This window comes from Danio rerio, chromosome 20 (genome assembly GCF_049306965.1).
Source record: "Danio rerio strain Tuebingen ecotype United States chromosome 20, GRCz12tu, whole genome shotgun sequence".
NCBI classification, from domain to species: Eukaryota; Metazoa; Chordata; class Actinopteri; order Cypriniformes; family Danionidae; genus Danio; species Danio rerio.
The window spans coordinates 16,769,758-16,841,846 of record NC_133195.1 but is presented as its reverse complement, the minus strand read 5'-3'; the positions used below and the strand labels follow the sequence as shown (position 1 = coordinate 16,841,846).

Here is a 72,089-nt window from a genome sequence, read left to right as displayed (position 1 = left end):
AAATACACACACAAGGGACAAAGTGACTCTGTTTACATGGACATCTGTAGTCGAATTATTTGCCAAATTACTAAATGGTGGACTTTAACTGCAGTTTGGCTCTTTCATTCAGGGAATTCATTCATGTCCCTCGCAACAAACGAGATATTTGATTCGAGGAACTGCTCTAAGCATGTATTTTTCATGCAATATTTGATACCACACGGCGAATGAGAGAAAAAAAAAACCTTCGCATTTCCCGGAAACTTAGATGCACACAGCAGGTAGCGTCAGAAAGCCGCGTGTGTTATTCCGGTCACAAAATGCAGTGAAAATCATACACTAGGTAAAAGTTTGGTTGTGGTGCTAACATGTTTACACTCTGTGCAATAGTTGGTTCGATATGAACAAACTGACTAAAACAAAGAGCACTGGTCGCTCACTTACCAAATCTGTAGAGACAGGACAATCACCAGCAACTAGAGCCGCGTCTTTCTGCATCAAGAGGAGACTACAAGCGAATTCGGATCTCAGCGTTTGCAGATGAGAACAGCTCTCAGGTAAACAATGTTCCTCCTTAGACAAGTAAGTTATTGTTGTCGAGCGTCGCGTACACTTTTAATCCACACGTGACTCCAGCTGCGCTCTCACAGAGAGAAAATGAAAACAAAACTTAACTGCAGCAAACTATAAAAGCAACACTTCACGCTTGTTTTGCCAACACACTGCGGTGTCTCTGTCGTCTAAACACTGTAAAAGTGATGAATATTAATGAAGTTGCACAATAGAGCGCGCTGATTGGTGAGAACCAAGCTTTACTCATGCATTAATGCATCACACTGTAAGACGTAATAAGACACACTGGAATACACACTATTATGTCATGGTCGTGATGCAGCTTCAAAAATTAGTTTCAAACCAGAAGTACCAATTTGCTTGAAATAACGCAAAAACAACAAATTGACACTTTCTAGTGAAATATAGGTGTCCTAATAGTGTTTTTAGCAGTGTGGGACACATATACGACTGTCAACAGCTCAAAAAATGTGTTTTGGTGTTTCGTGACCCTTTAAGAAAAGGGTCAGAATTTGGTGTAAACCCTGCAGCATTTGTTTATATTGGAAAATAATTTCCACAAGTTGCGAGGCAGTGGCGCAATAGGTAGTGCTGTCGCCTCACAGCAAGAAGGTTGCTGGGTCGCTGGTTCGAACCTCGGCTCAGTTGGCGTTTCTGTGTAGTTTGCATGTTCTCCCTGCCTTCGCGTGGGTTTCCTTCAGGTGCTCTGGTTTCCCCCACAGTCCAAAGACATGTGGTACAGGTGAATTGGGTAAGCTAAATTGTCCGTAGTGTATTTGTGTGTTTGTGAATGTGTGTGTGGATGTTTCCCAGAGATGGGTTGCGGCTAATAAAATTTGCACTAATAAAGCTCTTTATGTATTTAAAATTTCCTTTTTTAATTTTACCACGTTATATAAAAACATAGACACTTGTTTGAGGACACAGAACACATTTTGAATTTGCAGTTTTCCTCGTCAAAAAAGTGCTGCGCAGCTGCAGACAGAAAAAAAGGTCGCCTATTTCTGCTTTCACTCACCCCGAAAATGCTCTGTTTGCATGATTTGATTAATTTCATCGTATCCTAAAACTTTATAAATAATATTTAAAACATTCTCCGGTGTTTTATTTATTTATTTATTTTTTTTTAGAAAATATCTCAAATCTTTTTTTCAAAGAGGCTTTTGAAAAATGAAAGTTTAATATAAATTTGAAACAGTTTGATATAGTACCTAATTGTCATAGCTATAGCTTTTGTTAGTTTTATATTGGTTTATTTATTTAATGTGTTTTTTTTATAGGCCTATCTGATATTTGTAATTCTTTAAATTATTTCAATATACAGTAGGGCTATTTCATCTAAATATGACACTTTTGTTTTGAGCCTACAAAAGTGGACATGAAATTTGTAAAGTTTAATGTCTTACTGTTGTATTCATATAGTGTATTATCACCAAAATAAATTAAAACAATAAAAAGAAAAGAAAAAAGCCGCTCACGGCATCAACAGAGCTATGAATGGAGCGCTCTTTTTTTTCGGTCTCACACACATACACAGGCATCTAAACGCACAAAAACACACTTATTGATCATCATAATCAGAGCTGATTAAACCATGTGGCGATTGAAAGTTTATAGTATGGCTATCATGTTCCATTTAGATATATGAATTCTTTCTAAAATACCATAAAACATATGTTAATATGGTGGCAAAAATCTACAGTATTAAATGACTTGAAAAACTGACTTTTGGTTGTTAGTGCTACATGAAAAAGTCAGAGTATTTCAGAAAATGATGAAACTTTTATGCAAAGCCATATCAAGGATTTACGAAGAAAAATCTAACAGGAAATAAAGTAAAATATTCTTGTTTCGGAAATGCTTGAAGTTTCTGCCAACCCAACTCTACATCATAACTTTTCAATCCAGATGGATGGGGCAACCATTACTGCATCCAAAATGGTGAAAAGCCTTGGAGTAACGATTGATGACCAACTAAACTTCTCTGACCACATTTCTAGAACTGCTCGATCTTGCAGATTCGCACTCTATAACATCAGAAAGGTCCGACCATTCCTATCTGAACATGCAGCTCAACTCCTTGTTTAGGCTCTTGTTCTCTCCAGACTGGACTATTGCAACTCTCTACTAGCCGGGCTTCCAGCTAACTCTATCAAACCTCTTCAGATGCTTCAGAACGCAGCAGCACGAGTGGTCTTTAATGAACCTAAAAGAGCACATGTCACTCCGCTACTCATCCGTTTGCACTGGCTGCCAGTTGCTGCTCGCATTAAATTCAAAGCTCTGATGTTTGCTTACAAAGCGATTTTTGGCTATGCCACTTCTTATCTGCTCCCACTTCTGCAGATTCATGTGCCCTCCAGAAACTTGCGTTTTGTGAATGAATGTCGCCTTGTGGTTCCATCCCAAAGAGGGAAGAAATCACTTTCTCGAATGTCAGAAAATAGTGTCCAGAAATATGTACAAAACTACTTATAATCACAGTCGATATGGAAGTTTGATATATGGCAATATATACAAACTACATAAACTGCATAAAATTTAATGTTTAGATTTGACATATAAAACATGTCATGGTATATTTCAAAATATTTCCAATTACATATGTTTTCAATGGCGATGTGGTGGCACTTGGGTAGCACATTCGCCTCAAAGCAAAAAGGTCGCTGGTTCGTGCCTCGGCTGAGTCAGTTGGCGTTTCTGCGTGAAGTTTGCATTTTCTCTCCGTGTTCGTGTGGGTTTCCTCCCGTTGCTCTGGTTTCCCCCACAAGTCCATGCAGTACAGATGAATTGGGTAGGCTAAAATTGACCGTAGTGTATGTTTGTGAATAAGTGTGTATGGATGTTTCCCAGTGATGGGTTGCAGCTGGAAGGGTATCCGCTGCATAAAACATATGCTGGATTAACATTGAGGCAAAAAATAAAAATAAAACTAACCAAGAGGCACAGTGAACAATCAATGGGGACTACAGATACCAAACTTGTACAGTAGAAGATTGAAGAAAAGTTGAATCCACTATATGTACAGTTGAAGTCAGAATTATTAGCCCCCTTGAATTATTAGTCCCCCTGTTTATTTTTTCCTCAGTTTCTGTTTAATGATAAGAAGATTTTTTAAAAACACATTTCTAAACATAATAGTTTTAATACCTCATTTCTAATAACTGATTTATTTTATCTTTGTCATGATGACAGTAAAAAATATTTGACTAGATATTTTTCAAGACACTTCTATACAGCTTAAAGTGACATTTAAAGGCTTATAGGTTAATTAGGTTAACTAGGCAGGTTAGGGTAATTAGGCAAGTTATTGTATAATGATGGTTTGTTTTTTAGGCTATCGGAAAATATATATATATTAAAGGGGCTAACGATTTTGACCTTAAAATGGTTTCTAAACAATTCAAAACAAAAAGTCCTTCCTCTGATAAACATCATTTGGGAAATATCTAAAAAAGAAAAAAAATGGGTAGGGGGGGTATGCTAATAATTTTGACTTCAACTGTATATATATTATAATTGTTTCGAGAAGTGACAGTGGTGTTCAACTCTTCAATCTGCTGTGTTTTTGCTTGGGCAGAGACTCAGAAATAGGCTGGTAGGCAACCAATAACTGTTGACAGTTGAAAAGATAGTTGATAGCCTGAATGTTCAAATAAAACATCCCCAAGCACATCAATTGCTCTCTCTCAATGTGCAAATCACTATTGATACATGGAGGGTGGACGCATGCTTTTAAGTTGATGACGCCAAATTCTGACCCTACCATCCAAATGTTGCAGAAGACATCTAGACTCATTAGACCAGGCAACGTTTTTCCAATCTTCTATTTTCCAATTTTGCTGAGACAAATGAGATGCTCTGCTGCATACCTCAGTTGTAACGAGTAGTTATGGCCAGTCTGGCCATTTCCCTCTGACCTCTGGCATCAACAAGGCATTTGCACCCAAAGAACTGTATATTTTCTCTTTTTCGGACCATTCTCTGTAAACCCTATGGTTGTGAGTGAAAATTCCAGTAGAAACATTTCATATTTATTAATTTTTTTTTTATTTAACAGTATCACGCTTTAATATAACTGCAGTAGCCTTCAGTTGGGGAAGAATAGGCAAGTGAATCTCATCCAAACATGTGGCACAAGATGTGCCAAAGAATTACGGTGAACCCATGGTGAGCTTCACTGCATCAGGTTTGTTCTTTCGAGCTGAATCAGAGACAAAAGTCTTATCATTGATCCAAGTTGTTTGAGCAACAAACAATAACTTTGCATGGACCCAAGATTCACACAGAAATCAGTCAAGTTTGTTAAAGGAAAAATCAAGGTTTGGGGTTACATTTAGTATGTGGGTGTGCGAGAGATCTGCAGATTGGATGGCAACATCAACAACCTAAGGTATCAAGACATTTGTATTTCCCATTACATTACAAACCACAGGAGAGGGCCAATTCTTTAGCAGGATAGCGCTTCTTCTAATACTTCAGCCTCCACATCAAAGTTCCTGAAAGCAAAAAGGTCAATGTGCTCCAGAACTGGTCAATCCAGTCACCAGACATAAACATTATTGAGCAAGTCTGGGTAAGATGAAGGAGGAGGTATTGAAGAAGAATTCAAAGAATCTTGATGAACTCTGGGAGTCCTGCAAGAACGCTTTCTTTGCCATTCCAGATGACTTTATTAATAAGTCATTGCAGATATGTACGGATGCAGTCCTCCAAGCTCATGGGAGTCATACACAATATTAATTCTTTTTCCACTGCACCATGACTTTATATTCTATTCTGTACATTATTTCTGTTAAGTGACAAGACGTTGGTCTAAGCAAAGTCAGACCTTACTGTCCTAATTAAACAATTAATAATCAAGACATGATCATATTTTATTTACGTAAAATAAATGTAATCTAGAGCCCTTTGCCTTTCATATAAGCCACATCTGAGACCAAACTAGAAGTCAAGTAATTATTTGTTGTTCCTGAAACCTAGATAGGTGACAAGACTTTTGTCAGGTAGTGTACTTTGCATGTCTATCTTGCAAGTTGACATGATTACTTACATGTTTGTGATGGAATCAAACAGAGAAAGTTCCAAACCATGTTTTTGCATACAATGTGGCTTTAAAAAAAATGCTCCGCAGTGGTGTTGACCAATGTATTTTGTGCATCTTTAAGCTAACAACAACACTGTTAAAAACTTGATTTTACCACAGGGACTTTATAATTACATGTAAGTTTTTAACTAAAAACCACAATTACGAGCCAAATTAACTGAATGATAAATGCATATTTAACATCATAAAATGTTTAAAGTATTTTTTTTTTACTTGAGTTTCAAATGGGATGTGTAGCCTCAGCTAGTGTGAGGTGTGAAAAAAAATCTATTTTTGGTTTTGTTTACAGTTTTGATCTATATGATAATCGGTTTCATCTGCTTCTAGGTATTTTTTTCTATATATTAACAAGGTATTTTAAATATTCAACATTGTTTTAATCAGCATAACATTTTGCATTATTTTATCCTAGATTATAAAGTGATCTCTAATATTGTTATTTTTTATCTGAGCAAAATTACAAATTTACTTGAAATAAAACAATAGCATTACAGAACTATACATGAGCCTTTGTTTTGCTGCTGTAGTATTAATAGGCCAAATCAGCACATTCTTCGGGGTCAGGACTGATACCATCTTTTGAAACTGCATGCCCCAGAAAATATGCAATTATAAGATCTAATGTGGTAAATAAATGGCTTCAGTAAATGCCAACAAGAAACTGAAGCTGTTCAAAAGGTCATTACAAACATCTACAGTCTTGTCGTTCACACAATGCTAGGTGCCGAGCCACCATGATTCATTCTGAAACATGAGATAATTAAAGCAACACCATCAGTTGCTCATCTTGACCCATTGATTTTATCAATGTAACACGTTACATGTTACGAAAGTCTCAAAGTAGGAATAGATGGGTCATTGGTCCTAAATTGTCTTTATTATTTTGAGAGAGTGGATTAATTGTGGGTGCTTACTCTCCAGTGGTCACTTCCTGTGGGTAAATGTGTTGTGTGTGCCTATCTAAAAGAGTTGGAGGTGCTGAAAGAGTAGGCCTCGTTTCCACTCACCCTCATAGTAAGTGGAATACTGAGGTGCAACTCACACAGTATTGCAAAAAAAAAAAAAAAGTTTCACTGGAGTCATAAACATGAAACATTTTACTTACATAGTTTCTATTTCAGATATTACCAAGTAAAACCAAAATTTGCACTTGGGTAACTCACTTTTGGGGACTAAATGAATGAATGTTAAAAGTTATTATTTTTTTATTAAAGCTCTTTGACCTCTGCAAACACTGAACCTATATGCACAGGAAGGAAGTATAAGAAATGAACAAGCACATGGTGTACAGCCGCGGTGATGCTTGCACAAAACTTTTAAATCTTTATATGTGGTTCAGCAGCAGTCTGAGGGTCTTCGCAGAAATGACGAGGAATGAACCCGCAACTCTGCAAAAAATAGCTGCCTTGTGGTCCACGGAGGATATTCAGCTGACTAGAAACTAATTTGAGTCACATTCAATTGTGCAAAAAATAGTTTTCTCTGCCATTAATGTATAATGCATCACTACTGTTGCTGTAATTTGCACAAAAGCTTAATAAAGTACACTATCTACACAGTACGTGTTAAAATCACTTTATTTACATTTTAAATAAATAACTTTGGAAACATTCAACCAGAAATCTGCATAATTTCCACTGACAACCATCCCACATTCACATGCAAATATTAGTGGTTACCGTAACACCTCACCACTGCATATCTTCCCTAAGAGTGTGGGATATCTCCTCTTTCACTTCTTGTTTTGAAATCAAGTGTACAATGAAACATTTTATTAAGCATTATAGATATATTATTCAGTCAATATGACCATTGATCACACAACCAGACAATAAATATTGGCATTTAATATACTTTCTCCTGATACAGAAGTATGGTAGTGTTCACGCATTCTGGGCCTCACATTTTTCTCAATAGATTTCCTGAAGAACTTCTCGGGCCATGCGACATTCAAAATCAGATATGATTGGACAATACCAAGCTGGCAGATTGCATTGCAATGAAGTTGTGAGGATTTCATGATGATCAGTGGATCTTAAAGAGGCCGAAATAATTGCTATGAAAATTTTTGCTGAGCAGATGGGGGCGCGAGACATTGACGAACAGCCAATCTAACTCTCTGAGCTGCTGAAGAGAACCGAGTTGGCTGCCCGTCACCCACGGGTGGTTCTTCGAGGTCATACAGAAGCCCTCGATGTTATCCTCCATGATTATCTGACTGTTCCCGTTTCTTTTCAGACTTATTTTGTGAGCAAGACTGTCAAAGGTTTTGCAAGTATGCGAAAGAAACTCCACGCGAGAGTAAACGAAGTACAAACCAGTCTCATTGACCTGAAGGCCACCGTCAGTGTATTTTACGCCATCTGTGAAAGCATCACCGTGATTGGATATCCACTTCAGAAGCCCAGGTGATTTACTCTGTTCAGCATAACCTGTTGTAGAAAAAGATTCAGTTCTTCAGTCAGAAAAACTTCAGCGTCATTAAGAATTATTTTCCATTAAGTAGAGATGACTCAATCCATGAATATAATTTCTACTCAGAGGCAAAGGAATTTTATTTTGCAGAGGGAAGATGTGGCAAATGGTTAAAGTGTCAGACTTGGCAACTTGAATTTACTGCACTTTCTCTCTGTCTGTCTGTCTGTCTTCTAAAGAACATAGAGGGTAGACTAGGCAAATTCTGTTGTTGGTCAAGCTATACTATGAATTTGGAAAACTTGTGGAATGGCTATTGAAGGGGAAATATGGATATTGATTTTTTTTATTGTCTAGGTTCAGGATCAGAATGGAACTTACTTGAGTTTAAATTTACATCACGTGTGAATAAAGCTTTATGTATACTATGTGGTGAGGAGATTATTTAATTGATGATGTTTAATGATCAGATAGTGTCTCTTTGAGGTTTTAACATTAATTAAAGGGTTTCAAAGTCCCTCTTTTTCTCAAACTTGAAGGAGAGATACAAAATGGAGAACTTTTGGTCTCCATGCTAAAAATAATTTGCCTTTTTGGTGCTTATCACAGTGGTGAAATGTATTGTTCTTTACCAACCAGATTGTTTTTGTTTCAATGTAATTTTGTAGGTTCTGTCGTGTTCGTTGAGAATTTTATACGTTTTTATAATGTTTAAGATACTTTTTAGTAGGTTGGGGTTAAATGTCTTAAAAACAATGTTCAAAAACAATGGATATAAGTGTTCTTACAACAAGAAAGAGACTTTATCCAATTTTTGGATTGTACAGACAAAAAGGTCACACTTTATTTTGAGGATCCGATTGTTGAATTTGAGTCACATTGCATCTACATGCCAACTAATTTCCAGTAGATTATAGGTAGACTGTTAGGTTGGGGTTAGGGTTAGTGTAAGTTGACATGTACTTGCAAAGTTTATTATAGTCAGTTAAATGTCTGTTGAAGGAGCAGTATCAACAAATATTAAGCAGACAGTCTACTAATACTCAAATGGACCATCAAAATAAAGAGTTACTGGCAAAACTAGCTATCTGTAAGGCATACAGGGCTGAACTGGAAGACCAAAAAATTAATGTGGTTTATCTGTTTCGTGGACTTTAAAATTTGACTAGAACATGAATACTATTGAATGAGCAGTCATGGATTGAGTTTTGGCTAAAAACGCATTAACAATGGTTGGGTTTTTGTAGAAAAAGACAACTTTTTCTTTTATTGGGAGTAACTCAGTGGCTGTCCGAAACCGCCTGCTTCACAATAGGTACTCCATTTAAATGTTTAAACATATTACTTGGTCATTAAGAGTATGTAGTACTCGTAATCATAGTAATATGAATGGAACTCGGATGTACTATGTCCGCCATTTTGTCATGATCACACGACCTACACGTGGGAGTTGGTCACTCAACTCCAATACAAAAATTCTCTTGTGGGGCACGATGAAACAGTGTAATGTCCATCGGATGAGCACTTCAGAAGCTCACCTGAAATAGTAGGACATTGGGGTAATTCTGCATACTGATTTTCATTTCTATGAATTCAGACATATAACTTGGCTCGCATACTGTTTTTAGCGTACTAAATAGTAGATAAGATTTTAGATGCTGCCAGTGTTTATCAACCACGTTCCTAGAGGACCACCAACACTGCATGTTTGAAAATTTCTCCTTTGTCTGTCACAACCATTAGATGTCTTTCAGTCTCTGCTAATGGGCTGATAATCTGAATCTGGTGTGTTTGGTTGAGGAGACCAGGAAAATGTGCAGTGCTGGTGGTTCCCCAGAAAGGGGGATGAGAAACACTACTATAAGTGTTCTTTGTGTTCGGAACGCAATAGCTCTTACACTCCTGTATTTTAAGGTGTGTTTTAAGGGTGTATTATTGTGTTTTTAGATGGGTCAAATGGAGAGGACTGAGTTTTTCAAGTATGGGTAAAACCATACTTACTTTACTTACCTATCAAATGTGCAGCTGATTTGTACTTATTCTTTTTCAGCTCTGCAGGATTCAGACCTGTTGGACAATTACATATGGCATCAGCTCATCTTACTTACTAGCACAGCATGAATTATAAATCCTATTTGGGCCGCACAACTCACCAACTTGTTTCTGTGGGGCGCTGCTCTGCATTATAGTGGGCAATTCCTGTCATGAGAAAAAAATCAATGAGATTAATCAACTCATCAAAAATACATAGATACATAATACATAGAAGGAACTGTAGGTTTTATTTGGCAAATATAGATATGCACAAAGTTTGTCAACATTGTGAGAAACATGAGGTGTTAGACTGTTCTAGAGGACTTCCTGTAGCCCTTAACCAGTGACCACATGTTCTCTCTCTCTCTCTCTCTCTCTCTTGTAATACCTACTCGGTCGTATGTATATGTCAGAATGGAAACTGAAAAAATGATACTCCCATGCACATCAAAGACATTCGAGTGACATAACAAACACAGTGTTGGGCTGCTTTCCAGGCGGTGTATGAATATTCAAGCCTTCTAATGTTTTATCTTCTATCTTGCAGAATGGCAAAATATATTTATACGAGAACCAACAAAAATACAAATTTCACCTAAATGAAGACATCAAAAATATGTTAATGTTTACATTAAAAAATACTTTAGTAATTTATAGTAAATGCTAGTGTCTTGGAACCATACTATTGTAAAGTTTATTATACTTTAAATATTTTAGTATTTACAACTATTAATGAATGCTACAGCATATAGTGGTTTTAACTTTAGTTAACTAACAAATTGTTACTAATATTGTAGTATACTTAAGTATTTACTACACTAAACTGTGGTGTTATAGTATGATATACACATTATAGTTGTAGAAAAACTACATCAATCTGTTTATATTAATATAGTTGTTGTGTAGCCATATCAAATATAGACTTACCACAACAGATTCATTCAAATATTTCACTGTAGTATGATTCAAAAACAATATAGTACTTAGGATAACTACTATAGTATGCACAAGTTCATGCAGAGTTCCCAACCATACAAATGGCCCAAAACCTTTATAACAAAACTTGATTTTTGTTCCTCTATAGACATTCTATAAAATAATGGATAACTACATCAGCTATAGTCATGAATGCATTAGTAGATGTATTTGGAGACTCTCACATGCTCTAAGTTAAAACTTTGCAATTACATGACAACTTATTCTACAAAACAGCATCAGTACTACCAACCTACCTAGATGCCTACTAATATTTGACTACACTAATAAGAGTTAAATGACTTGTAGTTGCAAAATAGGCATGACCATCTTAGCTTGAGCTATCTTTCTTAAACCTAGTTTGATACATTCTGTAGGTCTTACCTGTGTCAGCTGTTCCAGTTTAGTCTGTAATCTCAGGATCTGATAGGCTCCCAGTCCCAGAGCTGCGAAAACCAGCAGGAGTATCAGCGTCACTACCCATGCCAACCCGGCATTCATCCCTCCCCAGCCTTTCTTCTTCATCTCGACTCGGGCTGGGGGAAACGTCCAACAGGGGACCAGCGGTGGCTCCGGGTGCCTGGGCACCTGCTGGTGGTAGTAGCGATGCTGTTTTGGGTGATTTCCAGCAGAATCCACCATGAACACTGGTTGGGACGAGTGGCCGAAGTTAGCACTCATGTTTGCAGAGATGAGTAAGTGAAGGTGTGAGTGACAAGAAAGTAGGACTTGTGAAGGTTGTTGCTGAGCATCAGTAGTTAAAAAGGTTGGTCATGCAGTGTGGTTTTCCCACCCACATGCACTCACACACACATAGAGGGGGAAAGAGTCCGTCTATCTCTGTCTCTCTGCCACAGATTCTCTCCTTTATTCTGTCACGCACACTGATGTCTGAGATATATATTTATTTTTTGGTTGGTGCGTTAGCAATTGCTTACTTTTGTGGCAAACCGAAATGCATGAAGGCATAACTGGAAGGGTATAATAGTGACATCATGGACAGGAAACCATTCATCTCGAGTCTTTTTGCATTCGCATGCAAATACTGCTCACACAGTAATTAGTGGCATTAACATGTGAAAATAAAGTAAAATGAATGATTGTGGATATGTATATACAGTGCTCAGCATAATTTCTCAATAAACATATCCAATATTGTTTGGTGCATTTAAACGGAACAATTTTATTAAATGGAATGGCTATATCCATTAAAATAAAAGTTAAGAAAATACATTTAAAACAAAAACAAACAAGTTATTGCAAAAACAATTTACAATATTTTAATAAAATTTTTGATTTGTTATGTTTCTCTTTAAAAAATATTAATTTTGGTGTACTTAATTTTGAACCATTCTTTTGTTATATTAGTTATGACATGCACAAATATAAAATTGTAAACCATTCTACAGAAAATCTTAATTTAAAAGAGATCCGTGAGGGGTGTACTCATTTATGCTGAGCGCTGTATTTGAATAATGCTACATACATACACCAACTGACAAAAGTCTTGTCGTCGATCCCAGTTGTAAGAGCCACAAATAATAACTGGACTTCTAGTTGATTATTTGGAAAAGTGGCAGAGAGTAGATTTTTCCAATGAATGAACTGCATCCCAGTCATCACAAATAAAGCAGAAGACCATAGAAATCAGTTTGTTGAAGGAAAAACCATGGTTTGGCAGTTACATTCAGTGCGAGAGATCTGTAGAGTGGATGGCAACATCAACAGCCTGAGGTATCAATGTCAGGGTTCTGCCACTCTGGTCTTGTAAATTCTTGTTTTGGTGGCAGAGCTCTGACACCACCCATGTCTGGTCCTGTTTCTGTCTCTGTGTGCGCGCGCGCCGTCGTGGGTGTACGCAGAGTGTGCGCGCTCCTGCTTGACGCGGCCGCGCTCTGCGTCCCTCAGACGCGTGCGCTCTTGTACTCGTGTTTGTGTTTTCGTCTGTCAGCAGCGTGGTGTTTCATTCCCAGTGTCTCAGTCTTGTTGGTTTCGGTTTTGGTCGGCGCTGGGATGAAGCGTGCACGATGTGTGTGTGAGCGCACGGTGAGTGTTTTCATTCATCGTAAGCTCGTGTCTTGCGTTTTTTGTCAAAGCACGTGGTTTGGTGTTTACATTGTGGTCACGTGCTTTTGTCGTGTGCTTAAGTGTTGTGTTATGTGAGCGCATGGCTTGTATTGTCTCTCTGTGTCATGCGCTCTCCCGTCTATTGTCTAGCCCCACCCTCCTTGTTAACCCATTATTAGTTAATTGTGTTCACCTGTGTGTCAATTTACTTTTTGCTTTATAACCCCCCTCATGTTTTCAGTCCTTTGCCAGTTCGTCGTCGATAGTTTCCTGTCCTGTTGTGTCTAGCCCTGTCTTGTCCAGCCAGTCAAGTTTGTTTGTTCATTTATTTGTTTTATTAGAGTTTTTCCCCCTCGGGGTTGTTTGTTTTGCCTTTTTGTTTTCATTTTATTATTAATAAAAACCCATTATTGATTGCACTTGAGTCCTCGCTCCCTCATCCTTCCCGAACCCTGACAATCAAGGTATTTTGTGCTGCCCATTACATTACAAACCACAGGAGAGGGCAAATTCTTCAGCAGGATAGCGCTCCTTCTCATACTTCAGCCTCCACATCAAAGTTCCTGAAAGCAAAGAAGGTCAAGGTGCTGCAGAACTGGCCAGTCCAGTAACCAGACATGAACATTATTGAGCATGTATGGGGTAAGATGAAGGAGTAGGCATTGAAGATGAATCCAAAGAATCTTGAAGAACTCTGGGAGTCCTGCAAAAAACGCTTTCTTTGCCATTCCAGATGACTTTATTAATAAGTTATTTGAGTCATTGCAGAGGTGTATGGATGCAGTCCTCCAAGATCATGGGAGTCATACCCAATATTATTTATTTTTCCTTATGTTTTTATATTCTATATTGTACATTGTTTCTTTTAAGCGACAAGACTTTTGTCAAAGCAAAGTCAGACCTTACTGTCATAATTAAATAATTAAAAATCAAGGCAAGATCATATTTTATTTTGGTAAAATATGAGTAATCTAGAGCCCTTTGCCTTTCATCTGATAACAAATGATCAACCAGCAGTCAAGTTATTATTTGTTGTTCCTAAAACTTGGATACGCGACAAGACATTTGTCAGGTAGTGTATATATATATATATATATATATATATATATATATATATATATATATATATATATATATATATATATATATATATAYATATATATATATATATATATATATATATATATATATATATATATATATATATATATATATATATATATATATATACATAAGATCAAAAATGACAAAAAGCACCATTGCGCACTTAATATCTTTAATATAATTTGTGACAGAAATTAATATTATCTAAGGTAAATCAACTCAAAATCCAGTGGATGCATTTTCTTGAAACCTTGTTGTACCTTAATTGTACCCTTAAGCTGTACCGTATCGTTAATATGTGTTTCCCGAAGCTTCCATAGTTTACCCTCTATATGTCATACTTTCAAAAACTTGGTCTGGACCACTCTTAGCTACACTTTATAACAGCTTTTTCATATTTAAGTCTTTGTATATAACTATTTAAGTTGTACGTATATATACCCAATATTTAACTAGGTCTTATTTATCTATATTTTTTTATGGATCTAGATAAATGCACATATTTAGTGACAAATTTTTTTTTTTAAAAAACATATAATAAAATATAATTTAACAATAATAAAAACAATAACGATAAAAAGACAGCTTTTAGATAATGCTTGTCTAACTTGAAACAAACTAGGAGCCTCCCTCTCTCTTTCCTCATGCTATATAGGCTACAGTATATGTAATTTTTAGAGCAGTATTATTACAGATAAAATACAAAATATTTCAATAGAAGAATTTTAGTCAAAATTAAATTAACGTGATGTTAATTCAATTCAATTCAGCTTTATTTGTATAGCGCTTTTACAATGTAGATTGTGTCAAAGCAGCTTCACATAAATGGTCATAGTAACTGGAACAGTGTGGTTCAGGTTTTAGTGTTTAAGTTCAGTTTAGTTCAGTTTAGCTCAGTTCAGTGTGATTTAATCATTACTGAGAGTTCAAACACTGAAGAGCAAATTCATCGATGCGTAGCTCTACCAATCCTGAACCATGCGAGGCAGTGGCGACAGCGGAGAGGGAAAAAAAACTTCACCTGATGGGAGTGAAGAAAAAAAACCTTGAGAGAACCAGACTCAGTTCGGCACAACCATTTTAATTTCTCCGCTGGCCAAAAGTCTTGTGCAGAGCTTCAGTCACCGCGGTGGGCTGGAAGATGGCCTCAGCGAAGACTCGTATGTCCCTGGAGCGTCGCTGGAATCAGACTCATGTTCTCCACTTCCCATGACCATCAGCGCAGCAGCAGCTCAGGATATGGCCTGGTCCCGGATATGTTAACATCCCTAGACCCATTATGACAAGAATTAAGAAGCAGCTGGGAGAAAGTCGGATGTCACTGATGATGGATCGAGACTCAAGAGTATTTTTTGTTTAACAGATGTCGAACAAATGCCATTTTGAAAACATGGTCCTTATTTAAATCCAAATTCAGTACCCTGCATATTATTAGTGTCTACGTGGTGAGCAAAATAAAGTATAGGCCTGCAACATTAAAATTCGGACCAGATCAAGATTAGGAAAACAATTACATTTACATTTGGTCATTTAGCAGACGCTTTTATACTCGCAGTTTTACCATACATATCAAACCCTTCAGCACCGCTTGCAGGGACAGCACCTCACAACGCTGTAAGTAAGATAGTAAACCTTATGCAACTTTTTCAAAATTTTTTTGAGGAACACACCAAAAAATGCTATATCTTCAGTTAAAATTTACATTTAGAGTCTTCATAGCCTACTAAAAGACAATGTTATCTGGAAATGCAGCCCAGATCTTATAGTTAATGATTTGAACTCAAATAGGAAAACAAATTAGAATGATTCATTAAGAATTTGCAGGATCAGTAATAAACCTTCTAAATAAACCGATTGGATAATTAGACGACAAAATCTAATTTTAAGTTATTAAGAATAACAACTCAAACAACGTCAAAAAAACGTGAATAAAAACTGTCAAATGGCTACCTCGAAGTCAGAACATCAAAAATTTATTATGAGACAGTCCTTTTTTTACACCAATGGTAGATATCAATTTAGTGTCCTTTTGTTGCTCAGATGCATAAAAAAGTTGCTTAAATTATAAAACTTTGTGTGTCACTATTTTGGCGCTCAAAAGAACATCAATGGCTGGATGTCAAAAGGATGTCAAGGTTTCAAGAGGCTGGTCTAAACACAGAGAAAACAAAGGAGATGACCTGCAGAGTTTTCGGTACTTTGGTTGATAACCACCAGATTCAATTAGTGGAACGTTATAAGTACCTAAGTACTATTATTGATAATAAATAAATAAAAAAATATGGAAAGACTATGTAGGCAGGCCAACAATGACTTTATTGTCATCAGAAATTAGCGAAGTTTGATATTGATAGGACTCTGATGGTGTATTATATAAGGCCTATGTAGAATCCATTTGAACCTTTTCATTGATTTGTTGGTTTGCTTCTTTAAAAGTAAAACAGAAGAACTCACTGTCTAATGCAGGGGTCACCAATCCTGGTCCTGGAGGGCCGGTGTCCCTGCAGGGTTTAGCTCCAACTTGCCTCAACACACCTGCTTGGATGTTTCAAGTATACCAAGTAAGAGCTTGATTAGCTTGTTCAGGTGTGTTTGATTAGGGTTGGAGCTAAAATCTGCAGGACACCGGCCCTCCAGGAACAAGTTTGGTGACCCCTGGTCTAATGCCTAGTTCAGACTGTGTGATTTTAGCCCCGATTTTGGCTCGCCGACAGGTTTTGAGAAACCGCAGACAAATGCATGAAATCACAGGCAAATCGCTGCTCGTGCACGTGAGTGACAATCACACAGTATGAACTTTCAAAGATGCGATCTGAGAGAATCGCCGATGAGTCGCCGATGCCTGCGAGATATTTGGCATGCTAAATATCTGGAGCTGTCGGCGATTCAAATTATGTTGTGTGAATTGAGTTTTGACTGAAAATAACATCAGCCATCGCCTACAGCCAATGAGAGAGCAGCATTCACTTGTGTGTGCTTTGTGTATACCTGCTGCAGGCCAGCGGGAGGCTGGGGGAGAAGTTAAAAGCGCTCTTTTTCTGTTTATTTGGACCCACGAAATGGAGGAAAAACTAGTGGAGGTTTGACAGGACTCAGGAGCAACTGTGTCTGTTTGACGTTTCATACAGAAATAAATTAGTTTAATATCAATGTTGAGGAGAAATGGCTAATTCCCTTTCAACCCAGGTGAGCAAAAATGTACATGTTCTACCCCATTAAAGGCTTCTTTCTCATTATGTAGTTAATAACAAAAGATATACTACGTGTTTTGGCTGTGAGACGTAGTTTGGATGAAGTTGTCGGCGATTATTCCTATAGTAAAGTCATGCAATGTGAAAGTCCCTGTCACCGATCCATCTTGCAGTGTAAACAAAGCAGCGACGAAACGCTAGCCCAGATAATCATGCTGTGTGAAAACATCTGTGACTTAAAAAATCATGCAGTCTGAACACAGCATATGGTGTTAAATACCTGCAGCAAAGCATTGGGGGTAAAAGTGCAAGGGCTATCTTATTTGTTTGAAAGCCAGGTGTAGAAAGCCCATCAGATTACATCTGATATATGCCATCTTTTTTTTTTTTTTTTGATTAATTTCAAATCCTTTACTCTGGATCTTAGTGTAGGGTCCCTTCAGCAAGGATCAAGAGATTAAATTTTTCATTGTGCGATTGGTTTGATGAATTTCATTGAGAAGAGGTAGTTGCTGTTTTTTTTTTTTTTTTTTAAGCATTTATTAATGTTGTTTAATGATTGTCTTAAGTGTGTGGCATGATATATGTTTTGTAAATCTAGTATGCTGCAGAACAAATCGGCCCAAAAGGGGACATTAAAGTTCACAGTAACAGTGTCATGGGACAGGTTTGATCTGGGCTCCTCTATCCTGTCTGTTCTCTGTCTCAGCTATTTCCTCTCATAATCAACGCATTACTAACCTGTGGCTTTTTTCATCTAATTTCCCCCTCTACATATACTTGCCCTTTTATGGAGCTGTTTGCCAAATTATTGTGTTTGATTATCTGTACACTCTGTGTGACTTTGCTAACTATAAATCCACCTCTCAGTTAATCCTTGTCTAAGTCTAGTCTAGTCCAGTCTTGTTTAAGTAATCATCTATTGCCATACCTATGATGTGCGCAGCCACCCCGCTGTGTGGAGTCTGACCTCCTCACCTCCGTGCTTACCAGCACCAGCATCCGCACCTCTACTGTAGACCTCTCACTGCTTTAAGTCCTTTTGGAACCCCCTCGCGTCTAGAGGGAGAAGCTTTCTGTAGCCATAAAACCAGCCTGCGTTTATCTCTGACAACAGACGACTGGCAGCTGCCTTTGTTTATTAATAAACTTTCTGTTTGAGCATTTTCTCACTCCGTATTATATATATATAGCAATAGATCATATCTTGCATTATAGCTTGTGTGGGGCACTTCCACAGGTCAGTGGGCTATGGTGTCTGCATACAAAGCAAAGGGTTACCTGTGACCTAGAATGAGTTATTCAGAAAGGCCTCAAACCTTTTTTTAAGACCACTGACATCCGTTCTGCCTTTCTGTGCAGTACAGAGGCTGACATTTTTAGCTGCAAGTCTTCAAACGAGATTGTCTCATCATGTACCAATCCCACCCCCTTGCATCGGTTGGTGTAGCGCTCTGTAGGTAGACTTATTTCAAACAGTACTTTCAAAGTACTTTTTTCTTTTTTTTATTTCAAAGTACTTCCTTGCTGTTCTTATGCAGAGCTAGATGGAATATCAGTAAGTGCATTGTTATACTTTTTTTAACTACGAAATGCAAAGTGTGTCGACGAAACCCCTCCCACACCATAACATCGCCACCAGTAGCTTGAACAAATGATGCAAGGCAAGCTTTCATGTTGTAGGACAAATCTAACTTGGCAAAATCTGTGGTCTTCTACACTGTAGCTCATCTGATTCAAGGTTTACTGTGTTGTGTGTTTGAAGATACTCTTTAAAGTATCAACTGAACTAGTCTGGTTATTCTCCTCTAAACTCTTGCATCGACGAGGCATTTTCACCAATAGAACTTGAACTCATTTCTTATTTTAGACCATTTTCTGTGAACTGTGGAAACAGTTGTGTGTAAAAAAAATGCCAGGAGATAAGCAGTTTCTGAAGAACTCAAACCAGCAAGTTTGGCACTAAGAGTCATAGCATGTTCAAAGTCACTTAAATACCATTTCTTCCTCATTCTGATGCTCTTAACTTATCATATTTTATATATTTCTCATATAGCTTCAGGGATTTGTTCCATTCAACCTTAAATGCCCTGCGAAACAGACATCACATGGCATCTGCCATGATTCCAGTTCAAAAGTGTTCAATTCAAAGGATAACATATGTGAGATGTAACCTGCAAACAATTAAGAGGAGTAAATATTATGCAGGGAACATAAATTTGAACACAGTTCCTTCTTTGATCTCTCATTTAACGAGCTGGTTTTATTAATCAGATGTGTTTATAAATCAAGTGTGCGTTCGAAACCGCATACGTCCATACTATATAGTATGCTAAAATCAGTATGCGAGCCGAGTAGTACGTCTTCAAGAAGTACCTGGATGACTTACTACTTACGGCAAGATTCTAGAGTGCGCATCCTATGCACGTTGTCCTATCTCAATGCCTCACGAGAGAATTTAGGAATGGGAGTGAAGTGACGCCACTGATGTAGGTAGGTCACATGACCAAGACAAAATGGTAGATGTAGTATGTCCGAATTCCATTCATACTGCTCACATTCATACTGTATAGAACGTACTTTTTTAATGGCCAAATAGTACGTTTAAATTCAAATATTATACCTACTGAGTAGTAGGTGATTTCAGACGCAGTCTATGAAAATAAGCGATGAGGGGAATAGCAACCCAAATTTTGTTCACTATGGGAAACTTGGTTACATTTTATTCAGTCCTTGTGGCTTATAGTCATTGAGGTAGTGTTAGCATTAGCCATATGATTTTTGAGCTAAAGGGTTTAGGATTGCCCTCATAATGCTTTAGATGTGAGGACCAAGGCAACCGGAGCCGCCAAAAAGACACTACATTGAATGGTATCTATGCTCATGCTATTCTGTCTGTTTCTCTTCATCCCAAGGTTCACTCAATCATGGATCCAGCTTGTAACTATAGCAGGTATTTGGTGTGGTCATAGATGAATTAAAAGTAAGTAGGTAAGTAAGTAATGTTGGAAACAAATAAATGATGAACGAGAACCCAGTCCAGGAGACTCAACCAAGCAGAATTCCTTTATTGAGACGTGTTGGTTAGTCAGCCATACAGCGTCTTCAAGAAGTCTACGAGTCTGCAAGAGCCTACTGGAATCTCTTACAGGTCTGCCGTCTGCAAGTTTTTCACAAGTCTGCAAGCAAGTCTAAAATGAGTCTAGTTATGTGTTCTAGAAGGAGGGGAATAGCTAGGTGGAGACATGGAAAATGGGCGTGACTAGGTAAGTTGAAGCTCTTGTTTTTAGGGTCCTGAGGTTTCACCTGCCCTGACCAGCTTTAAAGTATCATGTTGAGTTAAAGTATCATTGTGCTCAGGAAGCAAATGGTTTAATGTCACATCCTAGCTAGTTTTAAATGAAATGAGGTCATTAAAATCCAAAGAATATTACCTTTCAGTTAAATTTAGGTTATAGATAATTTGGAACTAGATTATATACATTTATAATCCCACATGTATATAGAGCATGTATATAGAGCATTTATCATGTATGGCTATACACCCAAAGGGCTTCACAATCATGAGGGGGGTCTCTCTACATCACCACTAGTGTGCAGCTTCCACTTGGAAAATGTGACGGCAGCCACAGGACAACGACACAAGTGCGCTCACCACACACAAGCTATAGGTGGAGTGGAGAATCAGTGATAAAGCCAATTTGGTGTATGGGGGTGATTTTGAGGCCATGATGGGTAAGAGGTGATAGAGGGAATTTGGCTTTTCTGAAAAGTGCCATGGGATTTTTGAATGACCACAGAAACTTTTGCTTATTGACAGTGTAGCGTCCCCTTCACTTTACTAGTGAATTAGGACTCACAGACCACAGGTTGAGATTACCCATATGGCCTCACTAACACCACTTCCAACAACAACTTAGTTATCCCATATCCCATATGCTCAGCCCTGCTTAACTTCAGTGAGTAATTGTACTTGGGCAGCAGGGTGATATAGCCGTGGCATAATTGAAAGCATAATGGCCACACCAAGCTGATGGTCAGCAGTTGGGCTAGGCTAGGCCGTTGGAAGGCTATTTGGTTTGGTGTGTTCCAGATTATTAGATTATTAGACATATTTGCACAAGTGAGTTCCTCGGTGGTCATTGACAATTACTACATTAATGCATTAATTGGTACTAAACGCTGCTTTGTTTTCATTTTGTCTGTGCTTGTCAGACGTTTGGTTTCCCTCTTCAAGAGGAGAAAACAGACTAGTTTTTTAATGTTACTAGACATGTTACTAATGTCTCTCTTTCATCTCCAAAAGCCTGTGTGATCGGCCCCTTACACAGGCGCAGAACAGGGCTCTCGTTTTATTTTTACACACAGCTTTTTGGTCCAGATGTGATACAATGCTAGGCAACAACACAGTTTGGATTTGTTGGTGCTAGTTGTTTGGAATGTGTCCTGGCTCTATAACCTGCCCATTGGCTAGTCTGAACACCCAGCCGGTGACCTACTCAGACATTCACCTTCCCTAGACAGACGCTCATCATTCTCAAACCCTCCAATGTTCAAACTGCAGCTCTGCCCATGATGTTTGGCCAAAGGAAATACAATCGGCCTGGCTAAACCTGGTTTCTCCCAGGAATTGTTCTTCACCTCCATCAATAGGTTGAGTTTTGGTTCTTTGCCACTGTTACCTCTGGCTTGCTAAGATTAGGCTGATGGAGCTGCTATTCACTGGATTGTTCTTCAACAGTTACGTTCCTATTAAACTGAACTGAACTGAACTTCAACAGTGAAGTTTACACGAATCTGAACTGAATCAGTTTTAGAACTAGAACTACAACAACATTCTATTCTACTCTCCTTGCTGGAATAATATTGCAGCTTTTATTCTCTTTTCTTCATCTATGTTAAGCTGCTTTGCCATAATTTAAATTATGAAGTGCTATTTAATAAAACCAAATTGAATACAGTTGAAGATCAAAATTATAAGCCCTCCCTTGACATTTGAATTATTTTTCTAATAATGTTGTCCAGGGACTTTCCTAATTGACCACACTTGCCTAATTGATCTATTTAAGCCTTACATTTTAAGTTGAATACTAGTATCTTGCAAAATAACTAGCAAATTATGAGTTACTGTCAATAAGGCAAAGACAAAAGAAATGTAGTAACCTCTGTTAAACAGCACCTGGGAAACATTTGAAAAGGAATAACAATTTCACAGAAGGACTAATCATTTTGCCATCAGCTGTAATCTAGACTATGTAGCATTGTGCTTTACAGTGTTTGTAAACAGTGATGCTGCAGAAAAGAAGTTTCAGTAAACCCAGTAAAATCTACCACTAAAGAACAGGAGCTGCCACATGAAACAGTCTGTGAATGTGTGTGCATGCACTTTCGATCTTGCAGTATGCATTCTCAAGGGTCTGCATCAGAATGGTAAAGACCAAGACAGTGAGGTGAGCATGTGGTTTAAACCAAGCCTTGTGAAAGCGAAGCAGGAAAAGGCATCACCTTAACCCCCTCCGTCTGCTCATACCCTGTCGCTAGGCCTTCCTGGAAAAACCTACTGTTTTCGTCAGTAGCTTGACCTCACTCTCAAATACATTCTCATGCTATTCGTCCACAATGCTAGAGAATTAAGACTATAATTAATGCACACAATGCAAGCCAAATTGACTTCCTCTATCAGAATCTGTGAATGTGTACCTTGGCATTGCCTGTTTGCATTAGAGGAGCTGCACTGCAAACTCCCCAACAATGGAAACTCGCATTACCATCATGAGCAAAACCAAAAGTAGATCAAGTTTTGATTTAATCTGACAAGATGCCGCAAAGAATATAAACATGGAATTTTGTGATCATTTAGATTTAAGTGATGCTAGAATAACATCACTCATCCGGTAATTAAAGAAGTTACCATAGATGTGGGTAAAGGTTTGATGGTAGCGGTAAATGTGCACTTATTATTATTTATTCTTGAAATGCTCAAAAGGTGAATGTTTTGAAAGGATACTACATAAGTTACACATTTTGTGTCCTTGTGAATCTTTCACATGAAAAAAAAATAATAATAATAACAGCAATAATATAAACAGTCTGCAGGATTTTATGGACAAAGAAAGACTAGCCCTTTAAATTTATTTCAGCTAATACTTTTAAAGTAAACTTTACTTCAAATTACTACAATCATTCAATCAATAACAATAACAAATGAGGAAAAATATTAAAACATCACTGGCCACTTTATTAGGTACACCTTACTAGTACCGGGTTGGACCCCCTTTTACCTTCAGAACTGCCTTATTGCTTAGTGGCATAGATTAAACAAGGTACTGAGAATATTCCTCAGACATTTTGGCCCATATTGACATGATAGCATCACGCAGTTGCTGCAGATTTGTCAGCTGCACATCCATGATGTGAGTCTCTATTCCACCACATTTCAGAGGTGCTCTATTGGATTGAGATCTAGTGACTAATGAGGCCATTTGACTACAGTGAACTCATTGTCATGTTCAAGAAACCAGTCTGAGATGATTTGCACTTTGTGACATGGTGCATAAACCTGCTGGAAGTAACCATCAGAAGTTGGGTACACGATGTTCATAAAGAGATGGACATGGTCAGCACCAATACACAGGAGGGCTTTGACGTTGACACGATGCTCAATTGGTACTAATGGGCCGAAAGTTTGCCAAGAAAATATCCCCTCACACTGTTACACCACCACCAGCCTGAACCTTTGATACAAGGTAGCATGGATATCCATGCTTTCATGTTATTAACGCCAAATTTTGACCCTATCATCTGAATGTCGCAGCAGAAATCGAGACTCATCAGACCAGGCAATGTTTTCCAATCTTCTAATGTGCAATTTTGGTGAGCCTGTATGAATTTTAGCCTCAGTTTCCTGTTCTTAGCTGAAGCATCCGGGTGTGGCCTTCTGTTGCTGTAGGTTGGACGGGTTTTGCATTCAGAGATGCTCTTCTGCATACCTCAGTTATTTGGTTATTTGAGTTATTATTGCCTTTCGATCAGCTGGAACCAGTCTGCCCTTTCTCCTCTGACCTCTGGAATCTGCAATTGCTCCCACAGAACTGCCACCCAATGGCTATTTTCTTTTTCTGACCATTCTCTGTTAACCCTAGTGATGGTTGTGCGTGAAAATTCCAGTAGATCAGCAGTTTCTGAAATACTCAGACCAGCCCGTCTTGCACCAACAACCATGCCATGTCACTTAAATCACTTTTCTTCTCCATTCTGATTCTCGGTTTGAACTGCAGCTGATCGTTTTGACCATGTCTACATGCCTAGATGCATTGTAGTTAAAGCATAACTATTTAACAACTGACTGATCTGACTGATATAAATCACATGCACTTATGGTTAGGTTATGGTTAGAATACGAGTTAGGTTTAGGATTAGTTACATGTAATTATGCATAGTAAATTATAATTTGTATTGCAAGTGCATAGAACATGTAATTATGTCACCTTAAATGAATGAACAAAGAGGTCGGTGAGTTACTTTATAAATATTAAAGTGGCCGGTGAGTGTATTTGCACACATTAAAAAATGCTAATACATTGACAAAAACAGAACAATACAATTTCAACTGAAGAAAATATGACAATTAATAAAATATTAATAAAATAAATAAAATTCTTTGAAAGTGTAATGGTACCTCGCATATTTATTAAACTAGATATGCATTTAATGTTGATAACTTGATAACAAATACTATATGGTTTTAATTTATTCATATTTAGCCATAATACATTTTCAAACTAAGATCTGTATATAATGGATTAAATTAGGCAGATACAACAACTATATTTCTATGATATCATTTAAATATACACGCGGGCCAATCATTGCAGTACTGCAGTAGCCTATATTTGAAACTTAAACTGCAAGCAAAGGCCTTTTTCAAGGCATTTCAATGTCACGGATGAGCCAGAAATATATATATTTGTAAATTCCGCAAAGGAAATTTCAGCTTATTTGACGAGTGACGTGCAATAAGTTGCATCAGTTTCCTTGCTTCACCTCACAGGTATGGGAAACCCAGTCTGAATGAGCAAACGAAGCCAAAAGTGCTATAAGTCACACAAAGACATTCTGAATGAGTAAGAGATCACCGCTGCTGCTTGGTAAGAACATACTGCTCTTGCTCAGTTTCCCAGAAGTGTCGTCTGCTAAGCACTTTTTGCTGCTTATGTCAGTGGGGTTTTGGGGTCGAACTGTGGGCTGCTCTGCAAAGCCCCAGTTCTGTTACCAATATGTAGGAAAAACTGTGCATTTTTTGGTGAACGCAGGCATCTCTCTGTCTCTCTCTCTCTGACTCAGCATTTCTGCACACATTGAAGCCTTAAGTGTGCAGTCATATTAATCAGGCCTGATGTGGTTCATGCAACAGAACTCTTGCCAAAGTTGCCAAACAGCATATGTCAATCTGAAACTGTGGGTTTGTATAGCATTGCTGAAACTTTCGGATAAACAGTTTTATTCTGTAAAAGTAAATTTTTCAAGGGCTTTTTTTTCAGGGGGGTTGAGGGATGACGGGATTGGGGGGATATTAATGATTTTTCAAATCAGTGTTTTGTCATTTGAATTTTTTTAAATCATACATATACATACATACATACATACATATATATATATATATATATATATATATATACATATATATATATATATATATATATATATATATATATATATATATATATATATATATATATATATAGTTGAAGTCAGAATTATTAGGCCCCTTTGATTTTTTTTCTTCTTTTTAAAATATTTTCCAAAAGATAATTAACAGAGCAAGGAAATTTATACATTATGTCTGATAATATTTTTTCTTCTGGAGAAAGTTTTATTTGTTTTATTTCGGCTAGAATAAAAGCAGTTTTGAATTTTTATGTACCATTTTAGGGACAAAATTATTAGCCCCTTTAAGCTAAATTTTTTCTAAGATAATCTACAGAACAAACCACTGTTATACAATAACTTGCCTAATTCCCCTAACCTGCCTAGTTAACTTAATTAACCTAGTTAAGCCTTTAAATGTCACTTTAAGCTGTATAGAAGTGTCTTAAAAAATATCTAGTAAAATATTATTTACAGTCATCATGGTAAAGATAAAATAAATCAGTTATTAGAAATGAGTTAATAAAACTATTATGTTTAGAAATGTGTTGAAAAAAATATTCTCTCCCTTAAACAGAAATTAGGGAAAAAATAAATAAGCGGTCTAATAATTTAGGGGGGCTAATAATTCTGACTTCAACTATATATATATATATATATATATATATATATATATATATATATATATATATATATATATATATATATATATATATATATATATATATATAAATAGTTTTTTTCTAGACTTAAATTACCTGTGAGAAACCTGTGTGGTTGAAATTGAAACCTTACAGCTACCGAAGATGTAATGTTGATAAACTTAAGCAGCAGTAAACACACTTCATACTTTCTGTTTATGACATTAAGAAATCACTTGTCTTCCATTCAGAATTCTACTCTAACCACACCTCAACCATTTCCTCTCTTGAGACTCTTAACGCATTCACAGCTGGAATAAACTAGGTTAAGGCGAAAAGCAGAAACACATAAACATGCGATGTACAGCTTCCAGGTTTCATTACAAAATGTTCTACTTTCAAGTTTCAATTTCATGAGCTTTAAATGTTAAGTGACATTTAACATCTAACTGAAATTTGGTTACTTTGAAATGCACACATGCGATAAAAGTAATCAAAACTGACAGATTTATGTGCCTTTATACAAAATGTAAAACTCCTCCAGTCCTAGAGAGAAGGGTATAAATGGAGGTCAGAACCAGCTTTAAGTGGGAAGTACAAAACTACTGGAGTTTTCATTTATTTTATGTCTTGAGCATGACACGGTGTCCAACCTGTGTTTTATCAGTCTACACCCGCACCTACCCTAAATCCAACATCACAATAAACTGTTGTGTTTTATTAATGTCTACAACACCTACACCAACCCTAAACCCAACCTCACTGTAACTGTAACCTGTTGAGTTATATTAATGTCTACAACACCTACACCAACCCTAATCCCAATTTTGCTGTAACCTGTTGTGTTTTATTAATGTCTACTATACCAACACCATCCCTAAATTTAACCTCACAGTAACTTGGTTTGTTTTATTAATGTTTACTACAGCTACCAACACTAAACCCAACCTCACTATAGCCTGTTATGTTAATGTTTAATACACCTGCACCAACCCTAAACCTAATCTCACTGCAACCAGTTGACTTTTATTAATGTGTACTACACCAACCCTAAACTCAACCTCACAGTAACATGTTGTGTTTTATTAACGTCTAATACACCAAGACCAACCCTAAACCCAACCTCACAGTAATGTGAACTGAAGAGCGCAGGGTGTGATGGTTGGTGTTTGGTGTGGGACGAGTATCAAACTTAAGAGGCGGGTACGGTGCAGTACTACCAAGGTCGGCAATCTGGGGACTGTACCAAAAAGTGGGTGGGGGTGAAATTCCGAGAGTTTTCTGGGACAAAACAGGGATGTGTACAAAGACTCCAGGGAAAAATGTGTTGGCAGGTGTGTCTACTACGCCTACACCAACCCTAAACCCAACCTCACAGTAACCTGTTGTGTTTTATTAATGTCTACCACAGCTATACCAACCCTAAACCCAGCCTATTTGCAGCTTATGTCCCTTCAACTTGGAGGTCACCCAGCCTACTTATGGTGTAATCCCTCAAGAAGGTCTCTGAGCTGCAGTAATGCCTACTTAGGTCCTGGAGGGCCAGTGTCCAGCAGATTTAAGCTCTAACCCCAATTAGACACACAGAAGCATCCAGGAAGTAGTGGTGGGCAAAGTGAGGCTTCATGAATCACTGAAACAGTCGGAGCAAATGTGTCAAAGCTTCGAAACGTTTCGAAACTCCACTCTACAGTTACACCTAGTGGTCATTTTTTATGTTCTGCACTGGAAAAGCTTCGGCAAAGAACAGTTGAGCAAACTGAGGTATTAAATCCCACGTTGTAGAGCTGAACCTTTAAGTGATTTAGTAAAGCGGTGAGCGTTCCAGACTACCATGCAGGGATAGTGGACTCAAATCCAGGCTGATACAGCCTTTCTTTGAAATGCTTAATATCAGTTTGAAATGCTTTGTTCTTGTATTGTTTTGTTTTAACATTAGTCTGACAACAACAATAAACATTTTGTGAATAGATATGTCTTGTTTTGGTCATAAAACAGGGTTGTTGCTAGTTCAGACAAGGTTTTGGCCGGAAGTTAAAATAATTATTTATATCATTAATTAAATTTCCCCTTTATTGTATTTTGTTTTACCCAAACCCTCACAGTACTGTACAAATATTAATTATTGTTATACAGTTTTACAAAATTATGTTAAATTGATGAAGTTTCCGCAGCTGTATCCTATCTAGACTACACCATAAAACAGTAACATGATTAAAATACATAAAAACATAGTTTCAGTGTATTTGTACAAGTCGAGATTCGAACCCAAAATCCAGTTGAAGCACAGAAACATGATGCACATGCACGTTTCACTAGGCTACATGAAACAGAATTTTTTTTTCTAACACTGTCAGTCAAATGCAGACTCGCCAGGTCTCAAAACGATTCTTAACTGATCGATGCTTTGAATCGCTTTAGTCACGTGACCAGGTGTTTCGAAACACTTTAGTCACATGACCTGGGTGTTACGGATCATGCTTCAGTGCAGTGTTTCGAAACACCTGTGCTTCGTGATCTCGACCCTGTATCAAAACATCAGTTTCACGTCAGCCATCCCTACCAGGCAGGTCTGTTCATGTAAATTGAAGTTAAACCCTACATGGACACCAGTCCTCCAGGACTAAGTTTGGCCACCCCTGCTTTGAAGCTCAAAAATGCCCATTAAGTGATCTTAAAAAAAAGAATAAACCGTATGAATCAAAAAGTTTCTTCTTAATCTTCTGAATAGACTTGGTTTATGCAATGAACATATTTAACTTCAAATATAAACATGGGCTGCTGAATAATGTTATTACAGCTCAGTGGTTAGCACTGTCACCTCTGAGAAAGAGGGTCACTGTTTCGAGATTGGGCTGGGTCAGTTGGCATTTCTGTGTAGAGTTTGCACGTTCCCTCCATGTTTGAGTGGGTTTCCTCCAGGTGCTCCGGTTTCCCCCACAGTCCAAAGTAGTTAGATATATAGTTATATTTTTACGATCTACTTAGGGTTACAATGCTTTTGGAAATGCAGCCCTGGAAGTTTCTCTTATGAGTACTGAGACCCTAATTAGCTGCTTCAGGTGTATTTAATTAGGTTTGAAGTGAAACATGTTTTACATTTGTTCTACATGAACAAATGACTCATGAGTTTCTCTAAGTACCACTGAGGTTTACTCTTGTGTATCGAAGAGTGTTGTTCGCCCACATCACATGATTGGGCTTCCTTTTATGCTTACTGATTGATGTGTGCATGCAAGTAAAAATGGAAATTAGACTTGAATGTGTTTAAGTTATAACACAGCTGTCTTTTTGGAATACTTCAATTAAACTATATTATTAAAGGCATAGTTCACTCAAAAAGGAAAAAAAAAGTGTTCACACTTAAGTGGTTCTAAGCTTTTATGAATTTCTTTCTTCTGCTAAAAACTAAATGCTGAGGAAAACAGTCCTTGACATCTACAGTAGGTCCAAAAATACTATGGAAGTGAACTGTTTCTTCCAAAATTCTTCAGTATACACTCACTGACCACTTTATTAGGTACACCTTACTAGTACCAAGTTGGACCCTCTTTTGCCTTCAAAGCTGTCGTAATCCTTCGTGGCATAGATTCAACAAGGTACTGGAAAATTCCTTAGAGGTTTTGGTCCATATTAACATAATAGCATCATGCAGTTGCAGCAGATTTTTCAGCTGCATATCTATGATGCAAATCTCCCATTCCACCAGATTTGGTGACTAGGGAGGCTATTTGAATACAGTGAAGCCATTGTCATGTTCAAGAAACCAGTCTGAGATGATTTGCGCTTTATGACATGGCACCTTAACCTGCTGGAAGTAGCCATCAGAAGATGGTACACTGTGGTCATAAAGAAATGGACATGGTCAGCAACAATACACAGGTAGGCTTTGGCATTGACACGATGCTCAGTTGGTACTAATTGGCCAATAATATCCCCCACAACATTACACCACCACCACCAGCCTAAACCGCTGATACAGGCAGGATGGATCCATGCTGACGCCAAGTTCTGACCCTACCATCCGAATGCACAGAAATCGAGACTCATTAGACCAGGCAACTTTTTTCCAATTTCCTTCTATTTTCTGATTTCGGTGAGCCAGTGTAAATTGTAGCCTCAGTTTCCTGTTTTTAGCTGACAGGAGTGGCAAACGGTGTGGTCTTCTGCTGTTGTAGCCCATCTGCATCAAAGCTTGACAGGTTGTGGGTTCAGAGATGCTCTATTTTTCTGTTATCTAGTAATCAAGGTATTATTCAGCATTTAATTATTATATTTTAAATTTGAAATGTAATGTGTATTTATGTAGCGAGATTAATGTGTATGGCCATACACTCATAGCGGTCCCAAAGGGGTCCCTACACCACAACCATTTTGCAACATTCACATGAATGGTGAGCCAGCATCGACAAGAAAACGACGCCAGTGAGCTCACCACACACCAGCTATTGGAGAAGTGGAGAGACAGTGATAGAGCCAATTCGGTGGATGAGGATAATTGGGAAGCCATGATCAGTAAGTGCCGACAGAGGGAATTAGGCCAGGACACCAGGGTTACACTTCTTCTTTTTACGAGAAGTGTCATGGGATTTTTAAAGACCACAGAGAGTCAGGACCTCGGTTTAATGTCTTATCCGAAAGACTTGAATGATTTGAATGAATAAAGATATTCATTTATGATCCCTTTTCTCATTCTGAGAGACATTATTCATTAAGTTAACCAACATACCTACGTCTTTTCTATGTGTGTGTCTGTTATCAGGAGAACCTGTGAGAAAAGTGACTCACTACTGCCAAAATTTCTGGGAAATCTCCAACAATCTTTTAACAGAGGTGGACATATATAGGGCCTTAAGTGTTAACTAAATAGTAAGTGAAAGATAGGCTTTAAATTTGATGTCCTGTGGAGATTTTTTTTAAGTTTATCTACAATCAACCAGAATCTTCCTACCTAAAGAAATGAAATAATCATTGACCTTCTGTTAGAGTGTAACTGCTGCTGATTTGAGACTGTACACAGAACAGCCAATGAACTCTTTGACAGTGTTAAAGCTGGCTTCTGCTGATAAAACTGCAACCTAATTTTTAGTTTAGCTTTTGTCAATTCTGGGTTTTTAGGTGTCATGACTGTAGCTCAGCTGCTCCATAATACCATAGCAACAAAGAGTAATTAAAATCAAGCTACCTTCATAATACTTAAAACCCAAGCTTGGCGAAAACTAAAATAAAACATAACTGATACCCAGCTAATCCAGTTTCATGGCCCCTGTGCCCTTTTTAATCAAGAGTGTGTATGCACAATATGTGCGTAATAAGTGTGTAGGTGCAGTTTCATCCAAAGTATGGGATGTAACAACTTGTACCTATACACAGCAATGTGTTTATATAGAAATTTAAGCACACATCTTAGCATGCTTAAGCAGAGAAACTAGTGATAGCAACGGTACACATAATAGGCATTTTAGAGTTCCACACTGCAATGGCTTATTTTGTGTTGTTGGACGAATTGGCAAACTATGCACAACAGAGGGCTGTTTACAAAGATCGAAAAAAAAATATAGACAACAAAACACTAATTTGAAAATTTATTAATAAAGCACAAGTATAGGTACCGCATTCCAATTTACAATCATGTGATTTAAAAGGGAATGTTGTCACTATATATGGTTAATTGTAGGTGTTTCGGATTCCTAATGCTGTAAATGTGAAAGAGCATTATGTACACATGTGATTTAATTACCAATGATCGCCTAGGTATACTTCTAAAAAAATCATAGAACCAACTCAAATTTTGTCATTTTAAAAAAATTTCTTTTTGACGTTTCAGGGCCCTATCATACACCCGGCGCAGTGTGGCGCAAGGCGTGATGCAGTAGTCTTTTAGTAGTTTAAGCTTGGTGCAAGAGTCGTTTTGAGGCGTTGCGCTACGCTGTTTGAATAGAAAATGCATTAGCGCTCATTTGTGCGCCCATAGGCGTTCTGGTCTAAAAAGGAAGGCGTTCTGAGGCGGACCGCTGGCGTGTTGCTATTTTGAGAAACTATAATAGATTTTTCATTAGACCAAAACTAACCCAGTCTAAACTCCGGCGCAGAGTTGCGCCTCGCTTACGCACTGCTTAATACACACAAGAGAGCAATAAGCAAATATCTTTACATATGAAAAATGTAACTATTCAGGATATATAAAGGACATAATAAGAATAGATATAGGATATAAATATAAAGGATTAAAATATTATAAACATATTATTTTCTAGCCTACATAAATATGAAAAATCACTGCTTTTATGTGTTCTTCATATCGAGAGGCTTTTTCAGTTCATTCATAACAATTTGCTTTTGTTTAATGTTATTATTATTAGCAGTATTATTTATTATATCCATATGTATATTTGTTTTATTAAAAACAAGCTTAGATTTGCCCACCTGTCAGGTTTTGGATCATATGGGGCACAGCATGTTTTAGGATATAACTCAGGTTTTTGAGCACATTTTGTTATTATTATTCATTTATTAGTTTGCTGGAAATTAGAACTGAATTTAGAAATAGTTTTGAAACAAATATTTGCGCTTAACAAACAAAAGTATTTATTTATAGACTAATTGATGTCTGTGCGTAAAGGTTTCCCTATCCAAGAGTGAAAGTGATCTTTTATCTCTCATTTTCACGCAGTAGATGCTCTGTTTAACAGTTTTCTGTTAAAAAACTGTTAACTGTTAACTGTTTGCTTGTGAAATGCTCATTTTTTCTACTTAGACTTACTTTGCGTCCTGTAAATAGTGAATGCGCTCTTGGCCCGACGCTGCTTACTCTTAAAAGGAATGGGAGATGAGACTGTAATTGGTTTATTCTTAAAACACACCTATAACTCATTAAGAAAATAAACTCAACCCTTTTAGACCATGCGCCGAAGCGCAAGGCAGATTTCCCGTCCTTAAATTAGCAAAAACGCGTCCTGACACGCCCTGAAAGCATTTGCGCCCTGCGTTTTGCGCATGGACCGTCAAAATAGAGCCCTCAATGTCTTCCACGGTTCCACAGATTCGATTCTTATTCCACAGGGGTTCGACAAGAGTACAACATCCAAGACTACAACACTAGCCTCATGGATACGCTGGAGATACAAGTAGAACTTTACACATCAGACAAGGCTGTTTTCTATATGTTTATGAAATTGTCTCTGTCTCATTTCTTGAAATTGTTCTCGCCACGTTTACATGACACATTTACATCTCCACCTACTGCAGCATTGGGATCCGGAAGTGTCCCAACGCTGCAGTAGGCAATCCTTATAGCAGCATCAGCCATTGAAATTAGTCCGCAATCAGCTACTGTCTGAGCTGGGGTATTTTGCTAAAAGCGGTCTCATTGGCTGATGCTTCCGTTGATGCTTGAAAAGTCAAACTTCTTAACTTCTGCAGCTAGCAACGCTGCTGAAGAAATGCAGAAGGATAGACAATTCTGTTTGGTAACGCTTCACGTCACCTACTCAAAGTGAATGGGAAGTGTTGACGCTGACGCCCCGTCTTATGAGTTGTTGCTTGATCAGATACAGTTGCGAATGTAAGTTAACAAGAATTGTTTTTATTATTTATAAAGTTTTCCATTTATTGTATTTTATTAACGTCTACCCTTACCGCAACAGTCACAGTAATGTAAAAACAGTTGCTAATGAACAGTTGTAGTTAATTAAATGAACGGAGCACAACCGTGCAACAGAACTTAGATAAGCTCGGAAAAAACAAAGCTTGAAAAAATAAATTACATGGTTGTTTTGAGCAACAGGTTTCAGCCACTGTTTTAACTCGTCTTTCTCCAACCAGGAATATGCAAACTTTATCCCATTTTGTCATCTGTTTTGCTCTATGGCAGGGCTATTCAATTAGTTTGTCATGGGGGCCAGTTCATAAAAATCATCCCAAACAAGGGGCCAGAGAGATATGACTTGCAATATAATTAATGACACAACAGCATATAAAAGCCCATATGTTGTATTTTTGCTCCTTAAGACACCCACATTCAATTTTTCTACATTAAAATGTTAATATATTGTATTTTGAAACTATATAACATCACTGCATTGTGCAATGAAACAGTGACAATTGCAAAGATTATAGATTTTGGTTGTGCAATTATATAGTCTGAAGTATAATCAATTGCTTCACGGATATCACGTCTAATGTAAATTTAAGCTTTAAATTAGGTATTTAAATGAACTGTTGTTATAATCTGTGTTTATACATACATAATCATGAGATAATATATCTCATAATCTCATATCTCATAATCAGAGATGTTTTCTACTCGGTGCGTCTGGAGTGCGCGAGCACATCGCTCTACTTTCGCATAAATATTGGCATATATTCTAATATTTGTATTAACAATATTGCACGTGGAAAAGACGCAATATGTGAACGGCCCGCTGCTATAGTTAATCCAGTATGCATGTGTATTAGCCTTGGTTTAGCTATAAGCTTGTAACTTTAAACTAGCGCACAGGTGGCAAAACTTTGTTTAGTTGCAGCAGTTTTGTTCCAGAAATGTGCATTGAGAAGCCTTTAAGCTTAAGTATCTAAATGTTTCGGCTGCTTGGAAACAGTGCAATTTCGGCCCGTGGGCCGCCAGTTGAATAGCCCTGCTTTATGGTTTTACAACGTGTGGAGAATGTCACATCACCCTCCAGCGTTTGACGCAAATTACGTGACATCACCCGGACAGAGAAGCTTGGCCAGAGAAGCTTAAGACCTCGTAAAAACAGAATTGAGACTTTTTAATACCTTTTAAGGGCCTTATTTTTTTTCATAATTGATTTATTAACTTTTAATACTTTTTAAGACCTCGTGGACACCTTGGACAAACTAGCCAGACAGTAATGTATGAATTGTGGAGCTAGCTAAATCTAAAAAAAAAAAACATCTGTATTTTTTTAGCAAGTGTATGTTTTTACTTTTATTCTTCCCATAATAAAATATACTATTAGAGCAACTCATGTTCTGTTGTCGTTCATAATATAATAAAAGTTTAATAGGTAAAACTGTCCGAGATGTGAACAAAAGCAAGTGATGCATCAAAGTTTGATTATAAAAAAATCTAGAATGGTTATAAAATCTTTAGAATAATTAAAATAATTTAGAAAAATAATAAAAATAATTCGTTTAAAAATATTCAATAATATTAATGATATGATGTAGTTTCGGAAACGTTTTACTTCTCTGTTTAACCGACTGATTTTACGGTGGTTTTTTGATGACCACCACCCTCCCACACCCCCGTTGTTTTAAAGAATATCAAAATGGCAAACACGTCAAGTATAACGACGCGATGCCAGGCAAAAGTATAAATCAGCCTTAACTGTCAATTCCCTTACAAATGAAATAAGAATAAATTATGAAAAAAGTGTTTATTTTTGGTTGAACTATCCTTTAAAGTGTTTCTGCATCAGTAAAACATAACAAAAACAAAAATGCATTTGAGCCTGCTAAATCTCCTCCTCTGAGGATGACGAGTAGCAGTCGAGTCCCAGTAAATGTCTTGTTTTTCTCTGTTGTGTTTCAGCATCTGAAAGCTTCTGTGTTCTCTCCTGTGCTGCAGTCTGTGCGAGCGGGAGGCTGTGGAGGTTTGGCAGGCCACAGAACAGCACTCGAGTCAGCGTACCTGTGTCCTGTTGCTGCCCTGCCAAAGCCACACGTGAACTGGCCACCGCCACAGCCAGCCGGGACTGATCAAAACACAACGGGGCATCCTGGTCTGGTGGTTCAGAGGCTGACGGTGTGCAAAGCTGTTGGACGTTAGTCAGAAGTGTGTGGTTTTCTTCTGAGTTCGTGTCCTCATTAACTTCCTCCTCTCTGACAAGCGTGTCAAGGCATGTTTTCTTAGCTAGGAAGAAATAATGATGACTACATTATTATGAGCATCACTTTCCATGTATGAAGCTGTCATGATTCACATGATCCTCAGCTACTGGAATATTCCTGCATGCATATTCAGCATGTTACTCATACACATGTTGTTGCTTTTCTGCTGTCTTGTGGAAATACTAGAAATTCAGCTTTATTATGATGCATTTGCAGTTAGTAGTAAGACTCTGTGACACATTTCTTTTAAAGTTTTAGAAATTATTATTATAAACTTGTATTAAGGACACTAATCAGGATCTCACTGACAGTATTATTGAAGTCAACATAGTTTAACCACTTAAACTCTGCTGCTATTTGGGGATTTCCGCCTGGATTTTGCCTACCCAAATTTAAAAGCTTCCCAAACCCACATGCAGAGGTGTAAATGCAAAAATTTGGTATCATTTTAAAGAAAACCCTTTGAATTTTCATAAAACACTATTGAAAGTGTTTAAAATAACTGTATATGTCGTCTATGTTATTATAAACACCTACAAAAACAGGCGCTTTTTGTATTTTTTTTTTATAAACTCAAATTTGAAAGTGTAACTTTTAGGTTCTGTGTGGTCTAGCGTGCTGTAATTAATTTTGCTGGTTCCTGCACATGTCTGTAATCATAGGAAAAAAGAAAAAGGTCTCTACCATAATCTATTGCATTCCAACTGATGAAAGGTGCTGTACAAGCCACAGAGACCGATCCTTGTTTACATATTTCACTATTCTTTTGTTTGATCAAACATAATTCACTGTGTTTGGACCACATCAGACATATAAAAGGATTACTTATGCACATCACCTCAAAAACAGAGGAGAATGGCCCTGAAGTGCACAGCATAAGGTAAGAGATGACAGCTGTCTGTGCTATCTGGGGCTGCTTATTGATCATGAATGTATTGTTTACATATTGTGCCATGGAAACACCACAATTCATTCAACAACTGTTTGGCATATGAATATAATTCAGTAAAAAGAATGCTAGAACTGTATGAGCACCGGCAAGAGCTTTCATTTGAGCTATAACTTGTACATGTGTCATATAAAAAATATGAAAATGGACCAATGTAAAATACCTAGCTCGGGTATCCACAATACTGTGTATTTAAGTGTAAATAACTTTTTTACAGTACAGTAAAAACCAAAGTGATGGATATGTGCATAAAATATAGATTCTACACTTTCAAACGACACCACTTACGGGGGTCTGGTGCAATGCTAGCCCTTTAAATCTGAAAGCGAAAGTCGATGACCTCACGGACCCGGTAAGTGATTAGATGCTTTATTTTATCTTTATCTTTAGGAATGCTGCAATTAGCCTTTTATTCAGTTATTAATATGTTTTTTTAGCAACAGCCATGTTTCCATCACTTAGCATTAAAGTGCATTTTGAGCAATCGCATGCAAAATTAATTATGGAAATGGCAAGTTTTGAATGAAAATCCCTTACTTCACAAAAAAATATCGTAAATAGCACATCAAGCCCATCGTGTCACCCCTTATCTAAGAGTTTTATCACTGCTGAGACATACTTTACTAAGGAACCAAAGAAATCAGTGGGGTTGATCTCATCGCTTTAAGAAATGGAAACTCTGTATAGTGCCATATTATTTTGCCACTTTCATATAAAGGTTTCAAAAATTATTATAATAATATTGCCACATTTAATTAAAAATGGTAAAATGTAGGGTAAGCAAATAATTGTATTCTAAAAAGTGTGTTCCTTGCTTTTAATGATTTTGTTACAAGTTAATGAATTTTATTTGAATAATTGAGCTAATATTTTAAATGCTTTTTTATTTTTAAATGTATATAAACATTTATAGGATTAATAAAAAAAAATTATGTATAATAAAATAGATTTGTTAAGAAAATATTTTTGAAAGTCGAGGTCAGTTTTTTTTCATGTTCATTCTGTTAATCTGAGCGACATTTATTAAATGTAAAAAAAAAGTTAAATATTTATTGAAATTTTAAATAATTGTTTTTTTATGTATGCAGTTTCAAATGAAATTATTACTCCAGTCATTATTGCTTTTATTACTATTACCATTAATAATATTATTAATAACGATGATAATAATAATAATAATAATAATAATAATAATAATAATAATAATAAAAGTAATAGTAATATTAGTAATAATTAATATTAGAGTGATTTCTGAAGGATCATTTGACTCTGAAGACTGGAGTAAGGAAGCTCAAAACTTACCTTTAAATTCACTAGAATAAATGATTTAAGGAAGCTGAATTTTATCTTTAAATTCACTGGAAAAAATGATTTTTAATGATAAACTTCTTTTAACAGTTATTTATAGCACAATAACATGTCACAATTTTACAACTTGTACTTTATTTTTGACTAAATAAATTCAGCCTTGGTGAGCCCAAGAAGCTTACTTTAAAACATTTAAAAATTGTACCGACCCCTAACTTTTCACCAACAGACAACAGACATTTTAGTATAATTTGTTGGGATTTAACAGATTTTTTTGCTATTTCTGCACAGAATCTTTTAAAAGTCTTTTTAAAAGCTGATTTTGAGAAAGTAGGAGTTGAAAACCTAACACATAAAATAAAAACAAATTTAATTTAGAATACAAATCAAATTAAAAACACTTGTTTGGTAAACTAAGCTACATTTGGACTGCATTCCCTCATATGATGCATTCCCTGAAAGACAGGAAATATTACCTTACAAATTGTATTGTACATAATCTAATCTAATATTTGCATATTATTTATTATTAATAATAATAATAATAATAATAATAATAATAATAATAACAACATAAAAACTATAAATAATAATATAAAAACTTCATAAATATATATTTGCACACATTTATATAAGTAAAAAATATATATTGCATAATGGCCTCAAAAATCTGCAGAATTCTGTGGATTTGTGATCATGCATAAATGGTAAAGGTCTTTTCACTACGTTTCACTGATTTCACTTTGAGAAATACTTTTTAGAGCTACAATTTAGGAGTCCTAATTCAATTTAGGACTGAGATGCCCATTATGTTTAAGATTTTTTTTCCTAATAAAAAGTTAGAAACTATTTTTAGCCTTAAAATGTTTTGCAAATTTTCGACTGTGGCACAATCCATAAATAATAAAATCTCCCAAAAGATGCATTAGAATTTTCCAGAAAACAAACATAAATTCATCACTTTTTCATTAACAAATTGTGAACAGCCTTTCTAACCAAACTTTCCACAGTTTCCAAGGCTTAAACATTTTCAACTTTTTTATCTAAAAGACTGAGACAAATTTGCTAGGGAAAATCAAAAGGATGCGACCTGTATTTGCAGTCCCGATAGCTAGAGATTCTTCAAGGTCTTGCTTATAACATAAACAAATTTAGTTTCTTTACATTTACGTAAAGAATTAATCTAAGCAATGACCTTCAGATTAGAAGATGTAAACAGATAAATCATAGAGATGAGACCTTCTTTTATAATCTAGTTTTCATTATACAGTTAATTTAGAACATATTAGTTAAAATAGAGAGTAAACTGCCTGTCTTCACACCTCTACAAATGGATTTTTTTACCTCACCCCGAGTATATCAGACCATCAAATAACATACATTTTTGTGTATGTTATGAGTAATAGGTATTTTTTATGTATTCTTTCTAGCCTATAACTGTGTACTAATAATGTAATGCTAGTTTTTGTAATTATGTTTTTGTTTTTTTGATGAATGTATAAAGAAGTGATCTGTTTTAGAGCATAAACTGACATGTGTTTGGGCCACTGACAGTCTCCCGTCTCCTCTTGGTATAAGCTCGAGGCTCCCAGGGCTTGTGTTTGCAGGCAGGATCTAGAGAGCGCAGTTTCTTCACGTAGCGTTTGTATTCTCTCTCTAGTTCTTCAATATGCAACCGGAACTCCTCTATTTTCCTCTCTGGGTAGTGAGATAACTGCGACTGCTGCAAAATATTCACACAGATAAAGAGAGTCAACAGGATGCACATACATTAAATTTCACTCTGCACTTTATACATTTAAATCACTCTATTTGTTATATTAAGTACTATTACTGTGCTAAACTTTTGTGCATTGGGTTTATGCAGAAAAGAAGTTCTGACTATTTAAACACAAATGTTGTTACAAAAACAAACAAATCTTGGTTTGTTTTGCTTGATAAGCGAGCAGGATATGCAAGATCACTATCAAAACCTGGGGTTGTATTGGTTTTTACTAGCCCCAAACATGTTTGATGTTTGATAGCTGACATGCTATTTAATAACAGTAGTGACATGTTTGTTCTTAAAACCATACAACTGGTTAAATTTTACAGCTTTAGTCTTATGACAATGTTTTGTAATTGGTAAGTACTAGGCAAGCATGGTTAAGATGGTCACCTGTAGCTGTATTCTCAAAATATATGAAGGCTAAAAGAGGCTCCTAATTTGTGGATTTAGGAGAAAATTGTTGCCTTATTTGCTCTCAAAGTATTTCACAAAGCCTTTTAAAAATGCTCAAACTTCCTTCTAGATCAGTGAAAAAAACTGAGTAGTGAAAAGACCAAACCTTAACTACCCTGATACGGCAGCAGTGAAAAGAAACATTTTAAAAACATTTGACCACAATGAGCTTTATATGAGTTTTGCCTTAATATTGTTGCCTAATATATAAATATAATGTACTTAATATTGCCTTAAAAAAATGTTTACAAAAATATATTTAAATGCTTTTAAAAACATAAAAAAAATATATATATATATATATATATATATATATATATATATATATATATATATATATATATATATATATATATTGGTGTTTCTTATGCTGAGTTCAGACTGCATGATTTTAGCCCGGATTTTGACTCGCCGACAGGTTTTGAGAAATCACGAATGCCTGAAATCACAGGCAAATCGGTGCTCGTGTATATATATACAGTATATATATATATATATATATATATATATATATATATATATATATATATATATATATATATATATATATATATATAGTGTGTGTGTGTGTGCCTGCAGGCCAACGGGAGGTTGAGGGAGAAGTTAAAAGCGCTCCCTTTCAGTTTATTTGGACCCAAGAAATGGAGAAAAACTAGTGAAAGTTTGACAGGAGCACCTGTGTCTGTTTGACGTTTCATACAGAAAGTTAAAAAAGAAAGTTAAGGAGAAATTGCTAATTCACTTTAAACCCAGGTCAGCAAAATATGTACATTTTCTGCCCCATTAAAGGCTTCTTTCGTTTTATGAGTTTAATAACAAAAGATATACTATGTATTTCTGGCTGTGAGATGTAGTTTAGAGGAAGTTGTCTGCAATTCTTCCTATTGTAAAGTCATGCAATGTGAAAGGCCCTGTCGTCGATCCATCTTGCAGTGTAAACAAAGCAGCGACAAAACGCTAGCCCAGATAGTCATGCAGTGTGAAAACATCTGTGACTTAAAAAATCATGCAGTCTGAACTCGGCATAAGTCTCCTAAAAAAATATACTGGAATTTAAAGGGTTTGTGTTGTCACCAGGGCCAAAGCAAGCTGAACTGGTGGTCTAAGCAATCGACGGTCAGGCTGCCCTTAACCCGAAAGTGAAAAGGAAGTGACCGGTTCACGAAGTAAAAGGGGGATTTGTTTTGCAGATGAAAGTGAGGACTGGGGGATGCTTAGGTCAACTCTATGGTCCAGGTCTGGGATGTCACTGGTTAAAACTTCTAGTACTCTGGATTTTGGAACTCTTTGAAACATTTTAAATAGTACATGCGAGTAAAATATAAAAATACAGTTCCTGGCTGCATCCAAAACCGCTTACTACTTAGTTTGTACTAGGGATGCAACGATTATAGATTTAAGTTGTACGATTGTAGTCTGAGAAATAATCACGGTTTTTATCATGATTATTATGCATTCATTAATTTCAAACCCCACAAGTTTAGAAAATAAGATGAAAACTCCTTTTATTTTACAGTGTTATTTATTGCTGCTCAGGAACTAATTAATACATCACAAAATAATATAAAAAACAAACAATAGTAAATTTCTCACTTTGTGCTTAAAATAAGTGAATGTTTTTGACAGAACAATAAATAAAAAATATAAAGAAATAAAAAAACAATATCTGTCTAATGCAGGGCTTGAAATTGCCAGTGCTCCCAACGTCAAAAAAGTAGGAGGATCAGAAAAACTTTAGGAGCACCCACTAAAAGTTAATGAGCACTAATGCAACTTGTATAAAAACGGATTAATTGGAGTTGAAAACAACATGAAATAGGACTAACAGAAACCAGACACAACTATTTAACTAATGCTGTGATGATATATTGATATTTGTGCAATAATTCCAAAATGAATGTCTTAAAGTTAAAGAATATTAATGATGACAAAGATGACAATAATTCTAACAATGAATTACATTTCTCATCATCATACTGCCTTGAATCTTCTTGAATGAGAGTTATCTGCTATAAAAAGTTGAAATATTACATTATGAAAAATAAATGTATGTTTTGCATCAGACAAAAAATGAAGCATTGCAGTAAGACATATTTATTTTGCACTATTCTTTTGAATTGCATGTCAATTTAATAAACAGAAAGTATGGACAAAAGAAAGAAAACTATCACCTCTGCACTTCTTTAAAAGTTTTGGTTTCGGTTTGTGTCATTTTAAATGCTCAGTCTCCTTATGCGCTGATTTTTATTTATCTGTGTACCTTAAACTTCAGCCAGTAGCAGTTCCCGCAGTTGCAAAAGCCCCCTGTCATCCCCACGAGATGTGCCTGAAAAGCAAGAGTGCGCTGCGTCGTGTGCGTGTCCCTCCATTGGAAATAACGAATTTGCACGAGCTTGCCTTAGTATGTAGCTTCAGTAATAGTTAATTTAGTGTGCATGGTTATTAGTCTCAGTGACAAACTAGCGCACAGTTTGCATAAGCAGTTTTGTTCCGTGCAGAAACACGGTGTTGGGAAGCCTTTAAGATTAATTAACTGTGACAAATTAAAATGCGGTTAATTCTGAAACCGGTAAATCGTTGTATCCCTCCCTAATATGTTCAGTTAAATTTAAACATACTACTAAACTGTTATAAAAGTACATTCTATTCAGTATGAATGGAACTCAGATGTACTACATCCACCATTTTGTCATGATCATGTGACCTGCCTGCGTGAAGTGCGTTGCTTCCCTCCCATTCATGAATTTTTTTCAGGGGGCATCATGGGACGGTGTATCGGATGCACACTTCAGAATCTCGCTGGAAGTAGTAGGTCATCCAAGTACTTCTCGCATACTGTGTAACGATTTTAATAATTTTGGACATACTACTCAGCTCGCATGCTGTTTTTAATGTACTATATTGTTTAGAAGTATGCAGACACAGCCCTAGTGTTTTTTTTTTGTTGATTTTTTTAATGAAAAAAGAAACACAAATTCAGCCTAAAATAATTCAATTTTAGCTTCTGCTTAAAATAAAATTTTGAAATCTTAGTTCATATGCATAAATAGCATATTACATGCATGTAACACACTATTTTTTAAAAAATATAACGTCAAAATATCATCATTCAGCCTAACAGACCTTTCTATGTAAATTAAATTAACAAAAATAAAAATGACACATTCTAATGTAGGGAAATTATTTAGGATGTAATACATTTCTTTCGTCTGTGACTGTAAATAACACAGATAGCTATGGAACAAAATCAATGCCTAAAGTCTTGAATTAAAAAGCTTGTTGAATATCACAAACTGAAAAAAATAATGCACCGTATTAACAAGTTCTTGCATTTTAATGACTTGAATTCCAGGGTTTGTATTTTTAGGTCCTGAAATTTAACATACCTGTTTATTTAAGCTGTGAATATTTCAACGAAAAATATTTCAAACACGTTTTCATACTTAAAAATTCAATAATTCATATTCAATTTTCAGATTTCACTTAAAAAATATTCAATACCCTTTAAAAATACGATGTATAATATTCAAAAGGTAATTTTCAGTTCATTTTATTTCAGTTCTTATATTCGCTTCCATAAATTCAGTGGATCAAATTCGACTGATAAATTTCAACATTACATCCGGGAACTGCAGGAGAAGCAATAGATTGCAGAGTGAAGATCGCAGCTGCTCTAGCTTTCACCAGCAGGTGGAGATGGAATAATGTAAGATTTTTAACCCAGTAAACAGGCGAGAAAAAGGCTAATAAAGGCAAAAAAAGTAGCATTCAATTTTAATACCAATGCCTTGGACATTATAAATAATAAAAAGTATGAGTAAAATGAGTAAATGAGGTTTTAGTCATCTATATTTGCCCTTATGTAACGGAAGCCAGCTGGTGATCGCGTAAAGCTCACTCCTGATCCAGGGACAGACGTTGTTCTGCAATCTTATCGGAGCTTGTCTCCCATGCTGGCTCGTTACCTGCTCGGACCGGTGCGGTTATGTGCACATAAACCGTCTTTTGATGAATATGATGTTACTTATTGTCTATCTTTATTGACTCTTTCTTCCATAGACGCTAAGTATTATATTGACAGCTAAAGAATATAAACGTATGAGAAACAGGAGAGAAAATATAATAATAATAATACAAAATAGATAAACATTGACAGGGCTAAGAACAATTACGATCAAAGATTTTCAAAACCAGAGAGATTTTATGAGAATGTCACAAAACAGTTTACTTGGAAATGTTAAACAGAGTTCAGGTATGATTTAAGGTTGGTTATGGATGGGGCGTCTAATTTAAAATAATTTAACATGATAATGCATTAAAGGAGCGTCTTCAGTTTTTCACACAGAACCGTCTAATATGGCATAACTATAAGGAGTATTGTTTGCGCTGTTTAAACGCAGCTATGTCAGGATTGGGATAGGTTATACATTTTCATCATTTAAATTATTATTATGATTGTTAATATTATTATTGTATGACATTTATTTGGGCTATTGCGCTTAAATAAGTCATCTGTGATTCTAAATTAATATTTCTATTTATCCTTTTATCACTCTGCCTGTCTTTCTCTTCTTTTTTCTAATTTTTGGGGTTCTGCCACGGTTAAAAGTTTGCAAAATGTCTTTAGTTTATCGCTTTTCCTCTAAAATAGAGACGAAGCAGAAGGAAAATAAATGAATTGATGAATGAATGAAATGATTGACGTTTTTATGCAGCTTGCTTTTACAAGCTGCAGAGCCAGCGCCCCACAGCAAACTGAAGAGAGGCTTGATGGCTGCCAATATATGATAGGAATTCTTCCAAAGTTTCAGATGATATCTGGGCTTGTGCATAATAATGTAAAATGAAAGTGAAAGTCATGACATTTGGCCAAGCATAAGAATAGCCTACAAGAGTGTTTCGATTATTATATTAATCATGACATATGTCATGCTTGGGCTTATATGAATAACACCTCGCTGTTTACCATTTCCGAAAGTGGAGCTGACGTCGGCGAGAAATTGCTTGTATAATTGTAAAAAGTGATGAATATTAATGGATTTCTTATATCTGTCATTTCTGATAATATAATTGATTGGTGTGAGCTTCCAACACAGCAAAAATGCATCCAGAATCCTAAACCAATAACTTTGTCAAGCAAAAATTATGATTTTATAGGCTACTGTTTTTTTTTTTTAAAAAACAAGAAAAAAGAAACTATTAGCTACCCTAGCAATTGTTTATTTAAATATGATCATCTCAAAATATAAAATAAAAACATAATGGTTTGACTTCGTGAAATCATAAAACAGACTTGCAGAAAAGAGTTAATAGAATAAATGAGCAAATACATTCTCTCCAGTAGATGGCGATTAAAGCTCAGTAATACCCCATAATGATGAACATTGAGCTGCATTGCAGGAACCCCTTAATCACGCATGTCAAACCACGCATTCTAAACATTAATCTTGAAACTAGCTTAAGTGACAACTATATTAAATTTAAACCAGTTTAAATAAGTTTATATGTTTAATAACTGCAAAAAAGATCAACATTGCTAATCATAAAATACAAACGGTCGCTGCAAAGTTATAAATAACGGTTTTCTCATTTAATACTGAAAACAAATTAAAGTCAGTTATAACTGCCTATTATCAAACCACAAGCGACTCATTTTATTACTTATCATTGTCTGCGACATTGCCACTTTTGCGTTAATACCTTTTTCTCGCCTATAGGCTACATAAACAATAATCTGGACAAACTAAGACATTTTGCAAACTTTTAACCGTGGCAGAACCCCAAAAATTAGAAAAAAGAAGAGAAAGACAGGCAGAGTGATAAAAGGATAAATAGAAATATTAATTTAGAATCACAGATGACTTATTTAAGCGCAATAGCCCAAATAAATGTCATACAATAATAATATTAACAATCATAATAATAATTTAAATGATGAAAATGTATAACCTATCCCAATCCTGACATAGCTGCGTTTAAACAGCGCAAACAATACTCCTTATAGTTATGCCATATTAGACGGTTCTGTGTGAAAAACTGAAGACGCTCCTTTAATGCATTATCATGTTAAATTATTTTAAATTAGACGCCCCATCCATAACCAACCTTAAATCATACCTGAACTCTGTTTAACATTTCCAAGTAAACTGTTTTGTGACATTCTCATAAAATCTCTCTGGTTTTGAAAATCTTTGATCGTAATTGTTCTTAGCCCTGTCAATGTTTATCTATTTTGTATTATTATTATTATATTTTCTCTCCTGTTTCTCATACGTTTATATTCTTTAGCTGTCAATATAATACTTAGCGTCTATGGAAGAAAGAGTCAATAAAGATAGACAATAAGTAACATCATATTCATCAAAAGACGGTTTATGTGCACATAACCGCACCGGTCCGAGCAGGTAACGAGCCAGCATGGGAGACAAGCTCCGATAAGATTGCAGAACAACGTCTGTCCCTGGATCAGGAGTGAGCTTTACGCGATCACCAGCTGGCTTCCGTTACATAAGGGCAAATATAGATGACTAAAACCTCATTTACTCATTTTACTCATACTTTTTATTATTTATAATGTCCAAGGCATTGGTATTAAAATTGAATGCTACTTTTTTTGCCTTTATTAGCCTTTTTCTCGCCTGTTTACTGGGTTAAAAATCTTACATTATTCCATCTCCACCTGCTGGTGAAAGCTAGAGCAGCTGCGATCTTCACTCTGCAATCTATTGCTTCTCCTGCAGTTCCCGGATGTAATGTTGAAATTTATCAGTCGAATTTGATCCACTGAATTTATGGAAGCGAATATAAGAACTGAAATAAAATGAACTGAAAATTACCTTTTGAATATTATACATCGTATTTTTAAAGGGTATTGAATATTTTTTAAGTGAAATCTGAAAATTGAATATGAATTATTGAATTTTTAAGTATGAAAACGTGTTTGAAATATTTTTCGTTGAAATATTCACAGCTTAAATAAACAGGTATGTTAAATTTCAGGACCTAAAAATACAAACCCTGGAATTCAAGTCATTAAAATGCAAGAACTTGTTAATACGGTGTATTATTTTTTTCAGTTTGTGATATTCAACAAGCTTTTTAATTCAAGACTTTAGGCATTGATTTTGTTCCATAGATAGCGGTGTTCGGTAAATGGTACTAACGTTACCTATCCATTCATGTTTTGCAGCGTCAATACCTGCAGATAGTACTTGATCTCCTTCTTGATGCTTGGCATCCACTTCTTTACTGCTGCCGCTGAATTTAACGTTGCCTGCGTGTCAAAAAGTCCATTAAAATTACATGACTGTTACTTAATGGCTGACAATCGGGTTGAAGTAATATGAAATATATGAAATAGATTTCTTACAAGCTTTGGTCTGGGCTCATGGACATCTTTGATTCGACCCTCTGAAAAAATAAACACACATTACCACACACTGACCACGTGCAAACGAGTGAGAGAAATGTGGCTTACACATTCAAGCGACTGCTTTTTTATTTTGCAGTATTTCATTTGTTATTTTACAGTAGTGTCAGTTCAACCGGTTATAAACGGGTTTCATACCGTCTCTCTCTTTCTGCAACCACAGTCGGTTCAGTTTTCCCAGCTGTTTTTCTTCGTTTCTCGCCATTCCTGCAGCATTTCCGTCAACAGGGCGTCACGTGACAGAGTGGATAGACAGACGGTCACGTGACAAGGTATGCTCGTCAATTCTTTATTCAACACCTTTTTTAAAGTAAAATATTGGTTTTACATCAGTTTTGCAGAAACTAGTAGTTCCTTTGATTTGATGGCATGTTTTCAGGCAAAAGTCCAATTACTCAAACGCATTTTATTTCCTCTTAAAGTTGCGTTGTGCATGATTTCAGCAAAACTACTTTAAAACAGACGTTTCCCAAAACTGAAGTTATTTCTCTATAAAATAGTGGGAAAGTGTCATTTGAACACATTTGGAGGAAAAGTCTTTAATTAAGCAAGTTCTTTACAGACCAAATAATCTTTAACCTATAGCACGTTTGTATGTTTACACGGGCTTACTTAAAATGTTGTGAGTTATCTAAACTTATAAATAGTATTAATATAGTAATAATATTATTAGTAATAATATTATTAGTAATAATATACTTTAGACATTGTTACGGACATTGTTTACAAGGTTTTCAAATGCTGTGTTAGAGTGACACCTGTTGACAAAACCATGAATTCATTAGAAAATTGTGTAAAATATTTCTGCTGAGCTTCAAACGCTTATTAAGATTAACTGTGGTTTTACTATATCAAAAGTCTTTTTGGGAACAAATATTTAATATGAACTACCATTCTAGTTTAGTTAGGTTTACAACACACCATGTTAGTTTAGCGAAATATTGTGTGGTTTCCGTTGTGTAACTACATGAAAAAATTCTGAGCAATTCCAGCGTTATGAATGTGATATTTGCAGTAAAAGCTCAAAACATAAATTCGCATAAACAGTAGGCTATATGTTAACATTATATTGAAACATCTGTTTATATTTGGTAAAACTACTAACCACAGTTATTATAAGATCAGAAAATCTTTAAACATTCAGTAAAATAAACATGTGTTATGGATGTGACAATAAAGTCTGCACGTTTACAGTCTACAACCTACTTTATAGAATTTCTGTGAATTAAACTGCACAACCCAAAAGAAATAATGCTAATCAAAAAGAATAAGAGTTGGCTCTCTGTAGAACAAACATGATTGATTTTATTTTATTTGACATGCTTTCATTTATGAGGTAAAAGCTTCGCTATGGATGTGACATCTCTCCGATATGAATGTGACAGATCTGAATTTGCCACTTGTGGGACTTCTGTAAATCAAATGTAATATTTTAACACACTGACAGATACATTTTTGAGTATTTTAAAGTACTGTGAAGTACTTGCATACACAAAAAAATGTTGAAACGGTTCGTCTATTTTGGTGAAAACTTAATTTATGAGTGAAAGTGCATTTTTCATGAGACAAATATATCTGGATAAAAGTAAAAAATTCTGTTAGCTTGTTTGATATCTACTGATTCAAAAACAGCTGAGCAAACGTTTTCATCAAACACGTTCAAGATTACAATTTAGTTTCTCCTGTAACATTCAGCGCCTTCATTTTACAAGGAACATCTTCTTCTTCAGCAGGGTGCTTATGTTCTCATGGGCCTCTGTGTCCCCTGCTTCAGCCACCTGAAGTGCGTTTTTCTTCACATTATTAGTAGCCTGAAGATTTGCCCGTTCTCCATTTGTCCAGTTGATCAGTCTCTGTACCGTTCCCAAATGCCCAGTCTTGCAAGCACAGTGAAGTGGTGTGTCTTTATTGTTATCCAGGGCGTTAATCTTTGCTTTATTCTCCAGTAAAATGCCAACCAGCGCCTCATGACCATGCTCTGCAGCTAAATGCAGAGCAGTCCTCCTCCACACGTTCTTATCATCCACATTCTTGCTCTTACTCGATGCGAGAAGAACACTGCCTGCTCTTTCCTTTCCGTTTCGAGCAGCGTAATGCAGTGGTGAGCAGCCGTCCATGTCTTTAGCTCCAACTTTAGCTTTACCAGCCAACAGTGCTGAAACTGCCTTAGTGTGTCCCTCCGCTGCAGCCAGATGCAATGGGGTTTTCTTCTCTCTTTCTGAGGCATTTGAATACGCTCCAGCAGCGAGAAGTGATTGTATGATGGCCACTTCTCCTTGTTCTGCCGCCCAGTGCAAGGCTGTTCTTCCCTGTTTGTCTTTGGCATGGACATCGGCTTTGGCCTCTAGCAGTTGGGCGACTGCTTCAGTGTGGCCATTTTGGCTGGCGAGGTGCAGTGGAGTGAATCCATCCTGGGTGACGGGATTGAGCTGAGCCCCCACACGCAGTAGCAGTGCCATCATGGCTGGCTGATTATGGGATGCACTGAGATGGAGAGGAGTCTGATCTTTAGGGCCACTGATGTTGGGGTCTATGCCCTTATGCAACAATATCTATGGTGGAATAGAAGGTTACAGATTTATTTATTATATTAATTAAATTTAACATGCACTTTGTGCTGACCTTAAACAGATAGTTCACCTAAAATTCTGAAAACTTGAAAATGCTGTCATCGTTTACTCGCTGTTTACTTCTTTTTAAAAACTTTTCAGAGTTTCTTTCTTTCCACATAGCTTATTTTTTTCTGGCCCACACCAGCAGCTCATCTCACAGTGAATTATGGTACTGTACATGGCTGGACCAAGTCTGGCGTCCATAGAGCAGCTAAACATTAACCATATCTGGGCTAAGTCTCAGCCAAGTTAATAATCCATAACTGGGCCTGAAATAGGCCAGATATGTTGGTGACCCATTGCACAGCGCTTTAGCTGCTATATTTTTTTCGTAGAATTTTTTACTTTACTCAAAAATAATTTATATGTATTTAAATGTGGGTCAAGATAGGCCAAACTTACGTGGCCCAGATATCAATTTTAAACATCTGGGGCAAATGCTACATTTTGCATCTGGCTCAAGTCTTGTGTGCTGCCTTAAAGACGGTGGCACCTCTGACAAAACCAGGCCATGTTTGGCCCACATGCTGTATGCCAGTGCCGGATGAATGCTTGGTGTGCCAGCTCTTTGCCAAATCTGGACCGGAATTCTTTGTTTCCCTGAGTTCTGTGAAATACAAAATAACATTTTAAAGAAGGCTGAAAAACTGTAACCATTGACTTCCATTGTAGGAAAATCAAATACCATGGAAATCAATGGTTACAGGTTTTCTTTTGTGTTCAAAAGAAGAAGAAAAAAACTTAGAATGGTTTAAAATATCATTATTTGAAGTAAATAGTGAGTAAAATGTAATTTCTAGGTGAATTATCCCTATAAGGCAGAAGTTGTCACAGAGTCTTAACATTATATTTTAAGGGCATTTATAAGTTTACTGTCATTTATGGACATTTGTTACAGGACTTTTATATTGTCTACTTTAGCGGTTCGTGCAAAACCATCAAAATATCAGTACTGTAGTTTAGATGTACACTGTAAAAAATTAGTCATGACAGCATAAGTTTTTGGTCATTGTAACTTATTAAACTAAGTGACTCATTCATTCATTCACTTTCTTTTCGGCTTAGTCCTTTTATTAATTCAGGGTCGCCACAGCGGAATGAACCACCAATTTATCCAGCATACGCAGTGGATGCCCTTTCAGCCGCAATCCCATTGCATTGCGCTTTAGCTGCACTACTGGGAAACACCCATGCACACTCAATCACGCACATACACTTCGGCCATTTTAGCTTACGTAATTCACCTGTACCCCATGTCTGTGGACTTGTGGGGTACCATGCAAACATGGGGAGAACATGCAAACTCCACACAGAAAAGCCAACTGACCCAGCCAGGACTTTAACAAGCTTTCTTCTTGCTGTGAGACAATCGTGCTACCTACTGTGCCACCGTGTTGCCAAAACAAGATGCTCCTTTTCAGGAATTAGTTCATTTGTCAATAATAGGCATGTTTTTATAAATTTTTTATGTTTTACATTCCTGTTTTGTTTCATAAACTATGGAAAATTATGCAATCTAATTATATGCATAAAATCAAATAGCTATAGTTTAAGCAACCAAATTATTATTTGTGAACCTGTACCACAAATCCAATCATAAGTGTCATTTTTTCACCTGAAAACTGGATAAATAAACTTTTCATTGATGTATACTTTGCTAGGATAGGACAATATTTGGCAGAGTCACAATTACTAAAATATCTGCAATCTGAGGGTTTAAAAAATAAGAAATACATCGAAATATTAAGAAATTGTCTTTAAAGTTGTCCAAATTAATGCTTAACAATGCACATTACTAATCAAGAAGCAAGTTTTGATATGTTTCCATAAAAAATTTCAAAATATCTTCATGGAATATGAGTTTTACTTAATATTCTAATAATTTTAGCTTAGATAATTTTGAGCCATACAATGTATTGTACCTGTGCAACATAATGCAGGTTTTATGGTCCAAAGTCACATTTTACATAAACACATACAGATATAAATATAGGTTTATAAACAAACTATACAAACTATTCTGTTTTAACAGTTATATATACAGCTAAATTTACCTGCGCTATTTGTATGCTGCCGCTTTGAACAGCCAAATGAAGACTGGACATCTGGTTCGGCAGTCTCTCATCCAGCTTGGCCTTTTTGGAGACCAGCACTTTAAAAGCCTCCCCATTTCCCAGCTCTGCAGCCAGAAGCACAGGTGTGTATCCAAGCTCATTGCAGCTATTGACATCTGCACCGTGCTCAATAAGTGCAGCCACGACCGCATCCAAGTTCCTCTGAACCGCTTTAAAAAGAGCCGCATTTATCTCAGTCTGAGACATGGACTCGTGGACATGCTGCAAAAATAGAGAGAGGAGAGACTTTCTGTTTAGCTGGAAAGCAGCATCCACGATCCTGGAGTCCACCTGAGCTCCAGCCTTCAACAAGACCGCTGCGGTTTTCTCATTTCCGTGGCGAACTGCGTGATGAAGAGCTGTTTTCCTTTGACCATCTTGTGCATCTACTAAAGCGCCGTTTCTTAGAAGAACTTCTGCCAGTGTTGCATTATCTTCAATGGCCGCCATATGCAGTACTGTTGTCTGATTCTTAAGGCTTTTCTTTTCTTCGTGCACTAGAGCTTTAACACACCCTTCATGTCCATTTTGTGCAGCCAGATGCAAAGGAGTCTTAGAAGTTTGGTCGGTAGCATGAATATCCGCACCAGCCTTCGCAAGGGCCACAGCAACAGCGGTGTGGCCCCGTTGTGCAGCTCTGTGTAGGGCTGTACGGCCCTCCTTGTCCTTCAAATCCAGTTTCGCTCCTTGTCTAAGCAGAAAATACACAATGGCCTCCTTACCGTATTCAGCAGCATGGTGTAGAAGAGTATCATTAGACGAGAGCACACTGTTGACATCCAATTCTTTAGTGAGCTCCTGAAGGAGATATAAATCGCCTGAAGATATGGCTTCGAGGATGGCATCATGGTGGTTACTTTCGGATTTGAGGATCTGCTTGTTTAAAGGCTCATTATTAGGCTCGTTTGCTGTAGACTTGGGATGGATTCTCTCTGGTTTTGAGTTTTTGACAAGGCCTTGTTTGTCTTTCTCCAGCAGATATCCTATTAGTTGTCTCCGCGCATCTCTAATGCCCTCATTAACTCCACCCACATACGTTCTCATGTGCTGGTAAAGGTCAGGTTCCGCTCTTTTCAGACAAGGGTAGAAGAAGATGCGGCAGGCACGTTCTCCTCTGGAGATCAAGATGTTTAACATCCTGGAGTTCTTCTCCTCTCGCACTGTGAGGTCGGACACCAAGACTCGGATGTCAGGTTGAAGAACTCCATTCGCAATGAGAAGATCAAGCAGGTCCTCTGGATTTAAGATGCCACTGACTAACTCGCTTCTCTTCATCTGGATGACTTCAATGGCGTAGGGATTGGTAAAGCTGGTTGAGCCCATGTCCAGTGCTTTGAAGGAAATGCTCCTGCAAAAAAGTCTTTGTCACTATGAACAAATAGTCTCTTAGCAACAATATATGAAGTATAAACAATAGTTCAAATCAGCGCTTTCCTGATATACACGATTAAAAAGAAAAAGCTGGTATGTTGATAATCTTTTTTAATAGTAAAGTTTTGCAAATAAATTTGTCTGTTTAGGCTTCCTGCCTTATCTAGAATTACAAGAAACTTGTTTCATGGATACTGTAACCATAACATGGAGTGTTTTTTGTATTTGAGTTCATAGTAATATAACAAGTTCCCTTTACACACTACCCTTGCGAAAAAGAAGTGAGCTTATTGCTATTTTCTTTGTTTAATATGCACTTTAAGTGAACTTTAAATGGATGCAAATTAAGTCTTTAACTGCTCCTCCAAGAAAATAAATTTGGATTGTATTTCTTAACTCCTTATGTCGCTAGTTAACACTTTCAATGCATTTTTTTTTCAACACATCCCATCATTTTTAAAATATCAACCTCTTCCAAGGGGTAATATGTCGGTTATAGGTAAAAGTGCTGGAAATAATACATAAATTATAAAAAAATCTGAAAATATGGTGTAAGAACAATTTTTTTAAAAACATAATCAAAATAAAACATTTTTGAATATCTTCTTTAGTTTTGTCGCTATAAAATATTTCAGATTCTCATTTAACATGTTTTTTGTTTTGTTTTTTTACAATAAAACCAAAATCAAATTAAGTAGTGCAACAGGGTTATGTTTGTTTATTTTTGTAAACCAGCAATGCTGTGTGTAAACCATTATTTAAAACAGTCCTTCTTTAAATAGATCAGGCAGTTAAAGGATTAGGATAACTAAAGTCCAAATAAAGGGACATCACACTTAAGTACATATTTCAGTTTCATGTAAATATGTAGAGTACAAGTTTCAGAGGAATTGTTACTGTATATTTAGTTTACCACAAAAACTTGCCAGTATATTTGGTAGTAGACTATCTACTTCAAAGAAAAATAGGAGCAATTATTAAAATAAAATTTAAGACTTAAGTAATATAAGTTGGTAAAAAATATAGCTGGTTAGTAAATATAGTAGATGTTCTTTACTTGAAATCACACATACAGTGTATTTATTTGTTTCAATATAAAATTGTACTCTTTCACAAGATCAAATCTCTCACAATGTCAAAAATTTTGCTCTCCAGTGTGACTTACAGCAGTGAAAATTAAACCACATTGAACTAAATTTAACTATAACTCTGAAAAATGGACTGACACAGTTTACATTTACTAGAACTTTTATGTTATGCTGCTTTGACACCATCTACAAAGAAAAATTGCTATAGAAACAAAGATGAGTTAAATATTTAACTATGAAACTGACATAATTATATTGTCGTATAATTATATCTTACCATTTATGCCAATAAGACAATATAATTAACACATAAAATATTGCACATATCTTCTTTACACAGCTAAATTTTTAAACTTCAACTATGTTTCCATATTAAATTAAACATTGGATGTCTTTAAGAATGTAAGCTAGTTAAACAGTAATAAACCAGAATAGCAATAAATAACAGACCCATATCCAGCCTATTGAAAGGGGTGATTCTTTTTCGTTTATGTTGCTGTTTTTCGCAGTTATTCAGCTAAAACGGTGCATTTTAGAGACATTTTAAGAACTAATCTTTGCTGGATCAGCTTGTTGGATGGCGATCATAACCGTACGTTTGATGCACCAAAAATATTTCCTACAATTTTGTCAAAGTGCTCATGATACTATTTTACTACGAAGTATTTATTCACAAATTTGGATTTAAACTGTAAGTTAATCCAGTTTCATAAATATTGTTATGAGATTATCATTTAAAAAAATTAATAAATAAATATAAAAAATACTAAATAAAATGCAGTCACTAAATTATTGTAGATTGATTGGCCCCACAGACGTTGATAACACTCCCCCTTTACGTAAGTACATTATTTATTTTTTTTAATTACGGATGAAGTTCTTGTAACATAACATTTAGTACTGCTTGATGACGAGACGAAACACAACTTTGGGTTCACGAGTTGTTAATTATTATTATTAAATTATTAATAATTTATTTATTAAGAAATTATTATTTTTTTAAATGAAAAAATATTTTATCTGATTGAAAACCACAAATTCCAAAAAAAAAAAAAAAAAAAAAAAAAAATATATATATATATATATATATATATATATATATATATATATATATATATATATATATATATATATATATATATATATATATATATAAACAAATAAATGCATTTTAAAATGAGCTTTTCAGAGTATAGTTTATATATATATTTTTTAATTCATTTATTTATTTATTTTGCTGGTTTACTAACAAGGGCCAAAAATCTCAATGATTTAGTGTATGTATTTTGCAAAAAGATACATCAATAGAAGAAGCTGTATTGATAATATTGTGGCTCAAAAAGAAATATGGATAAACTATATTATATATATATTATTAATATATAGGATATGTATAGTAAGTGTGTGAGGTCTTTTGTTCATTTTGTCCATGTGTTTGTGTTTTAAAACAAAATATTGATTTTTAATTGGTTTGCACGTAAACTTGCTAAATTATTTAAAGGAATAAACTGCAATATTCTAAGAGTAATTAATGAAATGTATTAAAACCACATTATTTTATTTACCAGAAGCAAAAATATAGCATTTCACTGAATTCATTATTTTTGTGTGCCACCCCAAGATTTGGTTTGGCCTCAAATGGTCATTCCTAAGAAAATTTCTGGGGGTTCCAGTGTCATCATTAAAAAATATATATATATAACACTATATATATATGGTATACACACACACACACACACACACACACACACACACACACACATATATATATATATATCACCATATATATATATATATATATATATATATATATATATATATATATATATATATATATATATATATATATATATATATATGGTATAACTTGTGTAGCGATGGGAAAATAAAAACTGGCTAGCACATCCACTTTCCTCCATCAGAATTGTGCGAATAATTACTTGAATAATTAAAAGTTATCTTTGTCTTAAAGCCTTCTTCTATCCATGATTTTCAAAATTTATAATGACATGGCAGTCGAAAAACGGTATAACAGAGCTCACATAGGGGTCAAATTCTGGACGTTCTCAGTGGAGGGAGAGGGGGTCTTTCGAACCAGCCTGTATAATGGTTAATAACAAGTCACGTTTCAGTGACTTTCCTCATATTTGTTATTGAAAAGGTGATTGTTCTGTTATCTACTGTGTCCTTGCTTCACTTTGTGTCATTGTATTGCATAGTATAATGCCCAGGTCAATGATCAATCCCGTCCTTTCCGAAACTAAAAGTGTCCTGAAAGTCTGTTGGTGGGTCGGTCTTATGGAGATTAGTGTTAGGAGTTCCTCTTCCCGTAATACACGCCCACTACTGCAGATGACGTAGGTCTTCCGACCACGCGCTTGCCTAATATGGCTAGGTAGTGCCACTTTTCCGGTATGAGGTCATCGTTTGCCAAGTTTGGCCAGTGAAATAAGAGGATCTGAAAGATGCTAAATATTAATTCGTGTCGGTGACCTGAATATAAAATCAGACTTCTGATTGTGTATCATAACACACATCAAAAAGAAAGGAAGAAACAAAGAAAATAGTAATGCTGGTGCCATTTGTAAACAAAGATTTTGAATTTATTCGATAAACAAAGAGAGCATATCTTATATATTTTTTACATGTATGATATAATTTATTTCTTATGTAAGGTATAGACGTTATTGCACCTCTAATGCGTTCAATTGGAGGTGTTTTTTTTTCTCTCTAAGACAAAAGTTACTTTTTAAAGTGCTTATAAGAAACCAGGGGTTCAGATTGCAGAATTTAGTAGTGTCTTAAAAGCCCCAAAACACAATAGGAGAAAATGAAATCACATTATAAACTAGATTTCTGTCTGAGAGCCTGCTTTAAATTCACCAGGCGCAGGCCAATGGCGCCCTCTTCTGGTTCTACTGCTCAAACTGCTTCTCAAACACGGTCAGGGATATTGGTGTCGTACTATTTTACCACAATGCTAAGTGAATCATTGTCCTTTTTTGATAATTGTTGTTTCTTTCAAACAGATTTACTTAGACTACAGTCTAAGTTTATATCACTATTATGGGTAAAATTGTAAGTTCTAATTTTTTACATAATAGTTTACTAATTTTTTACAGCTTTTACATTTTACTGAAGTGCTTTTACTGAACACATTTTGCAAGCAAACATAAGAACGGACCCTTGAAAACATTTGTCTCTGCACACTGCAGACACAAATATGAGCCCATGACTAAAGGCATGCATAATACTACTTAAAGTTCACCCCAAAAAGTTCAATTCTGTCATTTATTTACAATTTAGTTACATGTTTCAAACGTTTATGAGTTTCTACAGTTGAACACAACATTTATTTTAAATAATGGTGGAAGCTGACAATCCTTACCTTTTACAGTATTTATTTTTCTATTGAAGTCAATAGTTACAGGTTTTCAGCTTTCTTCTAATATGAATAGTTCAGATGCAAAAATCTCTAAAAGCTGTTATAAATTTCTTAATTTTTTTATCAGTCTCTTGTATGTAGGTTCAGTATTTTCAAGTTTATGGCACAGAATATACTCTTTTGAAAGTCTTTAAAATTAAATATGTCGACAGAAACATAGGGGTCTGAATAAAATGCTGATTTTGATGAAAGTTTAAGATGGCATTTAGAGGTTTTGCATCTAAACTCTTTATATATTCATATTTTGCGTTGTTCAACAGAATAAGGAAACTTGTTAAGCTTTGAAACCACTTGAAGGCAAGTAATATAGTGAGTAAATAGCAAATAGTGAGTCAATTTCTTATTTTGGGGTGAACTATAATTTACAATGGGTGTTTATTATTTGCAGCATTATTTGCCTATAAATGTTAGTAAATCATTTTCATCAGTTTTAACATTTGATAGCCTAAATAACACACTATTGTTATAAGGAGTATTTTTAAATTTCAACCATTTATTAATTTAATATTAAGTCATTGTTGCTGGTTAAATTGTTAAAACTTGTATACATCTTCAACTTCTACAATTTTTTTTAACATATTTGCAGGCTAACACTAACCTTAATAAACTTTTGTTTCAGTTGACACAAAAATGAGGCCATGATTAAAGGCATTGGTCTATTTAGTACTTGACTGTGTGATAATTACTTGATAATTTCAGCATTACTGATTTAAAGAGTCAATCAAATTATGTGTCTGCTTTATTTTGATGTAAAAATGTTATATTAAGTTTGCATTTAACCTTTAGCAATTAAGCATGTATTTATAATGTTATTATTTTTAATTACTGTAAGGATGTTTTTTGACACCCTTTTTTCCCAGTCCTGTCTGTGGACTTTACAAAACAGCCAGTCTCTTCCAAAACATGTTATTACATGTTTGTCAATTTGAACACACACACACATACACACACAAGCGTCATTTCCATTAAGACAACAGAGACATTGTTTTTCATTTGACATACTTTATTACAGTTCATAAATATTGATTAGTTTCTGAGGTGCTCAGAAAACAAACATAAAAAATTATTGTACTTTACTTACAAATGGTAAACTTAAGTACTCCTGGTTGATCATATTTACAAATAACAATGAGTGAAACCTCATTAATGAACTTTTTTTTTAGAAAAAGAAACTGCTTAAGTTGGACTAACTCAAAAGGAAAAAAGTCGATTTCCGTTCAATTTAAGAACAACAAAAAAAGTACAATATGTAGCTCAGAAGTCAGGCAGCTTTTTTATCAAAAGTTTAGCAGACACAACGTCCTGCTTGGTGAGCCAGTATCCCTACTGTACGGCAGTCGCGTCTCTGTTTTACTCCTATAATACTGAGTGCTCCTTTGAAGCGTATAGGTCCATGCACAACCTGGTCGATGTGAACAAGGATTTCGTCAGAAAGTAAAACATGTAACAGAGTGAGTCTCATGCGCTCTGCGTCTCTGTCGGACCGAGTGAAGTTTTGCGCTCCTCAAAAGTCCAGTCGGATCATCCTTTAACGGCACGCGGCCGGCCGGACGGTCCCGGTCCCCGCGGGCTCTGTCGCGCCAGATCGCAGACATCAAGCCCCTGAAGTTTGTTTATGTGGCTGAACTCAAAATGTCCTTCGGCTCTCCTCAGAAGGTTTGCAGCTGTTGTGTCAACATGAGCTGGCAGCCGCTGTTGACGTGGTTCATGACTTTCTGCTTGAGCTGTGCCACTTGCTCGCGCAGCATGTTGGCGGTGGACGCGAGCTCCGAGTTTTGCGACTTCAGGGTCTTGACTTTGTCCTCCAGCCGGGAGATCCTCTCCAGTTTCCTCTTCCGGCATTTGGACGCGGCGATTCTGTTTCTCATGCGCTTCCTCTCGGCTTTAATCCGCTCCTGGCTCTCCATGTCGATAGGAGAGAGCGGTGGGGTCTCGCCGGGCATCTCGGGCACCGTTTGGGGCTCCTCTTTCAGGGCCTGGAGGCGCGGGTGCTGGACGGGCAGCTGCGGTGGTGCGCTCGGGAAGCTCATCGCGGCTGGATTGGCCGAGCTGCTGCTGATAGCAGGGTTGAACGTGTTCAGATCCGCGTAAACCGGCGGATCAGCGCGCATGGCTGAGCTGTAGACCGCACCGCCCGCTATGGACGAGACCGGTGCCATGCTGCTGTTGATAGTAGTTTGGGGAGCCGAGGTGACGTTGGGCATGTGCTGGTGGTGCAGCTCAGCCAGTGCCCTCACAAAGCCCTCCGCGAACCCCTCCTGCTCATCCGTCACGTTCTTGGGACACAGAAACTGGGTCGGAGTTGGCGTCGTGGTGATCATGCCGTTGCTAGACTGGATGATGAGCCTCTCCAGCTCCGGTGATGCCAGTTTGAGAAGTCCCACGTCGGGAGAAGTGAGGATATCGCTGGCTTTGGCCCTCAGGTGGGGCTTTAGGTTCCCCGCGGGGTCGGACAGATTGAGCGTCATGTTGTGTTTCAGAGCCTTGTGGTTGTATCCAAAAGTGGCGCTGTCATGCTGAGAGAAAGCGCTGTTTAGAGAGTCATCGTAGAAAGTAGTTTCCATCTTGGTAGACATAGAAGGCAAAGCGAAACTTTTAGTTCAGAAGCAGTCTTTTAGGCGCTGTTAAGCACTGTCCGCGTTCAGTAACGAGCGCTGCGGTGTTTGGAACAAAAGCGAGAGGATTGGAAAAGTTCCTCAACTCCCCGTCCCGCGAGAAACTTACTGCGTAAAGTTATCGCCAGTGTCACGGGCTCGTCTCCTCCTGCCTTCCGCGGATAGAAAGTTCTTCCTCCGCCGCTGTCGCGCTTCTCAGACACCAGCAGATAAACAGTGCTTAGCCGAAGGCTTATTTATGTTGGTTTGAGTGAGGTGTTTCACTGTGGCGAGGTCTGTATACTCTGAGCTTCTCCAGCGTGGAGGCAAACCTTATCTGCTACCGCTGCCCCACTAAAAATAGAAATGATGTAATGCGCGCAGCCTCTCATTGGCTGGAGGCGTTTTACTGGGCGTGTCACAATTTCAGATAAGGCGCGTTGCCTAGACGACCACCCAGAAGATTCTACTCGCGGTGCCTGATGGGATGAGGTAATGCTGTAAAGCAGTGCATTGTGGGATTACGTATTGTTTTTGAATATCTGGTTACCCGCTTAGCTGTTTTAGACCGTGGCGGGATACAAAGAAGCAGAGTAATGTACAACGCGCCACTTTTAGAACTTAAACTTTACTATAAGTTTGAGAAGAAGAGGCAGAATAAATGTGTGCCGCTGTATGTTTGAGAGTTGACCAATTCTTGCGCGAGTTTCGCAAGACGCGGCCATTCTTTAACAACAGCAAGTTCCAAACACTCTCTGGATCCAGTTTAATGTATTGCATATACATCAGTAAGGTAAAAAATATATATTAGAAATACAGTTTGGAGTCAGTGAAACTAATTTCCAACCTTACAATAAAATGTTGAGGGAGATTTAAAACGAAAAAAAAATAGAAGAAATGCCTTCTGAAATAATAAATTAAATAAGCATAACTTGATGTTACTCATTTTGTTTGAATATAATGTTAGATTAGCTGATTAAAAGTATTTTTTTTTAATCAGTCGTTGAAATATATTATGAATTAATTAGTATTTGCTAATTTTACTCTTCTTCACTTCCAGCACTCCCTTGTTGGCCCCCTGGGGGTCCCCGAACCCTAGTTTAAAAACCTCAGTGTTATACAGGCATACATAATTTAATCTGGCACGAAGAAACAGGGCTATAGTCTGCTTTTTTATGCCAAAGTGCATTTGCTCCGTCAGCCAATGGTCTAAAAATGGGGGCGTTTCTTATTGTGGAGTGACAGCGTGCCACAAAGTCCAGCCGCCGTATCCGTGACAGTCCCTAGAGATCCTCTCAAAAGTGCAAACAACCCTGTTAAACGTCACTGCGTCAACCACAACCACAAACTGATCGAATATAGCGTGACAGCTGACAAGTGACGTTTCAGTTTACTTTCTGAGATTTTTACTGACGTTGCTTAAACGTATGTAAAGACACAATAGCTAGTTTATTTGTATTTATAACAACATTAGTAAGATAAATATACAGGTAATGTTGAGATGGACATTTGCAAGAATGGTCGTTTTTATTATTGTTTATTTTATTAATTAGTTTTTGTTATGAGTACATTAAAATATGGTTGATTCTACTGTTTTATAGCATATAGGTCAAAGTAAAGAGAAGACAGTTTTTTTGTGTTACTGTTACTCTAGCACTTATTGATGGTCTCTGACATGTTTCACTTTGTTACAACAGATCAAACACTCGAGCACAGTGCCACTGGATACAAAATATGGACTTTATACACTGTTTAACAACCTATTTATCTTGTGATGATCATCAGTGGTATTTCTATCACTTTTCTCATATATATATATATATATATATATATATATATATATATATATATATATATATATATATATATATATATATATATATATATATACACAATATAAAATATTTGTTATATATATATATATATAACAAATGCACAAAAATCAAATCCCAATACTTAATTATTTATTAATACTTTTAAAACAAATGATTGTTATTATCATACACATTAAAATCATCTAAGATCTGGCTTTTTTATGGATTATGCAATATTTACTGGAAGCCTAATTGGAATTTCTATTGGATTTTTATCATTCATAGTTCAAGTGCACAAAGGTCATACGAGGGTTTTATTGTAAATTAAAGGTCATGACCAGATTGAGGCCTCCAGCATCCTCTTTCTGATCACCGCAGTTGTCTGCATCACCGGTTCAGGCAGCAGGGGATGTCCAGAGTTACAACAGAGAGAAGTCAACCCTGTTTCTGTACTAGCCAGAAACTTGTTTGGGCAGCACAACCCAGACCAAACGTAGAAAATGGCAGCTTGCCAATGAAACTAGTTCCTCACGCTGCGACGGCTTGCTTCTTTCCTTATTTAGCTTTCCTCGTGTTCTCATGTCACCTTTCCTACTGGTGTACTTTGTTACGTGTTTGGCCGTTACGAAATCTAGGTGTACATTTCCTTTTATGCCACATGTTGTGTGCAGTGTCATCCAGCCTGTACAGTTGAGCTTAAAGTGACAGCTCATCGTTACCACAACATTACACTTTTAAAGTGAGACAATAAACTCTAATACATTTTTCTTTATTTATTTTTTATATATTTGTGTAGGTATATTCGAGAATGTGAATGTTTGTCACTATTAGATATTTGTTTCATGTGTGCAATATTATCCATTCCGTATAATTGAACTTAAAGCGACAGCTCATCATTACCACAACATCACAGTTTTACAGTGACAGTAAGCTCTAATCATTTTTTTATTTGTATATACATATGTAAAAATATATGTGAATGTTTATGTCACTATTAGATATGTTTTATGTGCATAGTTTCAAGCTAAAGGCAACAGCTCATCCTTATCACAACACAGTTCTACAGTGTGACAGTAAACCCTTATATATATATATATATATATATATATATATATATATATATATATATATTTATATATATATATATATATATATATATATATATATATATATATATATATATATATATATATATATATATATATATAATGATTATATTATGATTGTAAGCAAATAAGAAAATGCGAATGTTATCACAATTAGATAAATGCTTAATTTCTGCAATACTACCCAGACTGTAATTAAACTTAAAGTGACAGCTCATCATTACCACAACATCACATTTCTACAGTGCGACAGTAAACCCTATATAATTTTGCTTTATTTTTATAATTATTTGTAATAACATAAGAAAATATTAATGTTTCTGTCACCATTAGTTTTATGTTTAATTTGTTCACTATTATCCAAACTGTTCAACTGAGCTTAAAGCAACAGCTTATCAATACCACAACACCACAGTTTGACAGTAAACCTTGATATCGTTATTTTTTTATATACGTTGTTAACTATATACAAGAATGTAAATGCTTACATCACTATTAGGTATATGTTTGCATGTGTACAGTATTATCCAGAAGTTTAATGTGACAGCTCATCAACATCACAGTTTGACAGTAAAACTTAAAATAGTTATTATTTTTATATACGTTGTTAACTATATACAAGAATGTAAATGTTTATATCACTATTAGGTATATGTTTGCATGTGTGCAGTATTATCCAGAAGTTTAATGTGACAGCTCATCATTACCACAACATCACAGTTTGACAGTAAAACTTAATATAGTTATTATTTTTATATACGTTGTTAACTATATACAAGAATGTAAATGTTTATATAACTATTAGGTATATGTTTGCATGTGTGCAGAATTATCCAGAAGTTTAAAGAGACAGCTCATCATTACCACAACATCACAGCTCTACAGTGCGACAGTAAATCCTAATATAAATTTTCTTTATTTTTTATATACATATGAAAGTATATAAGATAATGTGAATGTTTATGTCACCGCTGGATATATACGCTTCAGTGTCTGAGCCACCCAGGTTGACACTGGTATGGACAAAACTTGCACCCATGGAAAAAGCAATTATTTATACATCAGTGTATATACTGTAATCTTTAATATGGCTGTTAGGTTAATATCAGATATCCATGGGCTGTGCATGGTGTGTTTTCTTTGACATGTGGCCTGTCGTTATTTGCCTCTGGCGGGCCGCTCGTCTCAGCAGTGGTCCGTCAGTCTGTGAGGAGCGGGTCTTGTGTAAATATCGCCCTGTTTCCCACCTCTGAGACGGGACTTTAGTAATTGCCCTTCACATGCTGAATTTGTGAAAACTGAACACACAGTGCTGGATTCATACAAACATACATGCTCACTCAACTGTAATTTGCTGTGTTGTTAATCAGAGTAAAAGTTTTTGCTTTTGTTAAAGGTTTCTGAGTGCCAGTACAGCCATGTTTTCCATGACGGTTAGTTGAATAGGAACTTTTTCTTTTTTCTTTGAACTTGTTCGTCCATTTATAACATCCAGGTACACTGTGTTCTGGGTCACGCCTAATAAGAAAACAAAAACAAAGCTGTTTTTGGTAAATAAGTGTATTGTGAGTACTTGGCATAATACTTATTTATGTCTCTGACCTCTGTGGATATTTGTGTATAACAGTTGAGACTGGTAATTTAATGCAATCTAAATAGTTACTGGAAAAAGAAAACGTTAAACAATTTTAAACGTTCAATTCAATCCAATTCAATTCATGTTTATTTCTTTTGTGCTTGTACAATGTAGATTGTGTCAAAGCAGCTTAACACAGAAGTTCTAGTAAATTGAAACTGCCAGTCCAGTTTTTAGAGTTGAAGTTGTTGAAATTGAACACAATGGATATAATTCGTCTACAGTTTTAAGAATTCATAAGTAGTAGTCTTGATGTAGTCTTCAAATCACAGTGAATTTAATCTATTTAAATAAACAGTTCATTCATTAATTTTCTTGTTGGCTTAGTCCCTTTTTTTAATACGGGGTCACCACAGCAGAATGAACCGCCAACTTATCCAGCAAGTTTTTATGCAACGGATGCCCTTCCAGTCGCAACCCATCTCTGGGAAACATCCACACACACATTCACACACACTCATACACTACGGACAATTTAGCCTACCCAATTCACCAGTACCGCATGTCTTTGGACTGTGGGGAAAACCGGAGAACCAGAGGAAACCCACGCGAATGCAGGGAGAACATGCAAACTCCACACAGAAACGCCAATTGAGCCAAGGCTCGAACCAGCGACCCAGTGACCTTCTTGCTATGAGGCTGCAGCACTACCTACTGCGCCACTGCTTCACCCATGAACACAGGCATAAAATATGCACTATTTACTCACCCTCAAGTGGTTTCAAACCTTTTTTTTCATTCCTCTTAAACACAAAAGAATATATTTTAAAGAATGTCATATTAAAATGCTATGGAATTCAGTTTCTTTCGACTTTCTTCAAAATGTCTTCTTTTGAGTTTAACAGTACAAAAAACAGAAACATTTGGAAGTGAAGGGTTAGTAAATAATAACAGAATTTTCATTTTTTAGGTAAACTATCCCTTTAAGGTCCTTTATCTTGACGATAAACCTATTTTCATATCTCCAGTGGTGTAAAGTGACTAGTTACAAATATTCAAATGACTGTAATTGAGGAGTTTTTCTCAGGAATTGTAATTTAGTAAGTAGTTTTAAAAATGTGCACTTCTACTTTCCTTTGAGTACATTTTTAGTGCAGTACTTTTACTCCACTACTTTTCTCCAACCTTCAGTCACTACTTTATTTTTTCTTGTCTATGGGAATTAGAAAAATCAGTCCTGTGATTCCTGTCCAATCAAATCTCACATAGAAGGTATATCGCCTTATAATGAACTACCTCAAAATAGGGTTGATCAAAAGAAATATATTGATGCAGTTTAAATATAGAATATATGAATTGATGTTAACTTTAAACTTATTATAAATATATAATTACATTGTTTAACTATAATGATTAAAAAAAAAAATATATATATATATCTATAGTCAAATAATTTTGTGGTTAAATAGTATCGATTCAGGCACCGTTTTGGCACCGGTACCATTTTAAAAGTATCGATTTAGCACCGGTATTGAAATAACCCCAAACGATACCCAACCCTACCTCAAAACATGTGCGCTTTATAATTGCAGCAAACTATTTGGAAGCATTAAAAGTGTACAAGGTGTCCAAAATCTTTACATGCATTGACCCAGAGACTGTTAAGATGCATGCCACTGATGAGAAGTTGACTGATGTTTACTGTATGATAATCAAAATGGCACCCCATTGTACCCCAGTGTCATGGGGATGTTGCATTTTGTTTATCCTTAAAAATCATGGAAGTGTCAGCATGTGATGCCAAAATTACATTGGATGTTTGCTCGACATTGCATTTTGGTCACTTTCCAACACAACCTAAAGTCAACCAAATATCAACATCATTTGATGTTGTTATTGAACAAATAATGTTGTCCTTAGATGCTGGCTAGACAATCTAACCTAATGTTAATGTCTTATGATGTTGTGTACCTGCTGTGCAATAACTCAATACACTACAGAATGTTACATTTACACACATGTACAAATTACATGTGAACGTATCAGCTTTTAAAAGCATAATACTCACTACTCACTACTCTTGAGTACTTTAGAAATGGCTACTTTTTACTCATACTTCGAGTAATATTTACAACAGATACTTTTACTCTACTTACACTAAATTTTTAGGCAAGTAATGGTACTTGAGTATGATTTTTCAGTATTCTTTCCACCACTGCATATCTCTCATATCACATTCCTTTATACAAATAAAATTATTGCTCTCTTGATTGTAGCAAATACAATGTAATTATCCATACTCTAACAGGTGGTGCAAGTTTAGGACTTGGTGCATGCTGGGAGCTGTTCTAAGCATTTCAAGTCCTAATATAATGCTTTAATTATTATGCTTTTCTATTATTACAGGCAAGCAAAGTTCAATATTTTAGGGACTTAGAATGAGTTCCTAGCCATATCAGCCTAGAAATTAGTATTATTTTGTCAGTACACATTGCTCCTACAGAAGTGTCAAGCTTTAAATAGTCATTTTTCAGCAAGTCTAATAGTCTGATAGTCTAATTCAACACAATCTCATGGCAATTCTTAACTTTTTGACTTAGGGGCTAATTTGGATGAATTTGTACAATTCATACAATATCTCATTCATAACTCATTCATACAATTAGGTACGATTTGTTCATTCCGCAATGACGGTTAGGTTTAGGGGCAAGGTTGGGTGCCATGTCTCCTTTTGAAAATTATACATTTTTGTATGACTGAATTCGTACAAATGAACTGACAAAACGTTAAATAGTTATGGTTCCTGATAAGATTAGGCAGTATAATGTGATTCAATGATTTATGGTAAGCTAAGCTAAAAGTTAGAAAAGCTGAATGGATTCAACTAGGGATGAAGCGATACCATATTTTTACAAGCATTTTAATTTGTGTACTTGCCAATACAGAGTCTTCGATACTTCTTAGATTTGGTTTCAATGAAAGTGCTATCAATTTAAAAGGAGGTTTTAATTTTTGTCGGAGCATAGATTATTTTTTTTCAACAGAAGGCTAGTCCAAGCCAAAAATATGCACACAGTGTTGATAACCCTGTAAATCAATATACCTTATTGATTACCTATTAAGCATGGACATTTAAAGGATAACTTATCCTTGTGCTGAAACGCATCCACAACTTCACACATTACACAATCAGGTGTGTGCAGTTTACATTACCTGAGTCTCTGTCTTAACATTGCATATTGGTGATGCATAAAACTTGCGGTTCTTCTTTATGTTCGCGAGTTCCGCCATTAATCCGTGGGTCAGGTAATCAAAAAGTAGGCTACATACTTGTTTAATTATGGGTGGGTCGCAGGTGGATTAGATTAATAGTTGCTTTTGCAAACTTTAACTATTTTCTGTATATTATATATACAGTATATTAAGATGTTTTAAGCAATTTTATCTTGACAGACTGTCATAAATATGCATAATCTCTTTTTTTTTAATTATGTAACCATCGTCTCACAATGTTTCTGAGTTTTCTCATCCTTCCGACTTGAGTTGATTCTTCTGAGGTAATCTGAGAATCTTCAGTGCTGCGAATAGGGAATTAAAACTGAAACTGACTAGCACAATGGATGATTTTGTCATTAACAGTGAAAACAGTTTAATATAGGCTCCTCTGAAGCAATAAATATTTCCATTTAAATATATTTGTTTTATCATTTTCTTTAACAAACCAGTTTGTATTTTGGCACTGATATATATATATATATATATATATATATATATATATATATATATATATATATATATATCGGACTTGTTTTAAAGCACTTCCTTCTTCTTGTTTATTTTGTAGATACTGACCAGCATTAATTAATTAATTAATACATTAAGATTATAGTGAAATACTGTTGAGTGGTATCGGTGCGTGGTATCTGCATTTCACATACAATACAAGTATTTTAACTATGTTCTGATCAGGTTTTTCTGTCCTCGAGTTCGAGTCCGAGTTATTTGATTTTGAGTACCCAACAATACCAAAACCCAAACCGATACTTTTATAATACATAAAGGCTTAGTTGAGACATGGGAGCTACAGATGAAGTTCATATGTTCCTGGTAAACGAAACATGGGGTATCCTATAATAGGACAAGTAAACAGTTAGAAATCTTCTTATAAAGGGCTGGCAGAGCTTTCTCTGTGAAGTAGTGGCGAGACAGCATATCAAATCTAAGTTATACATTTGGTTTTGAGGTGTCTTATCAGGTTTTTCATGTTAAATGTAGCCTTTTCCTGTCCACCTCGTCCAATGCCAAGTTTACATGTCTCACAATGTTGGCAATGGCAATGTTGTCGTCATCAACTTTATTATACCTCCAGACCGCAGACACACTCGTGCTTTCTGCTTCAAGCTGCTTCCGTGTTCCACTTTGCCAAAACTTAACCAATAGCGTCTCTGCAACAAAGTTATGTCATGCTGCACGCGTTGCTGTTCCTGTGGGAAGTCAAGAATGTGTTAAAAAATATTGAGATATATGCATATATAGTGAAGTTCAGATTGGGAGGTAACGTCCAATTCCTATTGAGTCTGAAACCGTGCGATCGTGCCAGATTTCCGATCAAAAGATCAGATCTGGACATCCTTAATTTTAACCAAGTATTGACCCGATACCAGTATTGGTGCATCCCTAGATTCAACCTTTGTAAAACGAGACTATTAAAATAAGAAGAGGCTCCTTTAAAATGCAATTGAAATGTAGTACCTAATAATGTGGCCATTTCTCTTTACCATCTGAGTTAGCAAATCCACTAATATGTGATCTGAGTGGAGCTTGAGGAACAGCTGCCCGGTCGCGTCCCCTGCCCTGCTGCGCCCTGCTCTGTTTTAATGCCAGTCTGTTCAGTCCCACATAAAAGCCCATTGTGGTCTCCAGCCTGTCACTATGTGTCTGTAATTAGTGTTCTGTAGTTCATTGCCCTCGAGCCCATGGTTAGAAATCACTGGGGTCCTAATGGAGGGCCGGTCAAAGGTCACAGAGTAATCCTGTCATATCTGAGCCCATTGTTAGACTTCCACAGCCATCTTAACCGCCGCCTCCTGCCTCACAGTCAGAGTAAATCAGAATACTGGCGCTGGCTGGACAGACTAAAGGAGGACACTGGACAGGTACGCCTGTGGGGGTCGTAGGGCTGTTTTGTGGATAAAAGTTGGCTTTTTTATAGATCAGGGCTAATTTTGAGTGGTGCTTGCTTTATTATAGCTCATAATCAGGGTCAGGGGTTTATTCTAAACGGCTTGTGCTAAAGACATGAATGATGCTTCAAAGAAGAAGAAATGTGTTATTACTCTCAAGACCATTTGTACTGTAAAATGGGCAATAAAATGGCATAGACATTCATTTTAGGATGGGCTACAGATTACAGGCTTTTCTGATGTTCAACCTTTTAAACTCTGGGTTATTGTAATTATTTACAACTTAAACCATAAAACACATTTATCATTTTATCATAGTTGCAGATTTTTAAACATTTCTCATTTTTTTAGTTTTCAACATTTCTCATTTTCATTGTAATTTAAGATGAAAATGACTTTCAGATGCGTTAGGGGGTTCTCTTTTTTAAGGATAATCAAGTTAAAAAACAAAACCAATATACATAAGTGTCCATTTTTGGCAGGAATTGAGATTAGTAAATCATCTGAAAGCTATAAAAAACATAAAAATGGAAGAAAATTATCTTTAAAGTGTACAAACTTAAGCCTCTAGCAATGTATCCAGCAGGCACACATCATAAGAATAGGCACTGAAAATGTAAAAAAAAAAAATGAATGATAGATGACTTTAGAATACTTTGTTTCGTTACCAATAGAAAGTTCGATAACAT

General features: G+C 36.0%; 4 protein-coding genes across 5 annotated transcripts; all 4 read right to left on the bottom strand.

Annotated features, from left to right (window-relative positions):
• Positions 1-7,221: 7,221 nt before the first annotated feature.
• On the bottom strand, positions 7,222-11,809 carry faslg (Fas ligand (TNF superfamily, member 6)). Its single transcript, NM_001042701.2, has 4 exons — positions 11,471-11,809; positions 10,231-10,276; positions 10,088-10,144; positions 7,222-8,094 (listed from the first exon to the last, which is right to left on the bottom strand). The coding sequence occupies exons 1-4, from the start codon at positions 11,765-11,767 to the stop codon at positions 7,688-7,690; spliced, it is 807 nt and encodes a 268-aa protein (NP_001036166.1). The 5' UTR covers positions 11,768-11,809; the 3' UTR covers positions 7,222-7,687.
• Positions 11,810-36,180: 24,371 nt separating this feature from the next.
• Positions 36,181-48,761, bottom strand: si:dkey-86e18.1. Its single transcript, NM_001025491.1, has 5 exons — positions 48,636-48,761; positions 48,438-48,478; positions 48,267-48,341; positions 40,381-40,570; positions 36,181-36,612 (listed from the first exon to the last, which is right to left on the bottom strand). The coding sequence occupies exons 1-5, from the start codon at positions 48,700-48,702 to the stop codon at positions 36,215-36,217; spliced, it is 771 nt and encodes a 256-aa protein (NP_001020662.1). The 5' UTR covers positions 48,703-48,761; the 3' UTR covers positions 36,181-36,214.
• Positions 48,762-49,782: 1,021 nt separating this feature from the next.
• Positions 49,783-57,954, bottom strand: caiap (CARD- and ANK-containing Inflammasome Adaptor Protein). Of its 2 annotated transcripts, XM_073932620.1 has the most exons (3): positions 57,725-57,954; positions 53,164-54,571; positions 49,783-51,049 (listed from the first exon to the last, which is right to left on the bottom strand). In XM_073932620.1, coding segments are annotated over exons 1-3 (2,262 nt in total). In that variant the 5' UTR covers positions 57,727-57,954; the 3' UTR covers positions 49,783-50,197. The 2 variants fall into 2 exon arrangements, with proteins under 2 accessions (XP_073788721.1, NP_001020663.1); NM_001025492.1 differs by lacking the exon at positions 57,725-57,954 and having other exon boundaries at positions 50,198-51,049; positions 53,164-54,546.
• Positions 57,955-60,112: 2,158 nt separating this feature from the next.
• jun (Jun proto-oncogene, AP-1 transcription factor subunit) lies at positions 60,113-61,972 on the bottom strand. Its single transcript, NM_199987.1, is given in 1 exon segment — positions 60,113-61,972. A coding segment is annotated over 1 exon segment (927 nt). The 5' UTR covers positions 61,704-61,972; the 3' UTR covers positions 60,113-60,776.
• Positions 61,973-72,089: the final 10,117 nt, after the last annotated feature.

Excerpts from the sequence above, each read along its gene's own strand:
- faslg (NM_001042701.2), bottom strand. The coding sequence starts at position 11,767 with ATGAGTGCTAACTTCGGCCACTCGTCCCAACCAGTGTTCATGGTGGAT. Across the intron at positions 10,145-10,230 it reads CGCCCCACAGAAACAAGTTG|GTCTGAATCCTGCAGAGCTG; the intron begins GTGAGTTGTGCG and ends ATTGTCCAACAG. Across the intron at positions 8,095-10,087 it reads ATCAGCTGCACATTTGATAG|GTTATGCTGAACAGAGTAAA; the intron begins GTAAGTAAAGTA and ends TTTCTACAACAG.
- si:dkey-86e18.1 (NM_001025491.1), bottom strand. The coding sequence starts at position 48,702 with ATGGCGAGAAACGAAGAAAAACAGCTGGGAAAACTGAACCGACTGTGG. Across the intron at positions 48,479-48,635 it reads GTTGCAGAAAGAGAGAGACG|AGGGTCGAATCAAAGATGTC; the intron begins GTATGAAACCCG and ends TTATTTTTTCAG. Across the intron at positions 36,613-40,380 it reads TGTCAGTGGCCCAAACACAT|CTAAGAAAACATGCCTTGAC; the intron begins GTCAGTTTATGC and ends ATTTCTTCCTAG.
- caiap (XM_073932620.1), bottom strand. Across the intron at positions 51,050-53,163 it reads GCAGCATACAAATAGCGCAG|ATATTGTTGCATAAGGGCAT; the intron begins GTAAATTTAGCT and ends ATTCCACCATAG.